This window comes from Amaranthus tricolor, chromosome 6, assembly GCF_026212465.1.
Source record: "Amaranthus tricolor cultivar Red isolate AtriRed21 chromosome 6, ASM2621246v1, whole genome shotgun sequence".
NCBI classification, from domain to species: domain Eukaryota; kingdom Viridiplantae; phylum Streptophyta; class Magnoliopsida; order Caryophyllales; family Amaranthaceae; genus Amaranthus; species Amaranthus tricolor.
In genome coordinates, this window is record NC_080052.1 from 27029552 (window position 1) to 27101640 (window position 72089).

General features: G+C 30.3%; 7 protein-coding genes across 8 annotated transcripts in view; 2 read left to right on the forward strand and 5 right to left on the reverse strand.

The window, feature by feature from the left end:
• Window positions 1–4716: 4716 nt before the first annotated feature.
• LOC130814455 (protein trichome birefringence-like 38) lies at window positions 4717–15470 on the forward strand. The gene is made up of 5 exons (XM_057680521.1): window positions 4717–5260; window positions 5899–6070; window positions 12010–12188; window positions 13506–13664; window positions 14887–15470. The coding sequence occupies exons 1-5, from the start codon at window positions 4908–4910 to the stop codon at window positions 15176–15178; spliced, it is 1155 nt and encodes a 384-aa protein (XP_057536504.1). The 5' UTR covers window positions 4717–4907; the 3' UTR covers window positions 15179–15470.
• Window positions 14585–21203, reverse strand: LOC130814456 (uncharacterized). 2 transcript variants are annotated; one of them, XM_057680522.1, is made up of 5 exons: window positions 20901–21201; window positions 20736–20812; window positions 19980–20091; window positions 17566–17698; window positions 14585–14972 (listed from the first exon to the last, which is right to left on the reverse strand). In XM_057680522.1, the coding sequence occupies exons 1-4, from the start codon at window positions 21158–21160 to the stop codon at window positions 17569–17571; spliced, it is 579 nt and encodes a 192-aa protein (XP_057536505.1). In that variant the 5' UTR covers window positions 21161–21201; the 3' UTR covers window positions 14585–14972; window positions 17566–17568. The 2 variants fall into 2 exon arrangements, with proteins under 2 accessions (XP_057536505.1, XP_057536506.1); XM_057680523.1 differs by lacking the exon at window positions 14585–14972 and adding an exon at window positions 15577–16406 and having other exon boundaries at window positions 20901–21203.
• Window positions 21204–24210: 3007 nt separating this feature from the next.
• On the reverse strand, window positions 24211–31142 carry LOC130815300 (protein CHUP1, chloroplastic-like). Its single transcript, XM_057681717.1, has 6 exons — window positions 29687–31142; window positions 27800–27931; window positions 27519–27700; window positions 27313–27424; window positions 24867–25001; window positions 24211–24761 (listed from the first exon to the last, which is right to left on the reverse strand). The coding sequence occupies exons 1-6, from the start codon at window positions 30881–30883 to the stop codon at window positions 24627–24629; spliced, it is 1893 nt and encodes a 630-aa protein (XP_057537700.1). The 5' UTR covers window positions 30884–31142; the 3' UTR covers window positions 24211–24626.
• Window positions 31143–36172: 5030 nt separating this feature from the next.
• LOC130815299 (pyruvate decarboxylase 1-like) lies at window positions 36173–41946 on the reverse strand. The gene is made up of 6 exons (XM_057681716.1): window positions 41204–41946; window positions 38380–38543; window positions 37718–38279; window positions 37475–37563; window positions 36950–37067; window positions 36173–36818 (listed from the first exon to the last, which is right to left on the reverse strand). Exons 1-6 carry the CDS (start codon window positions 41663–41665, stop codon window positions 36456–36458), a joined length of 1758 nt encoding a protein of 585 aa, XP_057537699.1. The 5' UTR covers window positions 41666–41946; the 3' UTR covers window positions 36173–36455.
• A 5361-nt stretch (window positions 41947–47307) lies between these two features.
• LOC130815127 (feruloyl CoA ortho-hydroxylase F6H1-3-like) lies at window positions 47308–49796 on the reverse strand. The gene is made up of 2 exons (XM_057681487.1): window positions 49149–49796; window positions 47308–48233 (listed from the first exon to the last, which is right to left on the reverse strand). The coding sequence occupies exons 1-2, from the start codon at window positions 49655–49657 to the stop codon at window positions 47651–47653; spliced, it is 1092 nt and encodes a 363-aa protein (XP_057537470.1). The 5' UTR covers window positions 49658–49796; the 3' UTR covers window positions 47308–47650.
• Window positions 49797–54260: 4464 nt separating this feature from the next.
• On the reverse strand, window positions 54261–69968 carry LOC130815276 (disease resistance protein RPM1-like). The gene is made up of 4 exons (XM_057681690.1): window positions 69919–69968; window positions 58122–59067; window positions 55605–57657; window positions 54261–54508 (listed from the first exon to the last, which is right to left on the reverse strand). The coding sequence occupies exons 2-3, from the start codon at window positions 59003–59005 to the stop codon at window positions 55638–55640; spliced, it is 2904 nt and encodes a 967-aa protein (XP_057537673.1). The 5' UTR covers window positions 59006–59067; window positions 69919–69968; the 3' UTR covers window positions 54261–54508; window positions 55605–55637.
• Window positions 66344–72089, forward strand: part of LOC130815725 (uncharacterized) — an 11672-nt gene continuing 5926 nt past the window's right edge. Inside the window, exons 1-2 of the mRNA XM_057682209.1 lie at window positions 66344–66580; window positions 66749–68816. Of these exons, the coding sequence (XP_057538192.1) occupies window positions 66344–66580; window positions 66749–68816 (2305 nt within the window). The remainder of the gene's footprint in view (window positions 66581–66748; window positions 68817–72089) is intronic.

Consider the following 72089-nt stretch of genomic DNA (forward strand, 5'->3'; position numbering starts at 1 on the left):
ACCAAATTTGACTCCAGGGCTGTTAAATGTGCTTTTCTTGGTTACAGGGTTAACCAAAAGGGGTATTGATGCTTTGATCCTGTTCATAATCGGCTTTACACTTCTATGGATTGTGATTTCTTTTTGAACAGTCCTATTACTACTCCCAGCCTTGTCTTCAGGGGGAGAATGTTAGTAGTGAGGACTTAAGCTGGTTAACACATCCTATAGTTATTGATCCTAACCCAAAAGAGCAAGTAGGCAAAACTGCAGATGTTGTTACTGAAAATATAGTATCTTCTTCTCCTAATTCTTTTCCAGTCCGGTCCTCTGAGCATCCTGCAATAAGCGGTGAAGAGGTGAATTTTGAGACTGAGGTAACTTCTAATAATGCTGCAACTGTTGATATTTCTGTTCATGTTATTAATGATACACCAGATAGATATGAGTTGCCACCTAGAAGTACAAGGGGAATTCCACCAAAACTGTATGATCCAGAATATGAGGCTCAAAGATCCAGATATCCGATTTCTAGGGACAGTGATAAAAACCTTTCACAAACAGCAATGGCATACAATGTGGCTCTTTACTCCAATACTGTGCTTAGAAATATTGAGGAAGCTCTTCAGGACCCGAATTAGAAGAAAGCAATGGAAGAAGAAATCTCGGCCCTTGACAAAAATAAAACTTGGGACAAATGTAAATTGCCTAAAGGGAAGAAAGCAGTGGGATGTAGATGAGTGTACACCATTAAATACCGAGCAGATGGAACTATTGAGCGATATAAGGCTCGTCTTGTAGCAAAAGGGTACACTGAGACTTACGGAGTTGATTATTCTGAAACTTTCTCACCAGTCGCCAAGATTGATACTATTCGGGTCCTGTTCTCAATAGCTGCAAACAAGGACTGGCCTCTATACCAGTTTGATGTGAAGAATGCCTTTCTACATGGGAAAATATAAAAAGAGGTGTACATGAAAGCTCCCCCGGGTTTCTCAGATGGTTTTTCTGCAAAAAAGGTTGTAGGTTAAACAAAGCTTTGCACGGGCTAAAACAATCTCCGAAAGCGTGGTTTGGAAGGTTTACTACAGCTATGACAAAATTTGGGTATAAGCAGAGCAACTCAGTTCATACTAAGTTCCTCAAAAGGAATAATGAGCTTATTACGTGTCTGATTATTTATGTAGACGACATGATCATCACGGGGAATGATAAAGAAGAAATACATATGCTCAAAAAACAGTTATTCCTTGAATTCGAGATGAAAGATTTGGGGCGACTGACGTACTTTCTCGGCATAGAAGCATTGAGATCTCAGAAAGGTATATTCATTGGTCAAAGGAAGTACATCCTTGACCTCCTTGCAGAAACAGGCATGTTGGATTGTAAACTTGCTGACACACCCATCATCATTCATCATGGTCTTCAGATGATCGAAGGAGAAAAATTGGCAGATAGGAAACAATATCAGAGAATGGTGGGAAAACTTATATTTCTCTCTCATACAAGACCAGATATTGCATATGCAGTAGGAGTTGTGAGTAGATTTATGCATCAACCACAGATACATCATATGACAGCAGTCATGAGGATATTAAGGTATCTCAAAGGAACCAGTAATAGAGGAATCTTGTTTCAGAAACATGGCCACTTAGATCACCTAGTATATACAGATGCAGATTTGACTGGTGATCGAGATGACAGGAAATCTACCTTTGGGTATTTTACACTAGTAGGAGGAAATCTTGTAACATGGAAAAGAAAAAAACAAAAAGTCATGGCTTTATCTAGTGCTGAAGCAGAGTTTTGAGGCATTGCTAAAGGCATAATTGAAATCATGTGGTTGAAGAAACTTCTGGATGAACTTAACTTCCCACAAAGAAAAGCATGTAGATTGTTTTGTGATAATAAAGCAACTATCAGCATATCTGAAAATCCGGTACAACACGATCGCACAAAACATGTTGAAATTGATAGACATTTCATAAAGGAGAAACGTGAAAAGAAGATTATCAGTCTTCCTTTCATTCGATTAAAAGATCAGCTAACAGATATTCTCACGAAAGCAGTTTCATCAGAAGCATTTGAGCAGACTTTGTGCAAGTTAGGTATCGGTGACCCGAAGACCTAACTTGAGGGGGAGTGTTGGGAAATACAATATTTAGGGTATCACATCTTTGTATTTTAGGATACTAAATCATGCAATTATTTTGTTCCTAGAATTAGCTACTCAAAACGTGTATATATGAGGAGATATGTCATTAATGATAACATACATGAGCAAATCATTTAAAACCTAAACCTTTGCCTTAATTTTGTCTTTTATCAAAGGCTTTTTCTTTCAAACAAAAATAATCTTTTTTATTTTTTACCAATTTTACTCACTTTACTTGATTTTTTGTCTATTTATATTTGGGGCTAATTTGAGATAGAAGGAGTAAATAAATTCTTCCTCTGTCCCTAATATTTACAACAATTCCTTTTATGACACTGTTCAGTAATCAGTTTTAATTTGTATTTTATTCTGATTTATAAGTTAAAAAATAATTAATTATAACTTTATTTGATTCATTTCAATGTAAAAATATTATTAATATTAACTTTTTATAACTTTTTAATATATATAATTAAAAATATTAACATCCTAGCGTGAAAAAGTAAAATATCCTAAAATCCGAGTATAAGAAGCACTCTATATAAATATAATACGTGTCTACATATAAATATATAGGAGCAATAAGTAAATGGAGAATTTATTCTAATCCCGTGACTTGCACTTTACACCTGCAAAATGTTTAGAACTGTCCCAATGATCCAAATTCCAAACTACAATTCCTCTCCGTGTTTTATTTTTTTTCTTACATATTCAACTAATTATTAATTAAGCCTTGTCTCCGTAATTTGGGAATCATTTCAAATTAATTAATCGTTTATGTATACATATAAATTGGTCTTGTTTTAGTTGGAGTATATATCGTTTTTTCTAGAGAAACTTGATTTCAATTCTCGTTGTACGACTGTACCTTTTTCCTTAGCATTTCCTTCTCTCAGGCAATCCTGTATATGTAAGATAATCATTATTTGCATAATCTTAATACAAATTAAAAACTACAATTTTTTTAATTAAAAGTTAGTTTTCATAGCTGAAAATTTTCTATTAAAAGGAATTTAAATATACTACACATAAAAGATATCTAAATGAGTGGCATCAAATTAAAATGTACTTCTATATGATAAAATACAAAAGGTTTAGTGATTAGCGGCATTGAATATCCTCTAGATGGACTATATATAATGGCAACAAAAATGCCAATCTTTGACTTGGAGGAACATCATTTTGGAAGAGTGCACACAACTTTGCAAGTCCATAGAGAATTAAGTTTTAAATGTAGAGTTTTGATTAGAATCGATAAATTTGTCGAGAAATTAATTTAATTAAAAGTTTAAATAAATGATTTAGGCTTTATAATATATTTTATACTCTAAAACGTTTTAAAATTATATGATGTGGAATATATATGTAATTCTTCTAATCCCCACACCCATTCAAAACTAAAACACTTCCCTACTCACAAGCTACCACTTTTTTAATTGTTATATCTTTGCTTGATGATAGATTAAATAACATAATATTTAAAATACGATGAAATTATCTCTAATGAGTTATCTATTGTGTATTTATTGCATTAAAATAATTATTTTTATAGTCTTAGAATGATTATTTATAAAATTAAAATGATCACTTATAATTTTAAAGTAATTAATTAGAAAAATAAGTTAATTATATGAGATCGACTCATGATAAAATAGTCTCACAAAACTTACTATATTTTAAAATTCAAATCATCAACTTAAACTTCTAATTAAAGCAACCAAATTAGAAACCAACACATAATTATTGCTTGATGATAGATCATAATTTAAAATCTCATTTATCCCTCAATGTTAAGTTTAACCTTTAATAAAGAAAAGTTTGTGAGTTTCAAAACTTAGAATTTATTACTTCAATTCATCAATAAAATTCATTTTACTAAAAAAAATATATATATTTAGTTAATTGCAATTTATATACCATAAAATCTCAAACTCAAGGGATGTATTAGTTGCACATTTGGTTTTAAAAAAACTCTCACAATAAATGGTCAAATATAACATTCTATATGACAGGAAGAATTATTTCTTTGACTAACTAATAGCATTAACCATTTGTTAGATTTTAGATCAGTTATTTAAGCAAGATCTTATAGAAATGTTTGATAAAATTTAATCATTGATTGTTAACTATTTATCAAAATAAAAAATATATCCAAAAAACACTAAAAAAAAAAAAAACAATTCATCATAAAAAATTGATTAATTTGCGAATTACAGTTTTAAAGTTTAGAACTTTTGTGAATTACAGCCTCAATGTTTATTTTTTGCGATTTAAAGCCATCGTAGTATCAAAGTCTAAAATATTAAGGGCACATCACAAAATTCCAATCAATTAAACTAAAATCCTAACCAATAAAGTGGTCGAAATTATATAATTTAGCCTGAACGTTGTACACTTATACTTTAGTGGGTTGGTGGCTGTAATTCGTAAAAATAAAATATGAGATTATAGTTCGTAAAAGTGCTATATTTTAAGGCCCTAATAATTTACAAATTATTCTAAAAAATTCAAAATTTTAACTTAAAAAAAAGTTTTTAAACCATGTTGAGCATGATGAGTTCACAAAGCAACAAGTAATGAAGAGTGAATACTACAAAGAATGAAAAAGCCCCCATTAAAAAAAAAATCATGATTGAGAGTGTAACAAACATAAACATGTGAATCCGTGAAATCCATCCAAAAAAAACCCCAGCTCTATATATATAAAGCTACAATACCCATTACCCAAACAACAACATCCTTCACGCTCCAAACAATTCCCAACAGTTAAAATATGAATCTTAAAATTCCAATTTTATTCTTCTTCTTCCTTATTATTATTATTAATACTCTGTTTCCCTCTACATTTAGTCTTCCTGTTCATCACCCTCACCCTCACCCTCACCCTCACCCTTACCCTAAACATAAAGATAATCCTTCTTCTCGTTTAAAAGGAAGACACCAACAAGTAATGGGTAACTGTAATTTATTTCAAGGAAAATGGGTTTTTGATCTTACTGTTTCTTCTCCTTATAATTACTCTACTTGCCCTTTTATTAACCCTGAATTTGATTGTCTTAAATATGGTCGTCCTGATACTCTTTACCTTCAATATTCTTGGCTTCCTGATAATTGTCCTCTTCCAAGGTACTCCCTTTTTTTTCATTCATTTAAAATTTCAACTTAAACAATTGATAACTTAAAACTAATTTAAAATTTAATCAAAAAATAATATTAGGCGAATCAACTCAACCAAAAATTTAAGCGCTGGTTGAGGCCTCAATTAATATTATATATTGTAACACGAGAAGTAATTGAGATTTGAACTTGTCACCTAGATTATTTGACATTCTAATCATCTATTTGTGCCAATTTTTTCTCAAATTTGGTGTTTTTTTTGCCCCATTGTTGAATTATACTAACACTAAGTGGTGATGGATTCAGAATACTAGTTTTATACACTAATAATAATAATAATAATAATAATAATATGGATGTTTGGCAAATTAACTTATTGAATAATTTTAGCTTATTTGGATATAAAAGAGGTTTGACTAGTCAAACCAGCTAATGACGGTATTTGGTGAATTAGCTGGTCGGAACGGCTTATTAATATGAATAAACTATTTTTGATCAAATTGCTCATAACAGCGGATTCAAAATCAACTGGTCGAACAATTTATAAAATCAGCTAGTCAAATCAGCTATTAGCCATTTGCCAAATAAGCCGAGTTTAATTAGATTGTTGGTTGATAATGAGAATGGTGAAATTTGTTTGGTAACAGATTTGATGGGATAGAATTTTTGTCGAGATTCAGAGGGAAAACGATAATGTTTGTGGGTGACTCACTGAGTTTAAATCAGTGGAACTCGTTAACATGTATGATTCACGCGTCGGCGCCTCAGGTTTCATACAGCATGGGAAAGAAAGGTGTAATCTATTCTGTCAATTTTCCGGTCAGTTTTCTTCTTTCTTTTTTTTTTTTCTTTTTTTCTTTCATTTTTGCTTTTAGCTTTGTTGTCTAAAATTAGTAGATGATGTTTACTCATTTAGTTGGACTTATTTTATTATCAGTTACTATACTTGGGAACACTTTATTATGGTATCAATTTTTCAGAAAATGACATTTTTATAAAACATTTTTTAGTATATTAAAATATTGATTAATTATTGTTTAATCAATTCATTTGAAAGAGGTAAATATTTGGGTTTATTTATAGATAGAAAATGATGAATTTATCATTAGACTCATTACTCATATACACATATATATCAATTATGTACAATATACTTTACTAATTGCTATGATTAAAGATTTTACCGACTAAGCTAGTAAAAATTTGTATACGCTAGCTCACAAAGTGAACAATAATTACTCTCTTGTTCCGTTGGGATTTTATTACAAAGAAAATTGGTAATTTTTAAGAAAAATATTGAAAATTTGCGAAAATATGATATTAAATAAAGAGTAAAAAAAATGAATATAGATTATATCAAAAGGGGTTTAAATCTAAGATTGAGATTAAAAGAAGCTCTTAGAAGTTTATATCTAAATCAAAATGAGTCAAACTTAAAATAAAATTGAATGCAAACTAAATGGGACGAAAAGACTATATAACACTAAATAAAAGTACATTTTATGAAAAAATAAACCACATAGTTCTCTTTGTCGCTTTCAATTGACCCTCTCAATTAGCGTCATATAGAGGAATTAAGTAGTAACATTGCTTTTATATATTTCTTTGTCAATGACCTAAATTTCTTTTTTAAAATATCGTCCGCAAATTATTCTCTTTCCATCTTAATTATTTATTTTTATCACTTATTAATTTTTATTCTTCGATCTAATTTTTTTTATTAATTTTTATAAACAAGGGGTTCTAATTGAGATATTCTTTTGTATGCGGGGTATTTTGGGCAAGTTAAATGATTTTCCTTTTCAATGCTTCTCAATCATAAGGTTGCACCCTTGTCGTTTTTGGAAATTCACAATTGCTTTTGGTTTTAATTTGCCTTTTTATTTCCCCTATTTATACTATTACTATTATGAGGTCAAGACTTTACTCTTTGTGTAAGCACGTAAACTGTACTAGTAGTTCTATTTTGGCTGCTATATAGTTTAGCCATTTAAGAATCTACTTTTTTCTTCCTCCTCGTTCTTTTCCACATTGTGATTCATACTTTAATTGAGTTTATTCCCATTATATTGCTCAAAAAAAAAATAATTCCCATTTTACTTGAAATGGGAAAATATTTCCCACATTACCGTTCACGTCAGAATTTTTTTTTTTTTTTTTTTTAATAAAACCGCTACCTGAAATGGCGGTTTTGTTAAGAGATCTGAACTAAACCGCTACTTGAAATGGCGTTTTAAGGATTTTAATTTTAAAAAAAAAAAAAAAAAATTAGTAAACCGCCACTTGAAGTGGCGGTTTTGTAGTAGTAAAAAACATTATTAATTTTTTTTTTTTAAAAAAAAAAGTAAGATAACCGCCACTTCAAGTGGCGGTTTTGTAGTAGTACAAAACATTATTAAATTTTTTTTTAAAAAAAAAAAAAAGTAAGCAAACCGCCACTTCAAGTGGCGGTTTTATAGCAGTACAAAACAGCATGTCATTTTAATTTTTTTTAAAAAAAAAGAAAAAAATTAATAAGCAAACCGCTACTTCATGTGGCGGTTTAGTGCTTAAGGCAAACCGCCATCTCAAGTGGCGGTTTTGTCTGAAAAAAAAAAAAATAATAATTTCTGACGTGGACGGTAATGTGGGAAATATTTTCCCATTTCAAGCAAAGTGGGAATTATTTTTTTTTTTGAGCAATATAATGGGAATAGACTCACTTTAATTTCCACTAATCGTTAAATTGTACTTTAAAAATTAAAAATTAACTATATATATATATATATATATATATATATATATATATATATATATATATATATATATATATATATATAAACTATAAAAACAATAGAATATAATTAAATTATATAGTATAATTTATTTTCTTAAAATTCTAAAACTTAAGCAAATAAAATGGTTAAAAAAAGTGTTGGTGTATTTAACATATTATAAGATTTTAGTATCAGCTAAAGTTTTTGGTTGATTTGGTCTATTAGCATGATGTTAAAAGCCAACGTCACAAAAAGATAACGTGTTCGAGTTTCAACTAACACTCGAATTTAATTGGAATAATATAGAACTTTAACTATCAATTTAAGTTTTTGATTGAGTTAATCTCTTGAGTTTTGACACAAGCAACAGAGTGAATTTTTGCATATGATGAAAACAAGAGATAATTATCTATAATTATAGCCAAATAATTTGGGATGGATAATAATTATACTCATAATCAAACTAAAATATCATCAATTATTAGGATAATATGTGTTATAAAAATTGCAATAATATTGAAGTAAGAAATACTAATCGTGTATCAAAAACTTCTAGCTAGTATTATAGAAAGTTGGAAAGGAAGCAAAGTAATAGTGACAGGGCCTTGCAAAAAATTGTATAGTTTGTTTAGAGGAATTCAAAATAAACTCGACAATTGATAATTCGATTTTATTTGTAATCAAATTGAGTATAATTCGACTTTAAAAATAGAGTTATAATTATATAAAATCAACATAGATATAAAATTTGATTTCAGACAAATCTGAAACTATTAACACGTAATTGATCCATTGACTTGAATGAACAAACAAGCTACGATCAATAACGATGGGTGAATTGCTAAACATTCTTTCATCATTTTAGGATTCACTTTAATAAAGCAACTGATATGAACTGCAATCACCGGCCGGCGGCCACTCACCAAAATGGAGGGAGTATGTATAAAAGACAAGATGATAATATAATTAAATTTAAGCAAATGAAGTTTTAACAAGAAAGATGCTAATATAAGTTTATAATAATAAAAAATATAACATTATGGAATAAAGAGTTTTGTATGTAGTGGGAGGAAGTATATAGTAGACACAAAGGACTGCCGACAAATTGATAAAAGGCAACGAAACTAGCACGTAGGACACCTAAATATGGAAATGGTCCACTATTTACTCTACCACCTAGCTAGTGTCCACTCATCTCCACACTCCACTATTTTGTTAATACAAATTCTAGTGTGAGATAATATCTTTGACAAATTATTTTTAATTGGCATGATATATAATATATTTTTAAAAATATTATAAGTAGACATTAAGAATGATGTAAGTAAATATTTAAGATATTAAAAGTAAGCATTAAGGATACGGTTAGTAAGCATTAACGATAATATAAGTAGACATTAAGAATGCGGTAAGTATATATTAATTTTTTAATATGCTAAACTTGAGATACTTCTTTCAAAGAGACGGTCTCTCAAGAGACTAGCTATTTTTTTAATATTTTGTTTATATGAAGTATTTATTTTGCTCCATTTGGCTTTTAGCTCAGACATTAATAAAATTAATTATAATAAGTTAAAAGTAAAGGATTATTCAAAAATAAGTAAGTAAAAGTGAAGGAAAAACGTTCAACAATAGAAATAGAATAAATTTATTTTGATAAATTAAAATAGAAAAATAAAAAAAAAAATTATTATGACGAATCAATAGTTGTTTGTGTTACCTAACATGGACTACAACACTCAAAGTTTTCAACCTTTCTATCTAAAGCTGCAAACCTCTCAAATACACTATGTATTAACAATGATTTTTCATCTCTTCAAAGCTTCTTAGTTCATGTCGTCCACTACTTAAAAGTATATCCAAAAAATAAGTTTATTTGTTCTCTGTTTCTTTAAATTTGCTAATTTGTTGCACAATAACAATATGTTATTATTTGTGTAGCTTTTTCATGTGTTGTATTCTTTTATTTAGTTTTATTTCTGTACTAAAATGATCATCTACATATATTCCTTTCATTGAATCTAATCATATTGATCTATTGTTATACTACCTCAATTTTATTATACTTGCTATTAATAGTTATATTTTTCACATAATATATTATAATTGGATGCGAATATTTCAGAACAGAGAAAGTATGTTTCTAATACTAAAAAATTTTCATATTATTATTCAATCTTGTGATCTAATCACACATTATAAAACTAGAAAAAGAGAAGTAAAATGTGAATGGTGTTACCTAACTTTTTTGGGTACAATTTGAAAGTGTTTAGAAATGTGGTTTAAAAAGGTAATGTTAGTATCATCTATGGACCCTACACCATCCCAAATCTAAAATATCATATAAGCACTTTAATAATTATAGGATATCTATTTTTTAGTGTATTAAACATACAACAATAACTATACAAACATTTAATTGGTTTTCCAACCAATGTGTTAGGTGGTAGTCTTTGTGTTGAGAGGCCTTTCCCATATTAAGCAACTTATAAATTACTTCTTAGGTAATAACTAATTCTTTAAAAACACTTCTAGAATTATTGTCACTATCAAAACAAAAATAGCCTTTTTTCACTTCCTCCATTTATCTTAAGAAGAGTACATAATTATTGTATCATAGGTTATCTTATTGGTCAAAGACCCTTTAATCTTTCTGATAGAGGTTTGATTCTTATCGCCAAGAGAAATAAACATGTATATTTTTTCTCCATAAATACAACTTTTTAGCTTAACTCGAAATTTTAAAAAAAGCAGCTTACATTTTAAGTTACATGTTCTACTACTCTATCTGTCTCTTTGTTATTGTTACTGTAGAAATAATTTATCCCGCATTAATAAATTAAAGATGATGTACACACTTTATAAATTATTAGAGTTGTACCTCGGATTCAACTTGGGGTATATATGTATGCCTGTTATTTCTAACATTTTGTATATATGGAGGGGTCCGCATAATTTAATATCTTTTTCGAGCAACTCTTAGGTAGGAGCAGACTTAAAGCTATCGCTAACAGTGTGACCGCATAGAAAAGTCATGTGATATGATGCATACTTCTATTATTTCATAGGATAATTAATTTTTAAGATCCTCAAAATATTAACACAAAAGAATAAGAAAATGATAGTTTCAAACTTTCTAATTGAAAGTTACTTCTATATTTTTGTGGTCCTCTATGTAAATGGTAAATTCATCTTTAATTTTTTAACTTATTAAGTTCATACACAAATAATATAGTACGGATAATAGAAAACACTAAAATATTATTCTATTTTTCAGTTCTATTGAAATTTTAATATAAGGTAAAATTGTAAATCTATATGAGAGTTTTAAGAGAAAATGTTGCAATCTTAATAAGATAGAGAGAGTATTCAAATCTTATATACAATTTTAAATGGTTCAAGGATTTTTTTTTTTTTTTTTTACATATTGATTACTTAATAAGGTAAATTAAATGCATTTTTATTTTTGATTATTTGAACACCATATTTACAAATTACAAATCAATTGGTTTTATTTATTTTTATTGAATGTTAAATTTTTGCAAGAATACTAGATGGCATGTTACACATGATCATAAAATAGTATATCTAACCTACCAATTCAACATCTAGCTATTAGGAGTAATTAACACTAGGAACAGTTGTTTTTTTTAATTAGCGTTAATTATGAATATTATCAACTACCTACATAAAACGATCTGATTTTTTTAATAGAATTTTTTTCCTTCTCGATTGCAGTATTGATTGAAAAAAGGGAAAATCATGAGAAAATTGAATTTAACATCTTACCTAGAAAAAGTAATACTTATTTCAACTAAAACAAAATCTGATCCACACATATTAGAATTTTTTAACTTTATATATGTTACTTATTATTTGAGAACTCGTTCAGCACGGGTACATGTTAAAGTTTCAGACTCGGCTAATTTTATAAATACCTAATTGGTTCAAATATCATGACTATAAATGAATTAATGGTTGTATATGGTTAAAATAATGCAGGATTATGGGGTGAGTGTGCAACTATACCATTCAACCTACTTAGTTGACGTTGTTAAGGAGCCAATTGGAAGGGTTCTTAAGTTAAACTCCATTGAAGGAGGTAATATTTGGAAAAACATGGATGTCCTCATCTTCAATACTTGGCATTGGTGGCTTCACAATGGACCTGTTTCTCAGGGGTATTATACATTAATTTATTTATCCTATCACTTCTTCAATATCTCTCCTTAACTATTCACTCTAAAAGGTTTATCTTTTATATATATATTCTAAAACGTCCACACACACACGAGAGCCATGTGGACTAGAAGTGTGGATGTAAAATAGACTCTCCTTATATCTTACACTGGATATTCCACTTTAAATGAGGGGCGATTGAGATTCGAACTCGTGACCTATTGTCACGCTGGTTATAATACCAAGTCAACTCAACCAAAAGGTTAAGCTGATGGTTGAGGCTTCAAGATATATTATATAATCTAACAATTTATTTTATTCAGTTCATCTTATAATCATAATTTATAAAAAAATAGATTTATTTTTCAAAAAAAACTAATTAAGTAAAAATTTGTAAGTATAAAGAAAAATTAGTATGGAATAAATAAAATAGAGTAAAAAAGGTGTTCAATTTAGTAAAATAAGTTTAGTTGAACTAAAATAAAATCAAGAAATTAGAGTTTAAGAGAACTCTTTCTTATCAATCAATTAATAAATTTTGTTAAAAATTCTTTTATGAAAGAAGAATGGTAGGAATTCAATACATAAAGGAGGGAGGGTGTCAAATGTTACACATACTACCTCCTTTTCATTATACTTGTTATATGTTATTTTTTATGGATTTTAATGCGTTATTTTATTTATTTATATGTTGAATTATACAAATTTAAAAATTATAATTATATTATAAAAGTATGTAATTAGACAATTCAGACAAGATCTCACTTGACTATATTTTTACTTACACATTAGTCGTAATATATAAAATAAACTTGCACAATAAATAGTGCACATAATCGAAATATAGCGAGTATTTCAGAAGAGCGGAAGTATTAATTACAACAACTTAATAAATTAAAGCGTTTTTTAGAAGTGATTAAATTAAAGTGAATTTAACAAAGAGAATTAGCGTTGAGAAGTAATAACATAATAAACAAAGTGGACCATTCATGACTTATCCACTTGTACAAAAGTGGTACTAACGTTGTCAATTAATTTGCTCTTAGATGGCAGTTAATAAATGCAGTTTATTAAATGCAAATTAATTAGAAACTCTGAGTGAAAGCTTATATTTTTATTATCACCAATTATTTATTGAGGAAGCGTGAGAAGATTTAATTATGTCAGCTATAGACTGTTTGTATAGGCCCGTCTCACAATGTGACAGTCTCACACAGTGTTTGCTGTTTCGTAATCTAAAGTAGTCAGGATATCTAATTTAAATATGACGCGTATTTCACGGTGAGTCTATCTGACAAATTGGTGATTGGGAAATGCAGATGGGACTATATACAAGATGGGCCCCATGTATACAGGAATATGGATCGTTTAACCGCTTTCACAAAAGGGATGACAACTTGGGCTGGTTGGGTGGATAGCGCCGTTGATCCTTCCAAAACTAAAGTGTTTTTCCAAAACATATCTCCAACTCATTATAAGTAAGATTTCACTTTCTATGCTTTTACTCAATTAATCTATGTTTGTCAAACATGCTTTTCAATCATTATTACTCCTTCGAGTCCATAGATTGTCAGATTTAATCCAAAAAAATCTCACAATAAAAAGTTAAATATAGCAATCTCAGATGTAGCAAATTCAAAGATCAAATCAATCTCGGTTTGATTTAAACTTGTTGATTTATGGTGACACATGGTCAATTGAGTTTTTTTTTTTTTTTTTGGTCTTTACATGAACTTAGGTTTGCACAAATCGAATATGGGCAAGGAAGATTCTAAATGAAAATAAGTCGATCCGAATCTAGTCTTGTAAACTACGCCCCAGCTCCCAAACAACGCTCAAACAGGCCGGCTTTTAATCAAATCATTGTGAATTCATGCTCATTATTGTTATAACCGAATCACAAGCCTTTTCTAGTTAGTTTGTCTATGTACCCTACTGTATAGCAGAGCTATTAAAGCTAATAATCCCTCATTTAATTCTGTCTATTTATAACTTGGTTGATGAATTGGGTTTTCCACGGCACAAATCATTTGAAATATTATCATATCCTTTTTCATGGGTCCGAATATGGACCCAGCTGGGTTTTATGCCTGAAGTCAATTTTTGTGAACTACACTATGTCTTCATTTGACAGATACGTGCACTGGCTGCGGCTGGCGGCTGGATTCCTTATCCAATCAGGATCCATGGTGTTTACACTGTCGTAGTCGACCAGCTTGTACCTACTAGGTTTAGTTGTATGTCTACCCTACAGTAATAAGAGCACAGTAGACCTTATCACACCACCCTTTTTCACCCGGACCACGGGTTCTCATTTTTTTCAAAAAAGATAAAACGGGAAAAGCAAATGCACAACCATTGAAAGAAAAGGATTTCGGAAATTGTATTAATACAAGACTTTTGTGTAAAAACAGGCCGTGTCATTGCATTGCAACTGTATTATAAAGATTTTTAAATTTGCTGCATCTGAAATATAAGCCGCATCAACCACAAATCATCATTAACCACAAAATCCAATTTGCGGCCGTATTTTTGCACTATGCAATAGACACTAGTCCTGTCACAGCAAAACTAACAATTTTTAATAGAGAACATCCTAGCCTACCATTTACATTTTTTTTAAATTCAAGACTCTATAGTACAACAAAAATGACCTGATCTTCTTGTAAATCAATCTGAAATTATTCTTCTGAATGACAGTCCCAGAGAATGGCACGGAGCATCAAAGAGCTGCATCGGGGAAGCAGAACCATTGTCGGGCTCAACATACCCAGGAGGTTCTCCGCCTGCAGCAGACGTCGTGAGAAAAATAATCAGCAATATGAAGAAACCGGTATTCCTGCTTGACATAACGACATTATCACAGTTGAGGAAAGATGCTCATCCCGAAACCTACAGTGGCGATCACTCAGGCACAGACTGCAGTCATTGGTGCCTTCCAGGACTTCCCGATACCTGGAATGAACTCTTCTATGCCGCGTTAGTCATGTGAATTTCCCACCCACAGTCTCTGAACAAAGTCTTTTTGTTCTTTCCTTAGTTTTCAGTTCAAGTTTATAATTACATTCATTAAGATGGTAGAAAGGAATTGGGAAAAGGAAAAAGAAAAAAGGAAGAAATGCTTATATTTGATCATAGGATAAGGAGTGCATAGGTTTCTTGCTAAGAAATTGATATCCCTAGTTTGATTTGCCACTCTCAAAGGATGAGTGGCAATTGTTCATATTGATGTATCCTGTATTTTCGAAAGGCGCAATACGAAAAACATTCTAATTTTTAATTTCCATCCTACTTCAAAAGAAATTTACTAGTCTAATATATATATATATATATATATATATATATATATATATATATATATATATATGGCATATCTTGCTTGGAAGTTGGCATATATATATGTATACTCCTTTCCTAGAAGAGCTTATGACTTCCCCTCTTGGGCAGTCTAAAAATATATTACCCACTTCTGTTTTGGGCATGAGTCCTTGTCGTTGTGACTTATGACATCTCTCCTCTCAATCCCCAGTCAAATTGAACAATTAGTTTCATAAACAATTGATAACAATTGACTAAAAAAAACAATAATAGAATATCTAAAAACAAATCCTAAAACTCTCGACAAAACAATCTACTCTAGGACGGATGGAATACTAATTACTCCCTCTATCCCTCTTATTTTATTCGACAAAACAATTGATAACCTTTTACTCTTTCATTATCTTAACCACTTATTTCTATCTTCCACTTGTTTTAGTCTCATTCTCCAACCCAATTTCCCGTTCCACTAAATTTTACCCATTTTGCACTAGGTACAAAATGAGAGGAACAGAGGGAGTAAAACATGTCACAAAAAAGTCGAACAAAAGACTATCAAATTAGGGTGTATCAAATGAACCACTAGCAGCCGTGTCAATATTGTAAGAGTTCATACATCTACTATCAGCAATCAGCACACTCTGCACACCCTTCTAGTGCTGAATTATACTATGAACAACATCAACAGATAGATTCTAACTGAACTAAGAACTGAAAAGGAAGCAATAAGATAACTTAATTTGATCAATCAAGAAGCAAACTTTATTACTTTTCGAAACAAACGCTCTTCCAACTGTCTTCAAATTGTTTCGTTTCTGTTGCAGATCACCCCAAGTGTCCAGGATGAACGCAACCAGAAAAGGAGGTGTTAGACGCATTGATCCCAGCTATTGGCCTATTCCCTGCACATTCATCTACCTCATAATCTTCTAGAAGACTCATTCAGACTCTATAATCTTCAACACTTGCAAGTAAATATTAATACACATAAAGCCGTGAGTGTTTACTATTTTTCAGAAGGGAAAATGTTGGCAGCTTATATTGTTTGGTGTTCAATATCCCACAAAAGTAATTATTCATCCTGTCAGTCCTATATAGTTCCAAATATCAATCAGTCTATTCTTCCACAAATCTAATCAAAACATTAAAAAGTGGCTGAAGACAATGTATAAAATGGTGTTCCCATATTTCTTGTCTCTCCTAGGAAGCAGACAACAATATAGGACAAAGATGGTAGAAAATATGAGCATGATGGTCCCTTTATTCTTTACTTTCCCAGCTGCCAGGGAAAGGCTCCATAATGTTGTACAGATGCATGTTTCATGAATGTATAATGAATATGTGATTTGGATATTCAACATGGTAAAATGATTGGATTTTGGAGTTGCCGCCACACCCCCATCCCCACCTAGGGAATTCTAGTATCTTATAAAAGCAGATGCAAAAAGAACATCAAAGTTTTCAGATACGGAAAAGTTGAGGTGCCAACTTCTCCCAAATTCTATTTGCAACATGTTCTACCATGCGCTATGAATTGCCTCTGCAGAAGTGGTTCAAAATTACCTACTTGGATGAAGGGGTTAACTCGAAAGGGCAACCAAATAAGATAAATGGAGCAAAATCAAAGGGATAGAGAGAGAGTTTCTCTAAAAAAACAGAATGGTTTCTGTATATTAAGGAAAAAATCAATGACAAAACAAAGGAAAATTGGAAATTACTAGCCAAATGGGCCCCATCACCAAAACCCACATTAAAAAAATGTGAAGCGCCTACGCAAACAAAAACATACACAGACACAAATAGATATGGTATACTCTTGTGAAAAGGCACAATTTCCTTGTTTAGGGGGAAAACAAGTTGACTAAGAAGAAACCACTGGCCAAATGTGTATGCCCATTACTCTACAATGTTCCACATCAGTAGGTCCAAAAAAACTCGAGACATGAACTATCGGTAGTGCAAGGAAAATCCATCAAATTTTCCACATAATAACTCAGAAGACAACTGACTCTAGAATATCAGAAAATTAGGCAACATAATTCATAAATATATAGTTCTTACTCCTTAGTAACCAACGTAAACAGCAGCATTAACAATATAACAGTCATCATTCTTATCTCCCATTTCTTCAACATGAACACCACTTGAGCATATGAGTCCACCATCTACAACTTCAACTTCGAGTATTTTCCCACTGCAATAGCAGAACTCAATAAATAAGAGAGTAGATAGACAATAAAATGTTAGTAACAGTTATTAAAAATATTTTCAGAAAATATAATAAAAATACATGAATTTGATTATTACAAATAATGTAGTGTAACTTTTTTAAAACGAAAAGATAGTAATCTAGACTTGCAAGATGTTCTTTGGAATAAGTATGACACATAAAAACACCCTTTCATTTTTCTGTTTGTACCCATATGTATATTCATAAAGATTATTTAGGCTGATGTACTCAAATTCAGGAAGTATGTAATGCACCTAAGCTGAGACCACCGATATAATTCATATATTGCAAATGTGAGGAATCAGGGGATCCAATAAGCAATAACGTGTACTCCCTTAGTCCCTTTTAGTTTGATACACCTATCTCAAAAAACTCTGACATCGATTTGTGAAGCTTGTGAAACTCAAAGGAGCAAAGGGAGTGATTTTGTTTGAGAGCAGAGTTGGTTATGAATTATGATGACTTCATAGTTCATCCTACAAATAGAGAGTGAATACTCTGGCAGGCATTCGGGAAATGGAAAAAGATTTACCGCTGGGAGTATCACTATAACAGCCACTCAAAAGAAGTTTGTTCCAGTAATTTGGTGAAGAAAACACAGATCATGGAAGTTTTTGTTGATTGATGAGTAATTGGAAGAATTACAAGATTTGAGATATTTTTGGAAAGTTGGACCTTAATCCGGGATATCACCAAATAAGAATGAAGGCAAAAGATGTGCACAAGACAGCTTCTTACACCCATGATGGACAATGAGTTAGTCAAGCACTTTGTCTTGACTGATACGTCGGCAACTTTCCAATCACTGTAACTGAGATATTCAAGTCCTATCGCCTAAATTTAGTCTTGTTTTCTTTAATGTTATTCTACTTGATGGTGCAAATGAACATGAACAAGTCAAGCACTTAGCAAAGGTTCTGAAATACTTAGCCTTCATCAATTGTATGCAAATGCAACACTTGAGGAACAGATACAAAAAAACCCATAATGCAACAATGACCTGAATCAAAGAACCCCACTGGATTTAACTGAAAATTAGTAACGATTTTTTCCCAAATATGCTCAAACTGTGAGACCGTTGACAGAACCCCACGGGAGATCAGTGTATAAAGACCAGAGTGGTAATCTCTTAACTCTCATCCTTCATAACTGTCCTCTTGAGAGAACCATCATTCACCTATAGATAATTTAGAGACTTGAAGACTTGCTTAAGAATTGCGGGTGAATGGTTTAGGTGGGAATGCTCAATAAAAATGCTCAATACATGAGGCAATGCCAAACATGGCAGCAGAACAAGGGTCGTTGAAATTCCTTGGATCTATTACAAGTGACAAACAATGCCTATCCCTAAACAAGTACTGGAAGACATTAATTAGATATTATAGAAGAACTTCCTAGTTCCTCCATGGGGAGGAATGGATAAAGTACACGAATGGATTATAGAAGACATAAAAAGGAATTAGGACATTAAAATGTAGAAACTTCCTAGTTCATACTTTTTGAGTCTCAAGCATCACTATACAGTTCTAAGTGTGGCATCTCTCTTTGCAGTTGAAGCAGTTAACAGCTAGCATTGTGCCTGACCGCATTAGGTGCTTATGAATAATTTTTAGCGGGCAATTTGTCGCTAACAAATTTAGTGAGAATCATTGCATGACATCTAGATGCTAAATTGGGAATTGTTAACCAAAGATTAGTAACCTATCTTATTCGCTTCATTAATGGACCGTGAGCTTGGGAGAAATGGTTGCATAAGGTGGCATACTGGCATTATGCTACAATACATCACCGCACACCTCTACTGAGGTCACTCTTTTTTAAAGCCATGTATGTAGATGACCCCCATTGCTGGTTCATTGTGGTCGAAGAGATACTGAACTTGAAGTTTAGCAACCTTATTGCAAGAAACCTAAGTAAACTTCCCATTCATTTTCTTCGAGACTGGCAGAAAATGATGGTAGCAGCAGCTGAGACTAAGAGAAGAGATGTTTGTTTATAGTATGGGAAAAAGTATACTTAAAGTTGTCCTCAGAAACCTCTCCCAAGCAAGTCTTTGAGAAGTTAGAGGCTCGTTTTAAGGGACATTTGCTCTGATGACCTATAGCTGGAGTTACACACAAGCAGTCAGACACTCAGATTCACCCCATCCACGGTCTCAACTAAACCAATATTTCCAAGAATCCACATAAATATTCCGAACGTTACCGAGTAAAAATGCAAAATGATTTGCAACACCACTACTTACTATGGAAACACGGATTTTACTTTCTCTATGTCCAAGGATTGTTGGAGAGATTGGGGCACTCCAAGCTTGATTTGCAATTTCATTTGCTCAAATGAAACACCTGGTATAGACCCTGCCATCACATTGATATTACTTATATGACTTTATCAGTAAGTAGCATTTACCAAATCAAGAATTTCATACAAAAACAATTTCACAGCACTGAATTAGATAGCAGTTTCAGACTTGCATTTGATACACATAAGGAGCATTTAGAGTCACTTGTGTTATGGAACAAATTCATTAGCTAATCCAGCAACAGCTTATTTGCCCTTTTCCATGACCAATGAGATAATAAGCCTAAAGAACAGAAGTTGCAAATTGCAACCTTTGCTTTTTTAATATTGGATAAATTATCGTGAATAGTACAATTTTTCGTTAATTTCCCATAATGCAAACTTTTGATTAACCATAAATAACACCAATTTAAAAGTCTTTTTTCCTTAGAATAATACGACTTTAGTTTATTAACTAATTTACCTAATTTTTTTGTGGTATAATCTCCTATAGTTTATGTTAGGGATGTTGAGTTGTATTATTCATGGTTAATCAAAAGTTGTTATTATTGTAGAAAAATAAGCAAAAGCTTGTATTATTCCCGATATTTAAAGATTTAAACACCAAAAATATTGCAGGGTGCAGATTACACAACACAATCGCCATTATGTCATATATTTACAAATCCTGTCCTTCAATTAAGAGAGAATGAATTAATACCTCTACGAAAAGCAGGGATAGAATTGGAAGAAATAGCATCCCGGCAAGCTCGCATTGCGGCTTTGGTAATATCTTGCCTGCATTTCAACCATAAGCAAAATACACCCATCTCATATTTTGAACATTACGATAACAAAATTAACAGGATTCAAGAAGAATACGAACCCATGTTGGTCATAACCAACACCCATTTCAACAAAAAGAAGATTCTTCATTGATTCAGTAACATTGCTGCTTTGATCAACAGCGGCGGATTTTGTTGACATCACTGCTTTGATTTTGTTGTTAAGGGGAGAAATTCGAGGATGGTTATTTACAGTGATGGAGGAATTGTGAGTTTGGCAAAATTGAGTTTTATGGTTAGAGTTGAAATGAATCGCAAGGTTTTCAGAAATTGTAAATTGACAAGATTTTAGGAGTGACATCGCCTCCTCTCAAGCCTCGATCTACACTCCACATAAACTTTAATAGAGATTCGATTCGATTGGGAACATTGACAAAGTAGTGGTTATTTTTTTTATTTTTTAGTTTTTTTTAACCGTAGATTAAAATAGAAGATCTTTATTTAAAAGTAATTAATTGAACAGCTGGTTTGCCTCATGATGAGACCGTCAATTTAGGCAGACCCAATTTGCTCGTGTAACAACTTGAGCATTTTTCTGGGCATTTTTCAATTTTGATCTTAAAAGTATCAATTTTGACCTTGAAAATTGATACCTTTAAGGTCAAAACTGATAAATGCCCAGAAAATTAGAATGTTGTTACACGCGCGGATTGGACCAGCCCAAATTGACGGTCTCATGATAAGACTATCTCGTCCAAGTTTTTGGGTTCATCTCTTTTTTAATCGTAGTAAATTTAGGTTTACTCATGTCTACTTGAATTAAGGTTGTTAAGGTTATTAAGGTTGTCTTATTGACAGTTTATGTTTAAGTTAATTCAATATTAAACTGCTCAGGCTTAGATTCAAATCAGATTAAATCCAAGTTAAAATTAAAATTCACTTGTGGTTCAGTAAATCTAAGTTGTTTTTAGATTCAAGTCATTTGAAAATTTAATCTACATTACATCAATATGGAGCTGAAATTGGTTCTATTTGAGTTTGAGTTGGTTTAAGTTAATATCTATCAATGAGATTTCACATAAATAATTAAATTTTCTTCAAATAAATTTGAATTTGGATTGATTTTAAATTAGGTGATTTTAGATTTAGATTGACTTTAGGTGAAGTTATACAAAATAAAATACAAAAAGCTATGATCAAAGTTGACACAAGACCTAAAAAAACAAAACCTTAATCAAGTAGAAAAGTAAGTAAATTTTACTTCAGCCAAAATCCAACATGTATAACTTCACCTAAAGTCAACACAAACATAAAGTGATCCAACCTAAAATTATTCGCTCCTTATAAATAGATAAATATGCATAGATTCATATTTATAGACAACTATATTTAGGGTCAAAAAAACCAAATCCGAACAAGTATTTATGCAAAGTTTTATATCATAAATCTATATTTATCAGATTCTCCGGTCATATTATTTTATATACTAAAACAAAGACCACCTAATGACACGTGTCAGCCTTTAATAAAAAATATTCCCGCTCAAATTAGCTTCTCACATACACTTTTTGATAACTTTATTGTAGCTTTCAGGACAAGATTACTATACATTAATGCATGCTATTGCAATTTTATATAACCATTAATTTTGCCTATTTAAGATTAAGGAGATTTATATCTTTATACCTATTGGAATAATGTTTGTGATTTTAGTAAGATTGAAAACAAATTTTCTTCCCTTTATATGTGTTGGAATATTATATGTGATTTTAGTAAGATTGAAAATAAATTTTCTATTTAAGATTTATCTTCTATATATTAATACAAATTACTGTGATATTTTCTACTTCTAAATTGAGCATAACTCTTTATTCATACTGTATATTATTGGTCATCATTCTACATACTGTATATTATTTGTCTTCTATTGCAAAGCAAAGACAAAAAGAGGTCAAACAAAAATAAATAAAACTTATTATTATTAAAAAGGAAAATTTGATAATAATAATCCAACCTTTCACTCATCTGCTGTGAATAATCTCACCTATAAATTATTTTTTAATAATTCAACGTTTCCCCTTTATTTGCTGTCAGCATACTAATAAGGTATGCTGATAGCAAACTAAGGGCAAAGGTTGGATTATTAAAAGATAAAAGATGCTAGCAAACTAAAGGCAGCCGTTGGATATTAAAAATTAATCTGAAGGTGGGATTATTCATAGAAAATGGATGAAAGGTTTGATTATTAATGTCAATTTTTCCGATTAAAAATGAAATGGGTAACTCAAAGGCTTAAAGTTAATCAAATGAGGTGAGCAGCAAAGTGAAGGTGTATAAAATGTCGTCATTTGCAAGATTATAACTTTCATACACCATTCCTATTTATCAACACCCATAATTAAATGTTGCGTTTAAAAGAAAAGTCTCCTAGAAACGAGAAAGGCAAATGGGATAAATTTGTAATTTGATAAATTTTCTATGCTAGAAATCTTCTTTACATTTACAAATATTACTATGTGGAAATTCATTAAAATATATCAACAATTTAAGTTGATTACATTTCGCCAAGTACTCAGTCATTGAAAAGGCGTCATTTAAAATTAAGGGTTCTTTTTATAGATTATTGTATGATATGATATGATAACTTCGCTATCTTTGTCTCACTTAGTTTGTGCATATTTTCAAATATATTGATCGATGTTCTAATGCATCCTATTGTGCATAATTATAAATTATAAAAAGTTGATATTAATAAATTGCATTATAATGAATCAAATAAGTTCTCAATTGACTATGATTTAATTTATATATTTGGAATAATTCAAATTAAGAGTGTTAGAAATAATGTTAAAAACTAAATTGGGTAAATGAAGGGAGTATGTTTTAAGTATATTTGAATTTGAATAATTAGAAGTGTTAAAAACTAAATATGGTATAGGAGTTTAAAGATCTTCTTAAAAGATAAAGTTGAAAATTGGTAAGAAATTGATTTTTTGTTTGAACCTCAAAAGAAGAGAAACTTTGTGTTTTGGGTTTTTCAAGAATCTATTTTCCTTATCTTACAAGTACTCTTTATTTTCATTTTGTATAAGTTGTTTAATCTAAAAATCAAAATAAGGATTTATCCATGCATTTTCCTTGTGTATCTATTCTATTACATGCGTTAGAGTATTTATAGTCCATTCAATTTTTGATAAAATAACTTTTTGTATATCGTTTTTAACACGAGTAATCAACTAATATTACATACATACATTTAATATATAGTGATTATCAAATAGCTCATGCTTAGCACGAGTAATCAACAAATATGTTCTAGTAATGTGTAAATATTGTTATTTATTATTCAATTTTATTTGTTGTGATTTTTTAAAAATTATTATTCATAGTTCTCTTTCTTAGCTTTATTTAATTTGTTTGTAACGATTATATTATTTATGCATAATAATTTCTAATACATTGCAAATCAACAATTAATTCCCCTTCATCTTAGAGAAAAAAATAGCAACTAAAAATATAAAACACACTTAAAATGACATTATTAAAAAAACACTTAAAATTGACATGGCACAATCATTTTCAAAGAATATTATAAAGCCCAAAATAAATTTTGAATCCTTGCACATATATTGTACATACCCTCTATTATCCTAAACCCACCACTTTTACAACATAAAAATTGGATACAATATATCCTTAACAATGTCCCAATCAAATCGGAATTGGGTTATATTTGGACAATTTTGGGGGAATCACGAATTAGCATTGCATTATGTTACATAGAATTCCTGAAGGCTAAATTCTGAAGCAGAGTTTGCTGCAGTGATCTAGCATGGCATAGATCGGCATATAAGCCTCTGCTGTTGTGTCTGCTGGTTCTGGCTCTGTACATGACACGACCTTGCTTTGTCTCTCAGTTCCTCGAACGCTCTCATCGTCTCTACATCAAATCCACCCGCAAACTATTCCACCATAACAAAGCATCATAAAGATTACGAAAACATGTTTTTGAGGGCAAGTAAAACAAGAACATTATAGGACAGTTTTAATTTGATGAGAAAATGGACCTGGTGCACGCGGAATGCAAACCGAACACCTTGAACAATCAACTCTTCTTCCTCTACACCATTACCAACAGCTTCGAGCTCTGCTGATACTCTTTTCATGTATTTCATTGCCAGTTTTACGGATGCCAGCTTGATCTGTATCAATATTGATAGCTTTTAATGAATACAATTAATACATTCCACTGGACAGCTTCAATGATGTTATGTACAATGATTATAAGGCTGTATACATTCCATTTCAGGCAATAAAATGGGGATGTTTAACTATGTCTAATACGCTCTCATTCCTTTATTTGTACTATTGAATTTTTATTTGTCTCATTTGATTTGTTCATATTGGAATTATTTTCTTTGTGATTTTAATGATTAAAATTGAATTGGAGAGAGGTTAGCTATAATTATTTGATGGAAATTGAATTGAGTCAGCCCAATTGGAAACTTTCTCTTTTAAGAGTTTGTGTAATTTTAATGTATTGTTTCTCTCTCCATTATGGTTTAAACCACTTTATATAAATTAAATCAATCCTTTTCAAGCGGACAACATTTTGTAAGATCATTGGAATTTGATGCGTCATGTTACCCAAAATTCAAAATGGTTAGAACTTAGAAGTACTAAAAACTTAGAATGACTCCGTAAAGTTGTCAAGAATATACAAAAGTTCACCCAAAAAGCTTAAATGATAAGGTTCAACTGCTAAAATGTAGTAAACTAAAAATAAGACATTTATCACGGTCACAAACAGATATTGTAGTAAATGCGGCCCACATTTCAGTTGCAATAAACTCAAATATCTTTACAATATCAACATGATACTATAATGCAACCTTTTTTGCCCTAAGCTTCCATATATAAGTATACTTCTTGTTCTACCAAAACATAGATCTAGAAAATTTCGATCACAATATTGGATATAGAAAATAGAAAGCATCCCTCTGCACCTTTCAATTTGCACCAATTTTCATTTTAGTATGTAACACAGAGTTTGTAAATTTTTTGACAATAGTCTCACTCTTCTTATAATCTTATCCACATATTTATTATCTCTTAATTTTAACCACTCATTTCTATCATCCACTTATTTTTTATTTTATTCACCAAATCAATTCTCAATTACACTAATTTTCACCAAAAAAAAAAGGTGGTGAATGGTGAGGGAGGGAGTATCCTTGAATGGGACTTTTAAGAAGTATGGGGATTCATAAAAGGTCAACCATCTACCCAAAGAATCTGATACTCCTACATTTTACTCAATTCCAAGACTATAAAGAAAGATCCAGACAAAGCTATTACTACAATTTATATATGATTTTGCATGTGCCAATGTGCGCATGCATGCATGCATGGTTTGAATACTTTAAATTGAAACCACATCTATACAAATTTATCTCCATCTTTATTTTGTCATTTAGCTGTATATTTTATGTTAAGTAGGATAATAAAGGATTGATAAGTGGACCATGTCCCACCAAAATTATTTGGCATGAAACACAACGGTCATGTATTAATGTATTACCAACATCTCAACCTAATTTAGGTGGGAAAGCAATTATATTATATTATGGACCATGTCCAAACAAAGTGTTAAGTATAAATTATCCCAAGTTACATCAATCAAGTCATCTTGATCTACTGGGAAATTTCGAGTTTCCAATTTTGTGCGTAAGGACATTACTTCCTCACATATGAATAATTAATCAACCATTCTACCAACTACTGTTTTTGTTTTGCCTTTTATGAACTTAATTCAACACTTATGGAGTTGATCCATATTCATCTGACTTGAGGTTTTTTTATTGGAAATTTCACGTGGTGATTCTGAGCTTTTTTGCTTTTTTTACAAATATTTTTTTAAAATCTATATGGTGACCTTGAGCTTTTAACTTTTTCATATGATAGACAAAATATTAAGTTTTTCGTTAAATTAAGTATTTATTTCGCCTGAATTTCGAAATATGTGAATTAGAGATCACGACGTTTGTTTTTTGAAAAAAATATCATTACGTTGGGTAAAACTAGCATAAATTTGACAAAAAAAATTTCCCTTTTGTCTACCACTTGGAAAAATTAAAAGATCAACATCACCATGTGGATTAAAAAAAGGTTGTCTACCACGTGGATAAGCCAAAAATTCAGGGTTAACACATGAAATTTTCCTATTTTTATTATTCTTAATCTTGGGTCACAAATTTTGTCTACCACTTGGAAAAATTAAAAGATCAACATCACCATGTGGATTAAAAAAAGGTTGTCTACCACGTGGATAAGCCAAAAATTCAGGGTTAACACATGAAATTTTCCTATTTTTATTATTCTTAATCTTGGGTCACAAACGAATTGTTTATAGATTTGGTTTGCTTTAGATTCACTCAGTCCGGGTTCTTTCTAATTTGTGAGTTCGGGTTGGATAGCATTTAGATCATAGTTGCAATGCGAGAGAAAATTCACCTGACTAACAAATCCGGTATCAAGCATCCAATCAACGGGAATGTGAAAAGACTTGAATCTATTGGTAGCTGATTCTCTCAGGCGCGATAGATTATAAACTCCATGCTCCAATCTGTTTCAATTACCAGATCTTGAAACAACATTAGATAATCAAAATCCAAATCAAAATCACGCACAGAATTCCAACAAGTAAATGAGTGCAGTACTTTTCAAGAAGCGTTTGCATTTTCTTTAGAGTGGTGGAACATGCTTGATGGGTAACATCCCTAAAGGACGAAGCCTCAGATTCGAGCTTCTTGAGATCAGAATACTCAAATGCGGCTTCCCTCAGTGCATCAGCCTTCTGCTCCGGCCAATTGAAGTGTTTCAGAACTGCTCTTTCGTCCACCTAAACACACATTTTGTAAGCTTAGTAAACATAGCATCTAGGGCATTACAAACCAGTCATTCCAAGGAAGGATTTGTAAATGGGTGAGTGATGACATACCAAGTAAGAGAGTTCGTCATCCAGCCACTTCACGAAGGTAACCACATCTTCGATGTCTGTGAACGCAGCCGTCTCAACCTCCTTTATTAAGAACCTGATGAATTCTCCTTGTGTTTCCACATCGGTCTTGATCTGTTTACGTAGAAATGCAACAAACAACAAAAATTAAATCCCATATACAGAATTACTAATGCTAAATAGAAGGCCAAAAAGATACTTGTGATTGATTTGCCTCATTAAGTTTGTTGCGGGTATGGAACAAACATAACGGGAAAAAGTGAGCATGAATTAAATGTTAGACACTACTCACATCCTAGTAGCAATACTGCAACCGAATTGTATACATAAACGGCTAATCAAGAGGTATAATTGCTCTAAATGATAAATTTTTTGTTGGGCTTGTACACAGCAAGACCCGACCCGCATAAGAGGAGAGTTATAGTTGCATATAAATCCGATGAGATTCCATCCTAAAACCAATTGGTCATAGTAGAAGTAGTTCATTAAGCTTATATTTAGTCAAATTTTCTCTAATTCTTCGACGTGAGATCAGATGTAAATTATTTTTTCAACACTGAACATTCCCAAACAACCCTCCAAGTATATAAGGAGGTAATTGAGTTCCAATAAACCAAAGGATCAAGATCAGAACTTTGAAAAATCAACGAAGGTTATACATATCAATCAGTCCAATCTCAGTTGATTGAATTAGACGCAACCGGAAGAAAGAATATATATAGATCAAATCAATAATGCAACTCTAATGCCAACATACTTCTATGTAATAAAGTTAGTAAGTTAATTAGGCCAATTCAATCAATTCATGGTAATTGGATGTATAATCTCACGACCCGTTTGGTTGGTGGTAATAAACGGTAGTAATGGAAATGAAAAATAAGTGTAATTTTCGTTGAAAATCTATTGGTTACCTTGATGGTCATACTTGTCCAACTTCAATCATCTTATTTTCTTTATAAAATTAATTTTAATGCATTACCATTGGGAGAGATGGTATTAACTATTAATGAAAATTTGTAAATAAAAAAACTTTTTTATAATTAAAATTTCATTACCATGTAAATGATATGGTACTTTTAATATTTTATACTATTGTTTGACACTTTGACCTACCGAAAGTTAAAAACATTTCATCATCCAAATGTTATTCTGTAATTTTCATCTACATAATATGTCGATATGTCAAATTTACACAATGGCTTACATGGTAGCCCGTTTGGGTTATTCCCTTAAAATTTTGAAAGTTATAATTTTATTTTAAGTTGGTCACTCAGTAAAAATTACCAATTTAGGATTTTGATATGAAGAAAGACAATAAAAAATATTGCTTCAATCAATATACATGAAATAAAAGCATCAACAAAAGTGGTAGTAGCATAGATGATAATAAAAGTTCTTTATCAGAAAATCAAATCGAATCAAAAGAATAACTTCATTTTATAAATAAACAAAATAAACAAAATCCAACCCATAAAGTTCATCACATAAGACAATAACTTCCCTTAGTCTTGTCAATATCAAATTTTAAAAACCAAAAACGGCTCTTTAGTGGCAATTCCGTAATTAACAATACGTCTACTATTAAAGGTGTACACAATTTGTTGTTAATATAGGTTTCGGGCTTTTGCCTATTGATATTTCCGATCAGGTTAATTATAACCACATAAAATATCATTAATTTAACTCAAATTAAATCTCGTTAATTTTGATTAATCAAGTGAATCTAATTATAGTCTATTTCAATTAATTCGATAAATCGGATAAGTCAAGTTACATTTGAGGTGACGATCGATTGATAATTGGTACAAGCCTACTATTGTACGCCCATACACAATACACACATGACACAAAAAATTCTAAGGAACTCACCGCAAGCAAGTAGGCAGACCGATTCTCAATTTCACCGACGAGATCTCTCGCACTCGTTGACGTCGTCTCCGCTGTACCAGTACTAGAATCTCGTCGTGAATCTCTTCGCATTAATGAATGATAAAACTCAACTACTTCTGGAACTCTTTTAACTTTTGCACTCACTAAACTAACTCCCTTGGCCGGTGCAGGTGGTGGTGGCGGCGGTGGCGCCGATGACAGATTTTTCTTGGCTGGTAGTGGCGGAGGTGGAGGAGGTGCAGATTTTAACATTGATGGCGGTGGAGGAGGTGGTGGTGGTGGTGGTGGTGGAGGAGCTGTAATGCTGTCTGTCGATTTACGAACGTCATCCGATGACCCGGAAGATGAACACACCGAATGTGAATGGAAATGGGAATTGGAATCAGAATAGGAACGTTTAGGAGGAGGTTTAGGAACTCTGGGAATACGAGACCGAGCAAACGAAGAAGATTCTGAAGCTTCTGGACTTTCATCTACAGAATTACTACGAGAAAGCCTAGGTTGTTGTTGTTGTTGTTCGATTTCAACATTTCCATTGTTGGGATTATTATTTTCACATAATTTAGCAGCCATGGCAGAAGTAACACTACCCATTTTCCTAAAACTTAAATTCTTAATCAAATTAGATTTCCCAGAAGCTTCAATCAGCCCTTGAAACCTTTGCGACGATGATAAATTCTTAACATCTTCAATTTCCGATAATAACTCACTAATCCTTAAATCTTTCTCTCTTCTCTCGTTTTCAAACATTTCCTTCATCATCTCCCTCTCACGAATAAGTTTCTCATTCTCAATCTCCAACTCTCGAACACGTACAATCAGCTGCTCTGTTTCTGCTTTTCTCGCGAAAATTTCAAGTTCCAAGGAAGGAACAATGGCGGCAGATTCACGTAGAAGTTTCTGTTCAATGAGTTGGGTTTTAAGGCGGGATTCACGGTCACGAAGGTCCTCGACAATTTTAAGGAGTTCAGAAACATCTGGAGGTTTAGGCTGAACTTGAGCAGAAGAACGAGGGAAATAAACCCCAAAAGAACGATTGAAGACAGTGGGTTTCTGGGAAGATGATTTTCCGGCAGAGTTTTGTGATGGTGACGGTGGTTTATACGGCGGCGGTGGTTTCTCTGGTTTAGGAGATTTTTGAAGACCCATAGCAGACTTGACTTTACCTGCTACCATAATTTTGGGAGTGGATTATGGGTCTCAGGTGGGGTATTTTGGTGTTGTGTTTGTATGGGGTTTGAATGTTTGTACTGTAATGGTGGAAGAAAGGTTTGACGGAGGAAGGAATGGAGTTTAAGGAGGAGAGAGAAATAGGTAGTAGTAAAAGAGAAAAGGGCACAAGAAACGAGGAACGGTCGTGTCTTTTTGGATCCTAGTTTGAATTTCTTATGGGAGGACTGAAGAGTGAAAGATATGGGATGCTTGTCAAATGTACTCCATCCCTTTCATAATTAGAAAAAAATAACACTATTTATTTATTATTTTTAATTTAAAATTAATTTTTAATTTATAAATTAAAATATAAGTGAAATTTTATTTGATTCGTCTTATTATAAAAATTATTAATATTAAATTTTTATAATTTTTTATTATACATAATTGGAGATTTTAAAAATTAAATTAATGTATTAAATTGCGTAAAAAAACAAATGTTGCTAGTAAATTGAAACGAAGGAAGTATGTTGTTCTTCGGCTATTAGTGTTTTTTGTGGGCTCATTTGATTTCGTGGTAATTGGTAAGTACTACTCTCTCAAGTCTCTTTGTTTGATTTACAAAAATTTTTGTATAAAACGGTTTTATCGTATGACATGCCTTGTACTTCAGTTAAATAATTTAATTATAAAAATTTTTTACTTGTAGGCTTCTTGTTAAAAGTAACAAATTTTATTATTTTAATATTTTAATACTCCTATTTAATAACAATATTATGTATAATTAAAATTATAAAAAAATAAATATAATAAATTTTATGTTGAGACGAATCAAATAAAATCATATTTAACTATATTTTAACGTGTTGATTAAGAAGAAAATATGAATTAATCATAAATATTAATCCAAAAGGCAAATGAGACTTGAAAAAAAAAGGGAAGAGTAGCCTTTTTGTTAGTTTTGAGTTAGCTTAATATGTTGGTTATTTAAAGGGATACTCCTTTATTTTCATTTGTTCTTCTTATTTACTTTTTTCGCAAATTTCATATTATTTTAAAAGTCAAATAATTTTAATTGCGAGTTTTCAAAAAAATTTAAAAGTTTATATTTAAAAAGTATATATAGAGACGAATATATCAAAATCCCACATAAATATGTTTTTTCATATAGATCGATGAAAAATTATAGACAAAGTTTAACACTAAAACTAGTAAATTTTATTTGAGAAGAACATATGAAAGCAAAGGGAGTATTCAACAAAAATTAGGTATTAATAGTTAATTGTTATATGTTTATTAGGAAAAAAGTAAACTAACAAATCATAATGCAAAAGCTAACTGTTAAGGCTTAAAAGATAGGTTTTCATCTAGTTGAAAAGTCATTTATCAAACATATTTTTTAAACTTTTTAACTGATTAAAAATTTAAAAGGCTAAAAGTCAACCTAAAAATTATGTCATTTTTACTTCTCTAGGTTGGTTTAGTGATCAAAATTAAGCAAGAGGTCAATGTTTTTGTGTTCACAAACTATGGTATGAGGTGCTTTTAGCATGTCATGTGTCTTATATATTAATTAAATATCATATATATTAAAATAAAATTTTGAATATGACTTTCTTGTTATGAGGCTGTCTCACTGAAAAATAATCTTTCACAAGAGTAATAATTGATGTGAGTTTAAATAAAATTTAAGTATAATATTTTGAGTGGGGTCAATTTTAGCTCATGTGTTTATATAGATGTTTTAGCAATCTAATTTAATTTTTCTATGACCGTTATTTCAAATCAAATTAAGTCATACTCAATTTCAATTGATATTTGATTAGGTTAAATTTGGACTAATCTGGTCAAACATGTCCCTCTCATCCACCATCTATAAGAAGATCGGAGATCAATCCTCTATTTCCCTTCTTGCTTGTATGGGGATTCTCTTTATTACCCATGATTATATGATTTATTACCAAGTTTTAGTATATGTGTTGAATTTGAAGGGACAAACGGATCGATTAAAGAATAATGTTGGTTTATTAATTCGTATTGAAAGAACGAGTTAAAAAAAATAATTGAATATAAAAATTATATTCTCTATTTTTTTATCCAATGCGTTACTTAATACTAAATATCTTAAAATATGCATAATAAAAAATAGTAAAAATTAAATATAATGAAAATATACATTAAAACAAATCAAATAATATCTTATTAACTATATTTTTACTTTATACAATAACAAAAACTATCAAACAAGATTAATTGAAGAATGATAATTATTTAAGTGTAGCATTTACTCTCTCCGTTTCTTTTTATTCTTCTCATTTACTTTTTACACAGTTTTTAATGTAAATTTTAAATCTCAATATCTCTATACGCACATAATAAAAAATTATGAAAAATACATAATAAAAAAGTATACATTAAAACAAATTTAACGAGATCACACATGAATATATTTTATCTTGTAAATATGTGTCAAAAATATTAATTAAATTTCTCTCTCTTTAAGATGAAATATTCCAAATAGAAAAAACATTAGAAAATGAGGGGAGTAATTAATAAGGAGGATAGTATATAAATAATGAAAAATGAAAATAAATTTGTGCTTGAAAATTAATAAATTTGGCAAGGCGGTAAAAGGCAGAGGTCGAGGGTGGGCTCCACGCTCTCGTTGTCACGGTATTTGTAAAGCGAAAGGTAGATAGAAACATCGAGTAAGTGAGTGACGCATAGCATAGGCCATAGGGGCTTTTGATGATTCTCTCATTCATGTCAACGGCTATTTTGGTCAAGACTCATTAACAACTCGTGCTCACATGAGCGTTTGCCTTTCTTCCCTTATCAATTACTAGGGTTTAGGGATACAAAATGAGCTAGCTGTAAAATTTTCATATTCACGTATGTTTGTATGATATGTATTTAAATTTATTTTTATCCATTCTGATTAAGTTAATATATGCTTTATTATGAATGGTACCGACTGGCATAGCGGATTAGACTATTTATAATCATATCCACATATTAACTACTTAATTCGATCCCTATATACGTCCCGAAACCCTTATAATTATACATGTCCTCCATTCCTGTATATAATTCTATATTTTTACTCATTTGGTCCCAAAAATATTTTTCAATTATATTTTGCATGATATATTTTTTTTTGCTTGCAAGTAAAATCATGTGAAGTCTTCATTTAACTCCATAGAAAGAGTTAAAGAGCACAACCTCCCTTTATTAAGTTATCATGGGCTCCTTTAATTTGCTAGCTTTTGTTTGTATTTTATCAAGGGTTTCTAATGCTAGAAGAAACTAAACAACATTGTTGGTTGTATTTGTTTTACTGCTTGACCATTTGCTTATGTCCTAACTCCTTAGGCTAGCCTTGATCTCTACATCAAAGACATCAAAGAGATAATTTTGATTTTTCGGTAATCTTAAGTGTTTAGACAGGATCATAGAATTTAAATCTTATTAGAATTGAATCATATAACACATAACACGAAAGAATGGTAAATATATTGGTTTAGCGCACATAAAAAGTAAATATTTAGTCAGCACTCTATACTAATATTCAAATTAATTAATTCGCCAATTTGTTTAGACTTTAGAGTTTATGATAATCTAATAAGTGTACCTTCACCTTGTACTTGCTAAGATGATGAGAAAGTATATAGTATGTAATGTGATGGGAGAAGAGAAGAGAAGAGGTGGGATTGAATGAAAGAGTAAATGAAGGGTGGGTGTTAGAGTGGCCCTATGGAGCTCCAAAACTAAGTTGATGTTGTTTCACGTCTCAAATTTTAATGAGATTATGAATGGGAATAGGGATGAAGACTACTCCTAAAGCACATGCATGGCAACCAAGAAAATAAATGTGAATGCTACTATAACGTTAAGTACCCTATCTTTAAGGGTAAGGGGGACCTTTGTATTTTAAGGACATTGTTGTGTAGGAAGTCTTTTTGGTAAGTTAGTAGGGTTCCATTTTATTGTTTTTCATCAACAACTTGTACTTAGTGTACAAATATTTGTATCATTTGGATTTTTTATTTTGTAATGCTAAATTTTGCTCCTAAAAAGTTGATACTAATACAAGTTACAATCAAGAGTTTAGGTGAAGGGCGGAATATTTTCCTTATCAATATTATAAAAGAAATTTTATTTGAGAAAATCAAAAATTATCGAACAGTTTTGTTATATTGACCAACGAGTATTATGACTTAAATATAGAGTTAACATAATTTGTGGATCAACAACCCCACATATATATACTACATTTTGACTTATATTTCGTGAATGGCCTTGGCCACCTTCACTTACTAATAGTTTTGTCCAACTATCAGGGTCGTCTTAAAGAAAAATAAAGCCCTGTACAAATAGCAGAAAATGGGCCCTCACAATTTATTATGGAATAATCTAATAACGATTAATTCCAATTAATTTGCACTTAACTTTAGAAAACCTCTCATTGTTCCATTAAAAACTTTTTGTAAAAATCATTTATATGATAATAATGTTAAGTTAACTATAATAGATAAAAAAAACTAAAAAGTTATCAAAAATTACCTATAAAATTGTCCAAAACTATCTTAAACAATTTTTTATCAAAAAATACTTGCAAAAATTAACTTTTGTGAGAAAGTACCTTAACAATTTTTTTCTAAAAAAAAACTACTAAAAATTGTTCAGCCACTCAACAGTAAAGAGCTTGGATTCTACCTACCACAATTAGGAAGTAATAGTATAAATCTTACGTATACACAACTCCATTGAATTGTAGCAATTTATTTTGTTAAAGATAATTTATTGTAATCTATTAAGTCAAGTAATAATATATACTGCAAACATACACGATAATAAAAAGTTGATTTTTTTTTTGTTTTAATTGAAAAGCTAAAAGAGTGAAAGATTAAAAAAAAAAAAAAAAAAAAAAAAAAAAAAAAAAAAAAAAAAAAAAAAAAAAAACTAAGGTGAGGGAGGAGTTGAACCTATTTTTCCCAGATAAGCAAAGGCTACATGGATTTACAGAATGCCTCAACCCTCAAGCCATCAACTTTTTTGAAGAGATTGAGGGTATATTTGGCGAATGAATGTCAGGCAAATTTAACTAGCTAAAAATATTGATTAATTTGCTACTTACTCATATTAAGTCGGTTTTATAGATGTTTATTAAAATTATTTATTGATTCTTATTGATTTCTTACTAAAAAAGTCAATAAAAAATCTACTTTTAGTTGTTTTAGGTTTTTATTTAACATTTATTTATTAAATATTTATTTTACCAATTGACCAACTAAAAAACCAAAAGTCAAAAAGCCAATTAAAAAGACAACAAAAAGTCATTTGTCAAATACTTTATATATTTTACCATTCATCCCGTTCAACAATATACATAACCAGCCTCTCGGATTACATTGAAGTAAAAGGAAGTATACCAATTCTTCCCAGATTAGCAACTTAAATCAAAGACAAGCAAAAACTTATTTACATACAACCATTGCATAAAAACTGAACTTTTTCTAATCCCCTTTATTTAGTCCCACATTAACCTCCGAGACTACGAACCTACGAGACTACGACACACTTGCTACACGAAGCACTACTGAGGATTTGGAGGTCGGCTGTTAGCGGAGGCAACACGAGATCCCCACTCCAACAGTTCTTTGCTGGTATCGTCTTTGTGCACAATCACTTCTATAAAACATAGAGACTTCTGATGCTCACTGGATTTAGCGGTTGCTATCGCATCGATCAGTTGTTCCTCGGTCCAGACCTTGGCCGTCCAGCAGTTTCCTTGATTGTTGTGGATAGCCTTGATAAAGGCTGTATAGTCCCAGTTCTTTATCACGTTGTAGGGGCCGTCATGAATCTCAACTTCGATTGTGTACCCACCATTGTTGATGAGGAATATTATGTTCCTTTGTCCACAGCGAATCATTGTTGACACGTCTTGAGCAGTAACCTAATCGACAGAATTGATGGACGAAAAATTGTCAATTTCTCTCGTAATAGACGAACTATGAGATGTGCACTTTATTGTACAGTGAACTGCAGACTGAATATGTAAAACTGAGATAGATAAGAAAAACCGACCTGAAAACTCCCATCGCCAATGAAGGAAACAACTCGCTTGTCTTTGGCTGCTTGAGCATATCCTAGAGTAGCACCCACAGACCAGCCTATTGAGCCGTATTGCATCTGAAATTCAAACCTACACATCGAAAATTTTACATGTTCGGAGTTCGAAAACGAGATAAGAACAATTTTATGTCTAGAAGTTAATAAAACAAGAAACGAGCTATAAGTAAGCTATTATCACAATAGGCTAACTGTTAGAGTATATAACATATATGGGGCCTCAATCATCACCTTAAGCTTTTGGTTGAGTTGGTTCGTGACATGGTACAGAATTTAAAGTGGAATATTGCATCAATACTTCTAGCCCAATAGGCTCTCGTGTGAAGGGGCGTGTTAGAGTATATAACATATTATGAGGCCTCAATTATTAGTTTAAGCTATTGGTTGAGTTGATTCCCTGACACTAACCGAATAACTAAAGAAAAGTAAAGGATCCACAGCCTTATAATCAATAAGACGGAGCTTTAACAATTTACGTACCCACAGCCTTCTGGAAGACGGAGCTTTTGACAATTGAACCAAGAGTCTCCAGTTTCTGCAATTACTGCTGTATTTCCATCAATCATATCCTGTATCATGAAATCGAATCTAATCAATAAGAATCTTCGAAAAAAGTCGCACATGAAACAGAACCGAGGAACAAAAATAGTTATATGATTCTAGTTCTATATCTTCCTACTATGTAATGAATGTATTGCTAATTAATCAACACATAAAGCTTGCCTGGATATGTTTGAAGAGAACATTAACCCTGAGCAGTTCATCCTTCTGACACTTCAATGGCATGCCGGGAGGAACATATATTCGACGGTAATTCTCCATTGCTGTTGTGTTTCTCTTCAACTTCTTAGCCAAAAGACTCAAAAACTCGGCCATGAAAACCCATCCATACGAGGGACCATTAGCAATAGTAACACGATTAGGCTGCACAATGATTGCTTTCTCTTTTTTGATGAGCAACGAATACCCAACCGAACTATAATCATTGAAAATGGGTCCAACAAATATGTAAGCATCGGCCGATTCTACCACTTCCCCAACATAGTTCGTACTGACAGCACCCCAATATGTCCCAATGAAGTGCGGATGGTGTTCCGGTACCAGCCCTTTACCCGATGGCATTACTGCTACTGGGTAACCACATGCATCAGCAAGTTCTACAAACTCTTTTTGCGCCTTTGCGACCCGAAGTTTAGGGCCGCCAATAATGACAGGTTTTACAACCTTGTTTAGAAACTCAGCTGTGGCTTCTACTGCAGCTTCTAATCCTAACTGATTGCTCAAACTGCAACGCGAAATCAGTGCAATTCAGAAAGAGTGTATGAAACGCGTTTCTCGACTATCCTAGACATGGAAGGGGAATAAATGATAGTGAAAATACATACTGTGGTGCAAGGAAGTAAGGAACAGGTTCTTTAGCGAAAGTTGGATGAGGGATTCCAGGCAGATTACAGCTTATACTTATGTAAACTGGCTTGCTTTCTTTTAAAGCTGTTGAAATTGCAGTGTCTATCAGCTCATGTGCATCATCTAAGTTGTTCACCACTGCCTATTGTGTAAATCATGATCAACACATTATTATCTACTTTAATGAAACCAAGATCATTCATGAACAAGACATATCCATAATATAAGCAATACACATGTAACTTTGAGTTCAAAAACTTTGATTAGCAATGGCAGGCCCCAAATTTTTTAGAGTCCAAAAATTTTTATTTTTATGCACAAAAGTGATAAAATCTAGATATAATTTCACATTTTTCAGTAAGTAATATGAGTTATTATTGTTTTTTTTTATAGTAAGTCAAATATTAACAATAAAAAATAGGGAAATTTCACATGGTAGCATCCAATTTTCATGAAATGCCAGTGGTAGCACTTTTTTAAAAAAATCTACATGGTAGCATCTAGTTTATGCACAAACTAATTGCCGTAGCATTTTTTGTTAAGTACTTGTTAAATTCTGTTTAATTCATTATTTTGTAAGTTTTTTCCACATGGTAGCATCCAGTTTTTGTTTAATTCACAATTTTAACGTTTAATTCACCAATTTAATATTTACTTCACCGTTTAATTCATTAACGCCCATAAATGTTGTAATAATTTTGTTTTCATTCAAATTGTTGGCATTATAAAGTTCAAAAGGTAAGTAGCCAAGCACTAATACTAATACATATTTACTTCAAGCAAAATTAGAGATAATTCTAAATATAAAAACAAGTATTTTCCTACTAAAAAAGTTACCTACTTATTTATCTTTTTCTTTACAATTTATGAAAAAAACTGTATAAACCAATATTACAAAAAGCTAATGATTAAACGCCGTTAACAAACAGGAAGATGGCAAGTAGGATTTGGTGTTGATAAAGACGAAGGGAAACCAATGTTCATAACCTCTAACAAAACCTTAGCCTTTTATTGTATCCACTCGTGCATCATTTTATTATTATTAGAATTATCTCTAATTTTGCTTGAAGTAAATATGTATTAGTATTAGTGCTTGGCTACTTACCTTTTGAACTTTATAATGCCAACAAATTGAATGAAAACAAAATTATTACAACATTTATGGGCATTAATGAATTAAACGGTGAAGTAAACATTAAATTGGTGAATTAAACGTTAAAATTGTGAATTAAACAAAAACTGGATGCTACCATGTGGAAAAAACTTACAAAATGATGAATTAAACGGAATTTAACAAGAACTTAACAAAAAATGCTACGGCAATTAGTTTGTGCATAAACTGGATGCTACCATGTGGAATTTTCTTAAAAAAGTGCTACCACTGGCATTTCATGAAAACTGGATGCTACCATGTGAAATTTCTCTAAAAAATAATAAATTTTATTATTCATTATGGCTGTTTTTAGAGGTCCTTCACTTTGAACCCAAAAATAAATGTGATGGCCCTGATATCACTTTCAATTTAAAACTATATAGCCACCAAATGATGGCAGAGGCAGATTTTCTATAAGGCCCAAAGGGGCTGGGCCTTCCTAAATATTTTAGTACTCGTCTCATAAAATCAAATATTATCCAAATTTTAGGATTTAAAAGACGTGGTTCAGTGGTTAAAGAGTATAATATTTAAAGAAAATGTTGAAAGTCCAAATATTGGCTGCCCTAGTTTTTTTGTTTGTATAATAACTAAAGGATTGGATCCTTCATCCTTCCATTATGTTATACTTCCTCCGTTCTATTATATTTGCTACATTTGACTTTTTACGCAATCTAATATGTTATTTTGTTCATTTTATATGTTGACTTACACATTTATAAAAATTATAAAAAGTTAATATTATGAAAGTATACGATTAGACGATTCGAACAAGATCCCACTTGACTATATTTTTACTTACATATTAGCCACAATATACAAAATAAGCTTGAACGATGAATAATGCCCAAAACGAAATGTAGCAAGTATTTCAGAATGGAGGAAGTATTAAGATAGCATTATGACAGGTGGACTATTAACAATTGGTAGTCGTATGGACAACTTCTCAAGTTTTGGAAGTGAGACAACGACAAACACTTTAATTAATTGTGTTATAACAGAAAATTTGACAGCAGTGTTTAGTGCACATGCACAAACAAGTGTTCAGCTCCCATCTCCCCACCTCCCTTGCTTGTAAATCTAATACATTACCATCAGGCATCAAGACATGTAGAAATCAAACAACACCCTATGCTAGAATTCCAACTAAGATTATATTAAGAATAATTTGCGAATTACAATTTTAAAGTTTAAAACTTTTACAAACAACAGATAGATTCAGACCAAAATACAAAATTTTCACCATTTTTAGGTCGAGTAGTCGGAGTTTTGTGCAAACTTTAATACTTTGGCGACCATAATTCAAAAAATAAACATTAAACTTATAATTCGTAAAAATAATAATCTTTAGTGCTGTAATTCGCAAAACTAATAAACTATGGGGGTAATTCACAAATAATTCTATATTAACTTTTCAATATCCGTCCCACCTTTTGATTACGAATACCAAACAGACCCGAAAAGCATGCTCTTTATTCATACTTATGCTCTTATTATAAGTAATATATTCATCATATATGTTGAAATACTATGAAATTTTCTTCCCTAAAGATTTAGAATGAACTGTGAAGAACAAACAATGATAAAGACAGTTATAAATAGAATTCTGAAAACGAGGGGAATTTTCAGTTTTTAGAGAGGAACAATACCTGAAAGCAAGTGACAGTTTGAAAGCAACGTAATTCCTGGGTAAAATCAGGCAACCCAATAGTATGATGCAAAATCCTATTAGTACCATAATCATTAGAATTAGGTCCACCGACTATACAAATAACAGGCAGATTCTCACTGTAAGCTCCAGCAATGGCGTTAAGCACACTTAACCCACCAACAGTGAAAGTAACGGCACAAGCACCTACACCTTTAGATCGTGCATACCCATCAGCAGCGTATCCAGCATTAAGCTCGTTACAGCACCCAATTAGGTTAAGCTCTGTTTCAGCAACTAAATGATCCAACAAAGTTAAATTGAAATCACCAGGAACAGAGAATACATCCTTAACTCCGATTTGAACAAGCCGTCTCGCTAGATGTTGTCCTAGGGTTCCTGAAGCAGAGACTGAACTGGGTTGTATTTGTACAGATTGAGACGAAGGATTTTCATTTTCCATAGTTGAAGATTTTGGAAGGAATTGGAGGGTTTGATTGGATTATGTATGTTTGTGGGGTTTAAGATTGAAAGAAGAGGATTGAGGAAGAAATTGAGAGGTATTGTGAATGAAAGAGTGGAGAAATGGGGGTTTGGAGAGTTGGTAATATAGGATTTGGGAAGGGGGAGGAAGTGAAAAACAGTGGGCATATAAAGGGTGGGAGGATAAACTAGAAAGTGGGAAGGGAGGAAAAGTGAAGAATAGGCAGAAACATAAAACCAGAGAAGCCGACTTTGTGTGTCTGTTTTAGAGAATGATTGGAATGATAAATAATAGGGAAATTTGCAAAAAAACACCATTTAAAACTCTTTTTTGCAAAGAAACACCTTTTATAATTTTTTTTTGTAAAAAAACACCTTTTAAGAGACTTTTTTTAAAAAAAGACACCTTAAATCAGTTTCCGGTGACTTTTGTCAACTTTCCGGCGTTGACTATGCCAGTCAACGCCGGAAAGTTGACAAAAGTCACCGGAAACTGATTTAAGGTGTTTTTTTTTTTAAAAAAAGTCTTTTAAAAGGTGTTTTTTTACAAAAAAAATTATAAAAGGTGTTTCTTTACAAAAAAGGGTTTTAAAAGGTGTTTCTTTGCAAATTTTCCTTATTATTATTATTATTAATTTTTTTAAAATTTTTTTTTATTTTTTTTTATATAATAATAAAAATAAATTTTTTTAAAAAAAATAATATTAATAATAAAAATAAAAATAAAAATAAAAACAAAAATTTTAAAAAAAGTTAAAAAAAATTTAAAAAATTTATTAATAATAAAAAAAATAAAAAGTATAAAAAAATATAAAATAACAATAATAAAATTAAAAATAAAAATTAAATTAAAAAAATATTTTTTTTTAAAAAAATAAGAATAATAATATTTATTATTATTATTAATTTTTTTAAATTTTTTTTAACTTTTTTTAAAATTTTTGTTTTTATTTTTATTTTTATTTTTATTATTAATATTATTTTTTTAAAAAAAATTTATTTTTATTATTATATAAAAAAAAATTTTTAAAAAAAATTTTTAAAAAAATTAATAATAATAATAATTAGGGAAATTTGCAAAGAAGCACCTTTTAAAACTCTTTTTTGTAAAGAAACACCTTTTATAATTTTTTTTGTAAAAAAACACCTTTTAAGAGACTTTTTTTTAAAAAAAACACCTTAAATCAGTTTCCGGTGACTTTGGTCAACTTTCCGGCGTTGACTATGCCAGTCAACGCCGGAAAGTTGACCAAAGTTACCGGAAACTGATTTAAGGTGTTTTTTTTTAAAAAAAGTCTCTTAAAAGGTGTTTTTTTACAAAAAAAATTATAAAAGGTGTTTCTTTACAAAAAAGTGGTTTTAAAAGGTGTTTCTTTGCAAATTTCCCTAAATAATATGAAAATTATCATACTTTTGGCACTTAATTAATGGTATTTTTAAGTTTTTTTCATTATTAATGGCATTCTTATATTATTGAGCGTTTTACAATCGTAACCTTTTTAAATTTTTTCCGTTCAAAACCGTTTTTTTCTTTTTTTTTTATTTTTCAATTCAAAACATAAAAGAAAGTTAACGGTTTTAGATGAAAAAAGTTTAAAAAGGTATAAAGTTTTTCTGTTATTTGTAAATCTTTTTAAACCATACTTCACTCGGTTATTAATTTTAAAAACAATTAAAATATTAATTTTTGAGCCAAAATAAAATATTATAAAAATACTAATTTTTTATTAGTTTTTATCTTTTTATCTATTTTTAAACGACTAACTAGTAATTATTTTTTTTATCAAAAACTTTCATAAGTGACTTAATAGCTAATATTTTTAGCTCGTTCCAATCAACAATTCCCACTAACTTAGATTTAGAAAGTAGATCCTTTGACAAGTTGGGGTTTGTTAAATTGCGGACTGTACAACATTTGACAAGTTGTGTTTTATTAAATTGGGCGCTGTGGACTGTTTTGTCTCACAATGGTTTTCTGGGAGACTTGAAGCATGTAGGTTTACTTTATTCAATATACTTTTCTCTTTTTCATTTTAACATTTTTAAATGAATTTTTTTATATTTAAAATATAATCTGACCACTTTTCTATGTATTATCTCTTCAAAAACCTTACAATTTTATCTTAATATATTGAAATTTTTTATTTTTATGTCAAATTAAATCAAGTTAAATGATTGAGACAAAGAAGTATATAATTGTTTTCATTATTCAACATGGTTCAAGTTCAAGTTGTGTTCATATGTTGAGTAAGAGGTAGTGATGGATTTCCATTTTAATACTTTTGCTACCCTGCCTATGTTATGTACTTACCAAGAAAACAAGGAAACACTTGATTGGATTAGTTTAAAAGGCATCAATGTGAATACTGATTTAATATACTCTCTTCGTGTAACGGTCCGGCTTAAGTGACCCGGAAAAAATCATATGAAAACATGATCCTGGTTCACATAGCGGACACTAAAGAAACATCTTCTCTAGGATCGTCAACGTTCCATCGATAAAGGATTATGAATAAACAGAAATAAAACATACGATGGTAGCAAAACTATGAAAAATCCTATCTTACATCTCGAGAGCCTATTGGCCTCTAATAGAGTTAAGCAGAAATAACGAAACGAGAACGAAACCGAAATAAAATTTTGTTACATAATTGAAATTTCTACTACTCATTATTTTATTACATAAGAAAACGTTGTCTTGATGATAACGGGTCCTAGGTTGAGTCCTCACTCCAGTCCCCACCTGCAATCAACCTGCTAGTCGTCGTATGACAGCAAGTAACAAGTTCCAAAGAACAATTCCAATACACGTCAGAGACTGCATACAATTGTCAAACAGGTTGAATACAAGCAATGTGTTGTGTTCATCCTAGCATGCAAATGCTCTAATACATTCATTACTAGATAATCCCAACTTGTAACGTAGCCCGTCCTGTTCGGGTCGTTTAAGTAAAAATCCAATTCTTTTGGAGGAATACACTTGGGAGAGCTAATCCCAAGGCAACCACCGACCTAAGACGTTGCCCGTCCTGTGCGGTTCGTCAGAGGTAAAGTATGCATATCCCTTTGGTGACCGTAATAATCCAAAACTGCCATGGGAACAATAATTGTACTAATCCAAACCAAAACGTTAACCCCTTTGGGTAACAAACATATAAATACTCAACTTCCAAGTAACTTCTTTCAAATTATTTGAGATGTCTAATCCTTATGTGATTTACAATGCCTCGATTAGAAATGAAACAACACTACTTGCAGAACCACATAAACAGTATGGTCTAAGCGTATACCTTTAAGCGTTGCAAACAAACGATGTTCAAGCACGACAGAAATTCCACCCTCTTATGAATCGAGGTCCTAAATAACACAAACACAAAATGATCACGTATTAGAACGTGTTTACACATTTAATCCACTCCATACTACAAAGATATTACTAAGACTTGATAATTTTAAATGTTTTGATCCAATTTCCAATAGTTTCAAACTTTAAATTTTAACCAGAAACTTAAATGGCCATTTCGGACAGTTTAGAAAATTCAAATGAAAAATCCGACTTCACCACTGCGTCCGGAACGCATCAATTACCTTGGGTATCAAATTTCATAATTTCTAACATCTAATTACTATTTTTAATTATTTTAAGCGTTTAACGAGTTTTTAACACATCGGGTACATAAAACAACAACGAAACACGCCCAACATTTTTGGATAGGGCGCAATGCCGAGGCAGCAGCTGCTGTCCGAAAATTCCTATTATTTTATTATTATTATTATTATTATTATTATTATTATTATTATTATTATTATATTATATATATATATATATATATATATATATATATATATATATATATATATATATATATATATATATATATATATATATATATATATATATATATATATATATATATATACATTATTCAAATTATTAAACCCTTTTAATCTCATGACCAAAATAAATCTAACAAGACCAAATTTACAACTACTAAGATAAAACAAACAAGACAAGTGTTTCTATCACACAACCGCTTGATATTTCCACACATATATTAATACACAAAACCCCATCATCAAAGCATACAAGCCATCAAATTAAAAAAAAATATGTCCATCCATAGGATCCTTCAAGAAAATTTAAAATTTCATAAATTATGATAATTAAATTAAGTACTTAATTCTCTTAACAAATTAAAATTTTGTAGAGAATCATAAAACCAAATCACCCTTTTGAATCAAGACATATATATAAACACAATCCCTCAAGCAAACCAAATTTTGCTAAAGGATTTATAAACTCTTGGATGACTACATTACTTAATCCATACCATTTAAAATTTTATCTAATAAATTGAAATTTAGTTAGAGAAATGTAGATCGTAAAAGAAATTTATTTAAATATCAATATAAACTTAATTCTTATAACAAATTTGAACTTTGTTAAAGAATATAAATCAAGAGAGGTTTTTTTTTTTTTTTTTTTTTTTTTTTTTTTTTTTTAATTTTATAAAAGAAACATAAGTTAATCCTTTTAACCAATCAAAATTTATTAAAGGATTATTAGAGAAAAAATAAAAAAAAAAAATACTCACAATCCTCCTGAAAGTTATAGGATATCATCATACATAAAATATAATTCATCTTAGAAATCTTATATATAAAATCTATAATTAACAATTCAACTAAACTTACTCCTTTAATCAAAAAATTGGATGAAACAACAAAAACAAATAAACTTCATCATAGAAAATTTTATAAATAAAATTTATAAATAACAACCCAACTTTATAAATAGAATCTTTTTTTTAATCTGACTTACTTTTTGATTAAAAGGTTGGATTGAACACCCACTCAAACAACAAAAGAACCTTAAGAAATTTTTTATTTTTTTTTAATGTAGCCGAATGAAGGAGCAAGAAGAGAAAATTTTTCTGATTTTTTTTTCTCATTTGCAAATGATAGGAATGATGAAAGAAATTGAATAAAAAGGCAATTAAAAGAAAATCAATTAATTGTGCCATAATGCACACTTATGAGGAGTTACAAAACTCCTCCCTTACTCCCTCCAACTGGCCACCCTTCCCCATTCCCACTAATTTTTATTTTTTATTTTTTTATTATTTAATTACTTTTTTTAAAAAAACAGAAAAGAAACGCTACGCGATAACGTACGCGGTAAAACACGTTACTGTTAAAACTTAACTTACTTTATTTCTTATAATTATCTATGTAAAATAATTTAATTTAATAATATCTATTTATTTAGTTTATTTTTAAAACCCGATAAAATACGGGGTGTTACACTTCAGTTTAGAGTAAATATGCTATTTAAAATCTGCACAAATATTAAGATAAGAAGGAGATCACAATAAAACGTATCAAATCTAATAATGTGAAATCCAATTAAAAATATGATCTTTATCGACTAAACCCCTTTTCAAGCCCAAAAACGTATAATTCAAATTCATACAACAATCAAGCTCTATTTTTTTTACATATTCAATTTAATAAGATCTTCAACAATAAATTAAAAATCGAAATCAAATCTTACTCAACTTAATGTTCAATTAAGGTAAATCTAATAAAGCTTAAACAACAATATTGTTACATTTTGGGACCATTGCTGGAAAGCTTTTACAGTAACCGATTTTAACTCAAACTAACAAAAGCACTCACTTTGAGATGGTTCCGAACATGTACTCTTATCATTTATCTTGCACATGTTGAAAACCAACTCTGAATTTGACCAACGTTTTTTCACCAATACAAAAAATTACAAAAAAAGCCAAAATAAAAACAAAATGAAGAAAGTATTTCTTAATTACAACGCTATCATAAACTTTATTATTCTATTACAAAAAACACAAAATAAAAATACTTTTTAGAGTATTTATTTCTTCAAACTTGATCATCACAACATTTAGTCCAATCCCTTTTCTTTAACAACAAAAAGAAGTATAAACTAGCTAGAAATAGTAGCAAATTCAATAGTAGCTTTACCGTCATGAGGTTTTCCATAAAAGTGCTTAAGATAATTCGAGTAAAGAACTCCTTTATACATAGGCTTATCTCCCTTATCAATAATCTCTTGAAATGGTGCAATCACATGATTTGAACTTGGCATAACAAAGATTGGGATTGAAACCCTATTATTATTTCCATTAGCAATCACCAAATGCTCTATACTCTTATACTTACCATTGCTAAGTATTTGAAGTGAATCCCCTATATTGATTACAAGTGCACCCTTAATAGGTGGTACATGAATCCAAGTTTTCTCATCATCTAACTTTCGAACATAGAGCCCTCCGACCTCGTCTTGGAGGAGAATTGTTAGGGTTATTACATCGGAATGACTACTAACTCCATAAGTTAGCTCAGGGTTTGGACATTTTGGGTAACAGTTTAGGTTGATTCTCTTTGAACCCATCAAGAGAAGTTCCTTTTCTTTGTCAATTTCATGAATGTTTAATCCCTTTAATAGAATCTTGAAAAGTCTTCTTAGGAGATTTTCAGTACCCTTCACATAGTTCAATACTTCATCCCTATGTTGAAAAGGTTTATGAGTATATGCTATTCAAAAATTGAACTTAGCTAAAAATCAAACCAACGATTGGGCACTAAAAGTTGAGTGGTGAAAGTGGAGGGCTTATATATTTAGTGTAGCATGATGCATGATGCATGATGATTCTCTTTGGAAAGTGTCTACTGGCTAAAGTTGTTGATTGATTTGATTAGATGAAAATATTGACAGATAGTCAGTTGTTAATCTTGTGTTTGGCAAAAATAAATTGTTAACTGTTGGCTACTTATTAGAGAAAAAATAGGTATAGAGTTAATTAAAAGGCTACTCTAGATAGCTTTTTGGTTTGACTTAAAAGACAACTTTCTAGCTTAAAAACCGTTTATCAATTATTTATTTTGGTTATCTGACTGGCCAAAAAGTCAAAAGCCAAAAAAAAAATAATTAAAAAACTAGTTGTCAACCACCCATACCCTTTTATATGTTCTGCATCTAAAAGGATTGGGTTCATTTTCAAAAATAGAAATAATACAAAATGTAATAGATAATAATAATATTAAATTGATAAAAGTGACAAAGGAAGTAAATCTTAAAAATTAAATATAGTCTCTAATACTAAGATGGGATATAAAGCAAATCCAATATGACAATACACTATATTCGTTCTGTCCGGTTATAAAAAATGGATAATGGTAATAAATGAAAAGGGAGTGCATAAAACTAAAAAAAAGTTAAAAAGTATGGATAAGAGTTAAAAGAAAGCGGTGAACTATTATCTAAAGTTAAAAATGATACAAATTAAGTGGAAAAGATGATAAATAATGTAAATTGAGTAGTATGAAGAGAGTACCAAACTATGAACCATTGAGGTTGACACAAATGAAATCAAGTAATTAAGCAAGATGTAAAAAGAAGCAAAAGAAAGAAAGTAGTCAACCTGCAAGCAATAGGCCAATAAGTAAGTGCATCTTCCTCAGACACAAACAAGAGACTAAGATAATCTTTCCATTCCAAAACAGTCTCAAAATTAGGAGCAAAGCTAGTACCATACTTCACATTTACTGTTCCAGAATTCTTCTCTAAATACTTAGCTTTCTCCTCAACACCCAACTCAAAAAACCTGTATGCTGCCCTTTTCAGATCCTCTAATTCCTCAACACCCACACCATGATTCACTATTTGTAAGAAACCCCATTTCTCTGCTGCATCACAGATTAAATCTTCCATTGTTGCATCATCCTGATTCGACATGTCGATGATGGGGATTGACATCTTCTGACTGTGATCTGCTGTGATCTGGTCCATGTTAAACCTGTTTTCTGGTGGCTGGATATATTGGTTGGGTAATGTTTTTATGTCTATATCAGCTAACCCCTTTACACCTTGCCCTTGATTCTGGACAAATTCATTGATGTTTTTGGGTAGTATTGGAGAGAATGTAGACATTATTATTAGAGCAATGGATGTATATGGAATGCAGCAAGCTAAGTATTTGGAATTGGGAATTGGGACTTGGGACTTGGGACTTGGGAGAGGCTAAATTATGGAATGTGAGATTATATAGAAGTACTAATTTGATTAAGAATTTTTTTATTGGGTTTGTGAATTGTGAATGTGATGATTAATTATATATTAATATTAATAATTTTATTTTTAAAACTATATCGTCTTGACCATTTAGTCTGATTGGGTTTTGGCGTGAAGATTAAGGAATCGAGTATAATTGGTTAAAAGCAGTTAAATGTTTAAAATAAGAGAATATAAATAGTAAATTAGAGGGGAATGTCAAAGTAAAAATTGGGCAAATTTGTTAGAGTGGACAGACTAGAATACAAAATATGACAAATTGGGTGGGAAATGCAAGTATTTGCGACCATTAGAGCGGGTGATCAAAATATTAGTGTTAGAAGGGAGAATTAATGTAAAAAAAGTCATTAAAAAAAGCTAACTTGTCTTGTATTTGATAGTCTTATTATGAGATGAACTCATATAATTGGCTTATTTTTTTAATTAATGTCTTTAAAATTATAAGTGATCATTTTAACATATGTACATAGATCAACTCAATAAAGATGAGTTCACTATAAAAGCGTCTCTTTTAAGTATTTGTGTTAAAAAGGGTTATATAATAGAGTAGTTGGTTTTGACTTTGGTCTACATGTATTTTAAAAATAGAACCAAATGCATGCTTTAAACATTTTAGAGAGCATAAATAAAAAATTGTAAAGATTTGGGTACGGCTAACTAATCTCTAACATAATGCTGAATGACTTTGTTAAAGAAATTCTCATTCGGTGTCCATCAAATTACAGTTTGCAGCATTTTTAAATGGCACAAATAGTAAAAGAAAAATAGTAGGAACATGAAATATTAAAATTATTTTATGAATAATACGGACAGATCAGAAAAATTGTGAATAATAATTAAAGAAATTATTACGTAATGAGAACATTTATTGTTGTAATGTACGTAATATGGATAGATGAAAATAAAGCAAATTTAAAAGAGAAATTTGTAAAAAAATAAACTAATTTTATTGCACATCTAATTTTAGAGTCGACTAAATTAGTCTTAGTCCATTTACTAAAGATGGTAAAATTTTATTATGGGTTTATCTAACCCATGCTACAAGCTTATAAGACATAGGTTAAGAGATATTAATTATCTTACTTAACTAACTTATATTTAAGATAATTCTCAAAAATATTTTCTTTTCATAATTAATATAAATAAGAAATTACTATTACCAAAATAATATATAAAAGAATCATACATATTAATAAAAATGTTGAAATTTAACAAATGCCATCTTTCAAAAGCTTCGACAAATGTAATTATTTTGGTGGTTGATTGTTGATTTCTTGGCAATATTACTTGATTTAGAATTTGATTTTTTAAAAGTTGGAGCTATTTTAGGTAATATTTTTATTTGATATATTATAACAATTCTATATACATATGTAAAATTTGATATATTTAATTAAATGAAAAGGTAATGTATTTGATAAATTATTTTATTAAAACATTAATATCCCTTGTGGTATAGGTTAGACAAATCAATTTTTAAGTAATTAAACTTATTACTCCTCTTATTGTTTTTTGTTTGTCGACTTTTAGTTTTTTAACTTTAGGATAGAGAAAATTTAAATTTGATTTTGAAGTATGTACTGAAGACAAACTATATTCATGTGGAATCTTGTTAATATTTGTCTTGATGTAAAGATTTTTAATATAATAATATAATTTTTAAAATTTTCTATGATTAGTATTATTGAAACTCAAAATTTACTTTACTGTAAAAAATTAAAGTAGAGAAAAAAAAACAGACAAAATATTATTTTTGTGATTATAGGGTGACTGAGGACAAAAAGTGTGCTTGTGATAATAGAACTCCAAATAATACCAGCTGTCCCACTTATATTAGCGACTTTTTTTTTTAAGATCTTTAAATTTTGCCACTCTTTTTATTTTTATCGTCATCCCCTTAAAATTACGAATTTATCCCTGAATGTTAAAAAAATTACAAATTTGCCTCTCGACTATAATAATAATAATAATAATAACAATAATAATAATAAAAATAATATTAAAATTTAAAAAAAAAAAATTTAGTCGCGCAACTCTACCGCGATTTAGTCGCACAATTTGTGCGACTGAACCGCGGCCGAGTCGCGAATTTTGTGCGACTGAGCCGCGGCCGAGTAACGCGCGACTAATTTTTTAAATTTTTTTTAAAATAATTTTAAATATTATTATTATTATTATTATTATTATTATTATTATTATTTTTTAAATATTCTTTTTTTATTCTCAATATTATTTTTATAATAATAATAATAATAATTATTATTATTATTATTATTATTATTATTTTTAGGGAAATTTGCAAAGAAACACCTTTTAAAACCACTTTTTTGTAAAGAAACACCTTTTATAATTTTTTTTGTAAAAAAACACCTTTTAAGAGACTTTTTTTTAAAAAAAACACCTTAAATCAGTTTCCGGTAACTTTGGTCAACTTTCCGGCGTTGACTGGCATAGTCAACGCCGGAAAGTTGACCAAAGTCACCGGAAACTGATTTAAGGTGTTTTTTTTTTAAAAAAGTCTCTTAAAAGGTGTTTTTTTACAAAAAAAATTATAAAAGGTGTTTCTTTACAAAAAAGAGTTTTAAAAGGTGTTTCTTTGCAAATTTCTCTAATTATTATTATTATTAATTTTTAAAAAAATTTTTTTTTAAAATTTTTTTTTATATAATAATAAAAATAAATTTTTTTTAAAAAAATAATATTAATAATAAAAATAAAAACAAAAATTTTAAAAAAAGTTAAAAAAATTTTAAAAAATTAATAATAATAATAAATATTATTATTCTTATTTTTTTTAAAAAAAATATTTTTTTAATTTAATTTTTATTTTTAATTTTATTATTGTTATTTTATATTTTTTTATACTTTTTATTTTTTTTATTATTAATAAATTTTTTAAATTTTTTTTAACTTTTTTTAAAATTTTTGTTTTTATTTTTATTTTTATTTTTATTATTAATATTATTTTTTAAAAAAAAATTTATTTTTATTATTATATAAAAAAAAATAAAAAAAAATTTTAAAAAAATTAATAATAATAATAATAAGGAAAATTTGCAAAGAAACACCTTTTAAAACCCTTTTTTGTAAAGAAACACCTTTTATAATTTTTTTTGTAAAAAAACACCTTTTAAAAGACTTTTTTTTAAAAAAAAAACACCTTAAATCAGTTTCCGGTGACTTTTGTCAACTTTCCGGCGTTGACTGGCATAGTCAACGCCGGAAAGTTGACAAAAGTCACCGGAAACTGATTTAAGGTGTCTTTTTTTAAAAAAAGTCTCTTAAAAGGTGTTTTTTTACAAAAAAAATTATAAAAGGTGTTTCTTTGCAAAAAAGGGGTTTTAAAAGGTATTTTTTTGCAAATTTCCCTTATTTTTACTTATTTATTTTTTAAATATTATTATTATTATTATTATTGATGTTATTTTAAATGCAGAGATAAATTTGTAATTTCATTAGAGATAGTGATAAAATAAAAAAAGAGCGATATATAACAATGCCCTTTTTCTTTATTAAATTTGTTGTTTGGATCAATACCGCAATTCGTGTTATTCATAACTTATTTTAGTAACGTGGGAAATTAAACTAATAATAATAATAATAATAAAATATATGGGACAATTTTGACCCACCAAACACACCTAATTAAGTATTTACTTCTATAAGATTGATTATAAGAAAATTATGACACCTTTATCAAGGGTTATAATATTTCCTTTTTCACTTTGTCCGTTGCCATGTTTTTAAAACCTAAATATTAGTTTAATAATGCATGCAATTCACAATATTGATCAATTAAAGCCGAATGAAAACATATCGCTGATGAAATTTAAGAGATTAGCTATATTTACCCATTAAATAGTTTATTTGTATGAGATGAAAATAAATAATTAATTAATAAATGATTAAATATATTTTTGAGAAATTGTTAGTGAATGATAAATATACATATGATCTTTATTTTTTTTTTTGTTTATCTATTGAATAAACAAAATTTTTTCCAACTAAAGGGGACACATTGACCTAATACCCCTTCATGTGACACCGGTAAAAATTTAATTATAAAGCTTTGACTTTTATGTGATCATTTTTTAAATGTTCAATCTTTTACTTATCCTATGAAAATCGACAATTGCATGTTTTTTTATAAAAAAATTCTCCAGAAAAAATTCGATCTTAACTTGATTTTCTTACAATAATTCTAACTATTGATTAATTATGAATAATATAAACTTTGAGGCATATTTTCCGAATAACGTTGTTATGTATAATGTAACCTATGATAGGAAGTAATATTGGCAAAAAAAACAAAGGAAAATTAAAATTAATTAAAAAAACTCATGACCACCATCTATCCCATCATGCACTAGCCCACCACCACCTCTCCTTTCCAGCCAGCAATCAGACGCAAACATAATTATAGTTACGCTAAATCATTAGTGTGATTTAAGGAACAAATCAACCAAATATCTAACAAAATGCAAGTATTATAATACATGTTGTGAGTTTTAAATTTGACTGTAAATACAATTATGAGTAAAAGCATATTTCTTTATCAAATTACATACAAAACTATATAAGTTTCTCATTAGAGCACACAAATTGAAACTATATAATAATAAAAAATATTCATCGATCAACAAACATCCACTTCATTGTAGTTACAAAGATTTTCTGATCAAAGCTTGCACCGTATGATATGCTATCAATCTGTCCGTGAAAAAGAGTAAGTCATATTGCTGTTATATATATATACCATCTCTACTTCAAATAGCTTGTAAATAGGAATAAAATCAAACGAGTAAGGATGAAATTAATTGTTTTTTTTTAACTTTGAGTTTTGATTTAATTTATTTATATCTTAGAAATTAAGAAATAATGCAGACATCCAATTAATTTATGCCCTAAACTTGTAAATTACTGCTTATTTGCTTGACTGCCTCTTTCAGTTTGCTACCAATAAGGGAATGAGCACTAGTATATAAGAATAGTTTAGTTAATAGAAGAAACAAAACATTTGAATTATTTTGTAGATATTTATTATAAAAAAGAATCTATATTAAATACTTTCTCTGCTAAGATTTTCTTGCTACTAAAGGATTTCGCGTAACATGTAGAGAATTTCAGAGTATATTTATGAGGAAGGGATAGCAAAATAATAATGAATTTAGAGTGGTATTGAATAACTAATGCTTAAAGTAATATTAATAGCACTAGAAACTTATAAGAATACAATATATATACTTCTATATTGTAGTAGCTCACTCTTATTCTTACAACAACTCACTCTAAAATATTGCTCTCACTTTTGCTTTAACACTCAAGGATGTAAAAATTCAATAGGGTATGAAATAAGAAAAAAATAGAGATAAAAAAGACATTTACATAAATTTTTTTTTAGAAATATAAATGTGGGGTGAAGTATTTTACCGAAACCAAATACAAGAAAAGAACAGACTAATTAATAATAGAAATCACACAAAAATTTAACATAGTTCACTAATAGTCTAATAATGTGTTAGGTAGCATCCACTAGGACAGGTTGAACAAATATTATTAATATGAAGGAGGAAAACATACAAAGGAGGATTGATAGGATTATAAATAATAACAAAAAATAACAAAATTTTGTGAAATAACTAAACCCAAACTAATTGGGACAAGTGTGAAGCGAGAATAAGAAGATTTAGCTCATACTATCACAAATCCAATTAAAGTTTATAAAAAAAACTAAATGGGACACATTAGGAAAAAGAGGAAGTATAGAAATGGGAATGGCAATAACAAAAACTGATGAATAGCATACCTGTGGTGTGTTGAGTAGTTTGCATTCGAATGATCAAAGGGTCGATGTTTGCCAAGCCTGTTGATCAAAGTGTTGAAAGTAGACATTTGTTACATGCTTGACAACTGAATGGTGTTGCCCACCTTCTTGAAGACTCCGAGCCAAATGGAGTGGCATGTTAAAGATATTGAGTGTTTTCAGGTTGGAAAGGTATTTAATTCCTAGTGGCACCTCCTGCATCTTTGGAAATTCTCCCATTGCCATCAACTCTAAGGAAGGAAGTGCACCTTTCGTTATAGACAAACATTTGAGATTATCCAAATCAAGTAGATGTAATATCCTCAGCTTTTTAAATCCGCCGCCATGAATCTCTAGTGTCGTGCCCTTGTATGCTTTCAATAACTGCAGCTCCACCAGGTTAAGCAGTTTTCCGAGGATTTCTAGAGGATCGAAAAGTAGCGATGACCACCTTAGTCGGAGCTTCACAAGGCAGTGAAGCTGCGAAATCCATATAGGGAAACTATTCAAAGGACCATTAAGGTATAGGCATTTTAAACTCGAAGGACAATTCATGGGTTGAATATTATAGTTCACATCAATTTTATGACCAGTTTCTGAGTAAAGACTTAAGGATTGAAGGCACTTCATTTCAGTAATTGCTGCACAAAGATCCTTTCCGTTTTCCGATTCCAGACCTGTGATTCCTAACCTTCTCAACTTCACCATATTTCTCAGCTTCTTGATCAGCTTGCTTCTTTTACTCCCAACATCAATAAAGGCTAGCTTTTGTAACTCAGTCAAATTATCTAAACCTCTTTTAGGTAATTTCACTGCTGTCAATTTGGAGGCATGGCGACTATAACCCTTATCATTCGTGTAGAAATAAGTAAGTAGATGACGCAGTTTGCAGAGCATATTGATTTCTGTAGGAAGCTCTCGAATGAGAGTATGTTTCAAATCCAATGTTTGCAGTTCTTGCAGCTTACCTATGGACTTCGGAAGGGTCTCTACTTGTGTATTTCTTAGGCTCAGATAATGCAACAAAACTAGACACTCTATTTCCTCTGGGATCTTATTTATGGATGCATTATACAGATCAAGAACTTTCAAAAGCAAAATGTGTTTGTTCAACTTTGTTAAGCATCCTTCGGGCTTGAGCGTAGACTCCTTTTCTTCTCGATCAATTATTATTAGAGTCTTGATGTTGGACGTGATAAAATTCTCCTCTAAAACCGGATCTGCATTTCCATTTGAGCTTGCAGGGTAGTTTAAGTGCATAGACAACCTCCGAGGGTTTGAATTACTGGAAATTTTATTTGGAAAAGTTTGACAAAATCTCAAATGTTTCACCTTGGAAATGATTATAACGTCATATAGGAGAGGATTCACTCGTAAAGTTCGAGGTTTTCCAGTGTTATCTGAGTGATCAACTACAACCAAGCCCAAGCTAACAAGTTTATTTATGTGTTCTTCTGCAATATCTTCGGGAGTCAAATTATTCGATTCTGAATCTTCGGTAAACCCTTCAGCTACCCATAATCGAATGAGTCTCATACGCTTAACAGCATAATCTTTTGGAAACAAACCAAAGTACAGGAAACAAGGTTTCAAACAATAAGGCAAACTCTGATAATTGCTGATGAGATCTTTGTATGTTTCATTACGATCATGTTTAAGGTAAAACCCGAGGTTACTTTGAACCTTTTTCCATTCGTTTAGATCATCTGACTTGGTAGATAAGAACGCTCCCACAGCTGAAATTGCAGGGGGTAAGCCTGCACAATTTAGGACAATTTCAGAAGCGATATCTTTCAGCAGAGATGGACAGTGTCCTCCATGTCTGTGAAATGCTTTGTTGCAAAACAATTGCCATGCCTTTTCTTGTGGTAAGCATTTGAGTTTATATAGGCCATGATTATATCCATCAACCCAAGTTTGCGCTACATTCTCATAGCTTGTTATCAAAACTATTTTGCTTCCCTTGTTATGTTCTCTTGGTAACACACCTTTTATGTAGTTTGCCAAGTCCATATGATCCTTTTGATATTCAACTCCATCAAGAATCACAATGTACCTAACATAGAATATTTTATATAAGATAATTCCTTTTGATAAGGATGATGCATTATGAAATAGATTTTCAGTGTATCAAAGGTTACTACTAAATACATAACATCAACACTTTCCGTAGGTGAAACACACTCGTCCTCGCACTAATTTGTACTTACTAGGTGAAGGTGTAAATTTATACTTCTTTCAACTTGAATTGAAAATAAGAAAGTATAATGCACAAGAGTTTTTGAAGTGAAGATTGTTGTATAATTTTGTGCTAGAACACCCCAATAAAAAGGCAATTAAAGGTGATCATCAATAGAAACTCACCTATATAATCCCATCCTTTAAATCACACTTAAAACAAAATATTAAGACAAGCACATACTCCTAATTATACCATAATTAGGAGTTACTATAAAGCCATAACGTCAAACTTCCAATAAAAAACAAGAATAAAACTGACATAGGTGTAAGAAAACATACCTCTTATCTTTCAAATAACTGCAAATACGATCCTTTAACAAAAATTCTTCCATGGAATCAAAACGAGAAAGAGCTGTAATATTGGTTTCAGCTTTATCCCTATTACCATTAATCAAAAGTTGGTCATGCTCATTAGCAGTATTATAAAACTGCTTTATCATACTCCTCAACATAAGAATATGGTTGTTTATTCCTGTAGTAGCCAAGATCCATGCACGAACAGGGAAGAATTCTTGAACTGATTCATCATTATAAACACTGCCTACAAGTGTTGTCTTTCCAAGTCCCCTCATCCCCATCACTGCTATCCTCATAGAATGCTTGGAATCTTCGAGCCCTTGTAAATCAAGCAACCTAATTAGATCATCTTTAGCAGTTTGTAAACCAACAAGTTCAGATTGATTTACAGTACTGATGATGCCTGATAAATTACTACTGTCACTGTGTTGGTGCTGCTGAAACTGAACTAAGTTATTAGTAACATGATTACTATTTCTTCTATTGAGACGAGAGTAATGACTTTTCCTTTTTTGAACCTCCATTGATTTAGTGTGTAAGGAATGAATTTTATTCTTAGTTCCTTGCGATTTAAGTAAGATATGATGCTTAAATTTACCAAAAACATTTTGTTTCTGATAAATTTTAAACTCATCAATCACATCTTCAATCTCATGAGCTAATGTCCTTACTTGATTCACCCATTCTTCATCCAAATCATAGTCTTCAGGTCTATCCTCTGCATTCTTTAAGAGTTCCAAGCTGCTTTTTAGCTCACTGTGCATTGAATCTACCTTATCTCCCAAGCCATATATTAAAGAGACTTCTTCTTTGATTGAAGAAAATATATCTATAATATCCGGAACTGTTGAAATTATTTCTGACATTTTTGTACAGTTCTGTGATCTGTATGACTCTATGCAAGGGTGTGGGATCTCCCTGTATCTACCTGATTGAGCAATAGTTGGTTATTAAGCTTAATTTGAAAATCAAATATCACTGTAATAATGAGAATTGCATTGAGGGCCTGAGCCTTGTTTTAGGCCATGTAGAGATTTAACAAGTTTGCAAATTTATAACTGTTTTGGATAGCGATCCTGCTTGCTCCTCTTCAGATATCAATGCGACATAAATCAGATCTTCTAGTCCTTCCTTGGTATAGCCAAGACGTAACTGTTATTTGACTCAACCAAAAACTTAAGATAATAATTGAGACTTTAAGATTTGTTTTATACTCTCATACGCCCCTTCAAACAACAGTTTTTTTGGTTAGAAGTATGAATGCAACGCATATCCTTATACAATATGCTAAATATTCCACTAAAAATAATAAAAATTACGCTGACTTTTGATATCATATAAGTCCTTGGAATATGTTTTATACTCTAATAGAGTAACCTCATGTATACACGTTCAAAGACATGTCCATGTCCATTCTATTACACCATGGTTGAATCCTTAAAATATGTTTTAACTTGAATTAAAGTAAGATTTAATTATTTTAATTTACATTTTTTGCTATATGATCGAGGTATTAGTGCTTTTTTGATAGAGCAATTTAAATATCAACAGTCCAAAAGAATGGAGTATATATTATGCACTTGTAAAAGAGAAGCAACATATGGTGTTGCACAAATAGTTGGTGATGTTGCAGTATAAGAAACTGTCATTTACTGACTTTGAATTTGTTGCTCGTCAAACATGGCGTAGCAATAGTTAATGGAGTAGCTTAGTCTATAGAACTAAAATAACAGCATTCCTAAATTAAAGCAATCATATACTTACTGTGCGTGAGGCCATGGAAAAAAAGGCTGAAACCTTTTGCCCTAATTTTGAAAATTTAAGCCCAAACTTCATCAAATTGATTAGAACCACCAGGCTTTGTACCTTCATTATACAAAGCCCTATTTGAGGATTGCAAAGAGAAGGAGTAATAAGATCAAACTCAACAAATAACCATGGCCATGGCCGAAATTCAGGAGGAGACGAGTCTCCAACGGGCGAAAAGGAAGAGGAGGAGTCATACTCATAACTTGTGCAAGGAAAGAAGTTTGATGAAAGCTTGCCCGATAATCTCATCTACTTATTAAACCCAATTTATCTACTCCATATAGAAACTTAATAGGAGTACTAAATCAAATTGTTATTATTTTGATAATAGTAGACTACGAGAATATTTTCATCCAAACACCTACTTAAGAATTTGACTATTAAAGTTTAAAAATATTTGAAAAAATTACATTATATAATAAATTGAATAAAGAGCCCCATGCCCCCATATGTGTTACCACTCACAGGTCTAATTATTAATTTTGAAATTGTCATTTTAAAATTTGAATCGAACATTTTAGACCTCGAAATAGATATTTTGAAATCTTAGATTTGACAAATTTCAAAACAATTGGAATAGACATTTTAAATCTTAAAATAAATATTTTACAGTTCGGGTAGGTAAGTAAAATATAAAATTGAAGGTTGGATTAGGGGTTTTAAAAGTTAGAATTGACATTTTAAGTGATAGAATGAGTGTTTTAAAAGTTGAAGTCGATAGCTAAAGAATTAAATTAAGCCTTTAGAGAAGGAAGATTGAGACTTGGAGTAAGGGTTTTTAGTATTAGATTTGGTTTTTTAAGTCTTGAAATGAGTGTTTTAAGATTTAAATCTGGCAAATATAAAATGTTTTTGCTCACACGCGTGAAGCGGCTGCATAAAAGTTTTTATGAATAATTATAAAGAATTTAAAACTTTAGAATTTAGATATAGAGATTTCTACTTGAAATTCGACCGATTTATATTTGTAGGTCGGATATATTCTTGTAACGGTTTACTCGGCAAGTCATTATCGTCATTCCATAATTTGAGCTTGCAACCGTGCCAAGCTAGATATGGCCATGTCCTCATACACTATCGCAAATTCATTACTATAACAAACATTATCACCTGGGGTCATAGCGAATGTCACTATGTCGGATCGATACTTTTGTCAGGGTGTTGCATGCATTCGGTACCACATAGGTGGACTGATACATTGGGAGTGTTCGGTTTGGTTAAATTTTAAGATGAAAACAGATAAAATAATGGATGTCGTTACTACTTGTTTGTTTGACATGAAAAGTAACGGAATGGATTATTAAGCGGTGATGGATAATGTCACATTAGCATTGTTACCGCTAATGATAAAGTAGAAACAAAAGTTTATTGGTTTGTTTCCCTTACTTAATATACTTACCAAACAAAATTTCAAACTAATACTATTAAGTATGATTATAATCTAGTGATATTAAGTATGATTCATGTTATAAACTAGTACTAGTATGTTTATGAGTTATGTGTTACATTAAGAATGTTATTATATTTAAGAATTTTCATATTAGAACTTTATTAATATGTTGATGATAGCCTTCAAATTAGTTTATAAGGTAGTAAGTTATTTTATAAACTTTTTTTTTAATAAGTATGGTTATATTAAGAATATTGTTATTATACTTTATTTTGAGATTTAAGTTTATCGTTAAGGTTATAGTAAATTTCTAAGCTATCGCGTAAAGTTTTTATTTTTGTAAGTGGTTATGTTAATTATTTAAATCTAGGATTTAGTATGATAAATTGAATTAAGTCGTTCTTTTTATGTGAAAATGGCCCAAAACACATAGGCCATTCGACCACTATCATATAAAAAAAAGAGAAAGTTTGATTTACTATTTTAAATTATTACAACTATTTTTGTGATAATAATAAAATAACAATTTAAAAATATATTTTTGAGAAATTTTTATAAGTTATTAAATATTGAAGTGTTTTTCTTGAATATATGAGATTTCATAATAAAAGTAACTTTTAATCACTATTTAGTACAAAATATTTTATTTGCTAACTATTTGACCAAAATTTATGTAAAATGATGTAAAAGTATTTTTAGTATAATTGCCGCTCAAATTATGTGTGAAATATTGATTTTGTGAGATTACAAGTTTTACTTGTTTTATAATTAGAAATGTTGACTTTTGTGAAAATTATAAGTTTGACTTGTTTTAAAACTAGAAATATTGATTTTTGTGAAACTACAAGTTTTATTTGTTTTATAACTAGAACATTGATTTTGGCAAACCTAATAAGTTTACTTATTTTTCTAAACTTGAAATATTGATTTTTGGTGAACTTGTAGAATTTTGAAAACTTATCCAAATGATGCAATTTTAACATGAATTTTAATTAGAATATTTGATTTTTTTGAAGAGAATAAAGTTTTATTTATTATAAAGCTGAAAATGTTGATTTTGGAAACTTATTTAAAGAGAAATAGATTTTTATAGCTATTTGTGAAAAATATTAATTTGGAAACTATTAATAAAATATTAAGTTATTAGAGTGAATTTAGCGAACTATTAAAAATAAAGTTATAAATAAATTTAATGTGTAAAAATTTAATAATAAATGTATAAAGATATAAAGGTTAATTTTACGTTATGATTAAGAATTTTATTAAATAAAAGAGGTTATCACCTAAGCTGAAGTCAATGTCAAATTGTAGTAATAATAAAAATGTGATGTACTTGTGTGAATGAGTATTGACTGAATGACCCTGATAGTAAGGTAATGTCGAACCATGGACCGACATGTAAAATTCCGGCGCCCGTGTTGGCGGGCATGTAAAATGCGGTGTAAGACAGGGGGTTAGCTACCTATCCTGTAGAGCTCGAGCATAAATTATATTGGAGGGGTGACGAACTCCCACCACAATTAGGGTTTAAAACTACGATCCCTCACCTAACCAGACCCTTACATATATCAGATGTCATATTGATGTGCTTGTTGATCAGTGATAAACTTGATTAGTGTTGATGCCATGATGCATGGCAGGGGCGGACCCAATGAAGTGACAAGGGGGTACAGCTGTAACGGCCCGGTTTAAGCGACCCGGAAATATCATGTGAGAACATGAATCCGGCTCACAAACGGACGCAAGAAAACTCATCTTTACTCGGATCGTCAACGTTCCAACGGTAAAGGAATATGGTCAACAAAGTAAACAGCGCCAAACAAAACAAAACAAACAAATCAGCGGAAGTCTTTACATACAACTCGAGAGCCCACCGGCCTCTAGACTAACTAGAATTGTACGAGATAAAAAGAAAACATCATAAACTTTGGTTACATAAACTGAGTTATTTAGACTCATTACAAGTAAGTCTAGACTTGATAGTTGCGGGTTCTAAGCTGATTTCTCACTCAAGCCCCCTCCTGCAGTTAACCTGCTGCACGTCGTATGATAACACGTAGCAGGATCCAAAGAACAACAAATACACGTCAGAGACTTCATACATATACTAAACAGGTTGAATACAAGCATTGTGTTTACCCTAGCATGCAAAGGCTCTATTATGTAATCTTTATTCATTATTTCCAACCTTGTAACGTTGCCCGTCCTGTTCGGGTCGTACAAGTCATATTTCAAATTTGTTTGGTGGAATACACTTGGGAGAGCAAATCCCAAGGCAACCACCTACCTAAGACGTTGCCCGTCCTGTTCGGGTCGCCAAAGGCTAAGTATGCATACCCCCATGGTGACCATAAAGATCCCTGAATGCCATGGGAAAAATAGTTGATAGTTTTCCAATTTATTTGTTAACCCTTTTGGGTAACATATCCATAAATTCTCAATTTCCACATAATCATTTCATATTATTTGAGGTGTCTAATCCTTATGTGATTACAATGCCTTGATTAGGAATAAAACAACATTACTTGCACAACCATATAAACAGTATGGTCTAAGCGTGTACCTTTGAACGTTGCAAACACACGTTGTTCAAGCACAATTAAAATTTCGCCCTCTTATGAAACGAGATCCTAAATAACACAGAACGATCACGTATTAGACCGTGTTTACACATTTAATCCACTCAATACCATTAAGATATCACTAAGACTTGATAATTTCAAATGTTTTCATCAAACTCCTAATAGTTCCAAATTTTACATTCTGACCAGAAACTTTTATGGCCATTTCAGACAGTTTAGAAAATTCAAATTAAAAATCCGACTACACCGCTGCGTCCGGAACGCATCAATTACCTTGGGTACCAAATTTCATAATTTCTAGCATCCAATTACTATTTTTAATTCTTTTAAGCGTTTTAACGAGTTTTAAAACGCATCGGTTAAATAAAACAACAACGCAACATACCCAGCACTCGGATCGGGGCGCCACTACCGAGGCAGCAGCTGCTGTCCGAAAATCCTTCTACTTAAACTATTTTTTTTTATTTTATATATTATTATTATTATTATTATTATTTTTTTTCCTATTTAAATTATTTTAAACCTTTTTAAATCTCCACACCAAAATACTCCTAACCAAAAACCAAATTTACATTTTACTAAAATAAAACAAATAAAACCAAATCTCCTACCACACAATCCACTTGATATTTCCACACATGTAACAATACATAAAATCCCATCAACAATCTAAACCATCATCAAAATCATAAAACTAGCAACTTAAGACATACTCATCCACAAGATCCTTCAAGAGCAAATTAAAGTTTCATAAACCATGATAATTAAATTAAATATTTGATCCTCTTATCAAATTAAATTTTGTAGAGAATCATAAACCAACATTTTTTTTTATTTTAAATCGAACATATATATATAAGGACAATCCTTTAAACAAATCAAATTTTGTTAAAGGATTTATAAACTCATGGATACTTACATCACTTAATCCACACACTTAAAATTTCATCTAACAAACTAAAATCTTGTTAGAGAAATATAAATCGTAAAATAAATTCAATTTAACATTTGAATAGACCTTATTCTTATAACAAATTTAAACTTTGTTAAAGAATGTAAATCAAGGAAAATTTTGCATAACAGAAATATGATTTAACCCTTTTAACAAATCAATTTTATCAAAGGATTATTAAAGAAAACTTATATAAAATACTCAATCCTCCTAATAAGTCATAGGATATCATCATATTGAAAGAAATATTATATAATCTCATACTAGAATTTCTTATAAATAAAATTTATAAATAACAACTCAACTTACTTACCCTTTGATTTGAAGATTGGATTGAACAAAGTTTTTTTTTTTTTTTTCTTGAATACCGAAACAAGAGCAAGAAAAGAGGAAAATTTTCTGAATTTTGTTCACTTTGAAAGCTTAGGAAAAGTGAGGAAACTCAAATGATGCTTAAGGATTAATAGGCACTTAAGAGGTGAGCTTAATGTGCCATAATACTCACTTATGAGAGGAGTTACAAACTCCTCCCATTCCTCCTCACAACAACCGGCCACCCCTTCACTCCCCTCTCAATTATTATTATTTTTTTTTTAATTTAATTTAATTAATTAATTAAGTCATTATTATATTATTGTTAAAATAGAAAGAAACGTTACGCGATAGCCTCGTACGCGATAAAACTCGTTACCGTTAAAATTTAACTCACTTTATTTCTTAAAATTATCTATGTGAAATAATATAATTTAATAATACGTATTTATTTTATTTTATTATATTATTTCTTAAACCCGATAAATTACGGGGTGTTACAACAGCTGTACCCCCACTTTGAAAAATAAAAAAGAAAAAAAAAATTAAAACCAAAAACACGGGAAAAAGAAAGAGAAAGCTTGCTTCAGAAACCAAGCAAACAGCGAAGAGCGAACTCGCCTCCCTCCTGCCTCCTTGCCTCCTGCCTCGCCTCCGGCCTCCCCACGTCGACGTCGTACCTCCGGCGCTCCTTTCCCTGCCTCCCTAGTGCCACCGGCCACCGCCATCACACCGTACGTTTATGAACCCTAATTTTTGAATGTTGGTTTTGTCGATTGTTTTTTACTCGTTTTGATGCCGGTTTTGATAATTGATATTGATTCTCTATTTCTCGTGATCTTGATGTTCTAAATCAAATGGTGAAGAATTCCATGGCTTACTGAAGTTACTGATTGTTGATGGGATGGCTTGAATTCTTGATGCTTACCGTCAAGTATTAGTTGATTAATTTACTCATGGATGGCTTACTGAAGTTACTGGTTTTGATGCTTACTGATTGTTGATGATTATTGATGGCTTGATGCTGTGATGCATGATTGAATCATGTCTTTTGATTTAGAATTATATGTACTTAATTTTGAAAGATTTATTTTGATTTAGAAACATCTATTTATTGTGATTATAAAGCATTAATTAGTTAATTTAATTTAATTAGGAAATGTCAAGTAGTTCAAGTTCAAAGAAGTCAAAAGCCGAGGATAAACAACCCAATCTTCGTGAATTCTTGTTTAAAAGAATGAAATCCCAAGGATCATTTAACGAAACCATTGACTCTCCTCCTTCTCCTTTAAGTTCCCCTCCAACTCAAGATGTTAATATGGAAGTAGGTGGTTCAAGTGCTTGTGATGAACCATTGGATGATGATTGTGATGAACCATTGGATGATGATTTGGGTGTATGATGTTGAACTTCTTCCTCATGACCCGGGATTGAGAAAAAACATAATGGATTATCCCCCAAATGAAAGAAATCCGGTTAGGAGAGCTTATATTCTTAAAAAACCTTGCCAACCAAAAACACATGTTTTCCCTCAAAAACAAGTAGGTGGTTTACGCCGTTTTAGTGTCAATTGGTTCAAAAATGGGATTGGCTTGAATATAGTGTTGAAAAAGATGCCGCATTTTGCTTTGCTTGTTATTTGTTCAAGAGTGATGTTGAAATTTACAATGGGGATGATGCATTTGTTAATGGAGGGTTTAGGGGGTGGAATAAACCGGATAAGTTTCAAAAGCATGTTGGTGGACTTAAAAGTGCTCATAATGTTGCTTATGAGAAATATGTGAATCTAAGAGATGCAAAAAAGACATCAATTGAAGTTGTGTTTGATAATGCGAGTCAAGCTCAAATGGATTCATATCATATTCGTTTGAATGCATCCTTAACTTGTTTGAGATTTCTTTTGGGCCAAGGTTTGGCATTCCGGGGACATGATGAAAGTGAGGAGTCAAATAGTAGGGGTAACTTTCTTGAGCTTTTGAAGTGGTTAGGGGAGAAGGTTGACGAAGTCAAACAACATACTTTCCAAAATGGACCCAAAAATTGTCAATTGACATCTCCCAAAATTCAAAAAGACATTATCAATTGTTGTGCAAAGGAGACTACCAAGCGCATAATAGAAGAGGTTGGAGATGGTTACTTTTCTATTTTGGCCGATGAATCAAGTGATGTGTCTCAAAAAGAACAACTAGCTCTTGTTTTGCGGTTTGTTAACAGAGAAAGTGGATCGGTAGTGGAACGCTTTTTAGGCATTGTACATGTGGGTGACACTACCGCTTTATCTCTTAAAGATGCAATTTTGTCCTTGCTTATGGAATATTCATTGAGTCCATCCATGATAAGAGGTCAAGGGTATGATGGGGCGAGTAACATGAGAGGTGAAATCAATGGCCTTAAGACTTTGATTATGAATGATACTCCAAGAGCCTACTACATTCATTGTTTTGCTCATCAACTACAACTAGCTCTAGTTGCGGTTGCTAAAAAGAATGATAGTTGTGGTTGGCTTTTTGAAGTACTTGCAAACTTGTTGAATGTGGTTGGAGCTTCTTGTAAGAGAAGAGACATGATTCGAAAAAAGCAAGCTCAAGTAGTGGCTCAAGCATTGGAAGTGGGGGAAATTGAAAGCGGATCGGGTTTAAATCAAGAATGTGGTTTGAGTAGGCCGGGAGATACACGTTGGGGATCTCATTACAAGTGTCTAATAAATATCACGAACTTCTTTCCTTCAATTATTGAAGTACTTGAGTGGATTGGAAAACATGGCACTTCGGACGATAAGTTCAAAGCTCAAATTGTTTCGGGATTTTTGGAGTCATTTGATTTTGTTTTTATGGCTCATTTGATGTTGATTATCTTTGGCTACACTAATGATTTATGTATTGCTTTACAAAGAAAGGAACAAGATATTGTTAATGCCATTAGACTTGTTAGTACTACAAAAAATGTGTTGCAAAAGATGAGAGATGAAGGATGGGATAATCTCTTAAAAAAAGTTATTACATTTTGTACTAAACACGAGATTGATGTTCCATCTATGGATGCTCATTATGTGCCTCAAGGAAGAGGAAGACGTTTTGTTCAACAAGCTACAAATCTACATCATTTTCGGGTTGGAATCTTTTTGGAAGTAATTGATTTGCATCTTCAAGAGCTTGATAACCGTTTTAATGAGATTAACATGGAGTTACTTACATGCATGGTCTCTCTAAGTCCTAAAGGTAACTTTTCATCTTTTGATAAAGAGAAGATACTTAAACTTGCTTCTTTATATCCCGAGGAGTTTTCATGTAATGATTTAACGGCTCTTGATCTTCAACTCGATGTGTTCTTGGATGCTATGTTAAACGATGAAAGATTTCATGATTTGGACGATATCAATTCTCTTTCCATGATGCTTGTTGAAACAAAGAGACATGAGACATTTCCTCTTATACATTTGCTAATCAAGTTGATGTTGATTCTTCCTGTTGCTACGGCAAGTGTAGAAAGAGTGTTTTCCGCAATGACATATGTCAAAAGTAAGTTGAGAAATAGCATGGGTGATCAACTTATGAATGATTGTTTGGTTACTTTTATTGAGAAGGAAGTGTTTCTACAAGTTTCCGATGAAATGATTATTGATCGTTTTAAAAGTATGAAGACTCGAAGGATGAATTTGTAATTTTGAAGTAAGACTTTTAAGTATTGTAAGACTTTTATTGTTATTTTGGATTGTAAGACTTTAACTATTGATTCTATTATGTGTTGTAATTTTTTTATTTTTTAAAAAAATTTTATTCGATATCCGAACGACATGAGGTTCGTATTTTGTACCCCCAGTTTGAAATTCCTGGGTCCGCCACTGATGCATGGTACGGTTATGAGTATTAACCAAATGAACTTAATTAGTTAAGTGTTAAGATCAAAGAATTGTATAAGTGGCAGTAACGTACTTATGTGAGGATCGAGAATGGTATCTTAATGACTTAAAAGTATGGAACAGAAAAAGAATATGGTAAAAGTATACGGTGGTGTCAATTAATTATAAGTTCGTACTTAAATTATCATTTTGTAAATGTAGCGTATAATTTCCGTATTTTGAGCTGGATAGGAAGTTATGCTTGACGTTAAGCGCTGACTGATTCAATCGACTGTCATTTGTATCATGAATGACAGCATTTTGCGAGATTTAGCTCAGGTTCCGATCCAAGTCGCAATAATTACTATTTACCGAAAACTTAGCTGCTTTTAGTATCTTTATTGATGACTTGATAATGATATATTTTTTTCATTTTGAGCAAACAATATTTTTTATCAGATTTAATATTTTATTTTTATTTTAAACAATTTCAGTTTTTATGATTTAAAGTTTTTAAAAGTTCGGCATTTTGAGACTTCACCAATATTTTTGTATTAAACATTATTATTAAATGTTAATTATGTATCGAGATTGCCGCTTCTGTTACAATTACGACGCTATTCATCGTATAAACTTATTTTATGTATTGCGTTTGCGTCTAATGTGTAAGAAATAACATAGTCAAGTAAGATCTTATTTGAATTGTCAAATTGCATACTTTTATAAAATTAATTTTTTATAATTTTTAGATGTGCATATTTCAATATAGAAATACAAATAATCAATTAAATACATTAAATTGCAAAAAAATCAAAAAATAGAAAATATAATGAAATTACATTATTTACAACGACTCACAACAAATTAAATTAAATAAAGTAGGAAATAATGTTCACCTCAACTGGAATAACACCTGATCAGTATTGTAGGCCTGTTGATGTCTTTTATATATATATATATATATATATATATATATATATATATATATATATATATATATATATATATATGTATATATATATATATATGTATATATATATATATGTATATATATATATATATGTATATATATATATATATATGTATATATATATATATATGTATGTATATATATATATGTATATATATATATATATGTATATATATATATATATGTATATATATATATATATGTATATATATATATATATGTATATATATATATATATGTATATATATGTATATATATATATATATATATATATGTATATATATATATATGTATATATATATATATGTATATATATATATATATATGTATGTATATATATATATATATGTATATGTATATATATATATATATATATATATATATATACATATATATGTATATATATATATATACATATATATATATATATATACATATATATATATATATACATATATACATATATACATATATACATATATATATATATATACATATATATATACATATATACATATATATACATATATATATATATATACATATATATATACATATATACATATATATACATATATATATATATACATATATACATATATATATATATACATATATATATATATATATACATATATATATATATACATATATATATATATATATACATATATATATATATATATACATATATATATATATATATATATATATATATATATATATATAATTAGTGAGCATATAATAACATCATTCAATAATAACATTTTATTTCTCCAAGACCATTAAATATTAGAGTGGAATTTGAATTATCGAATGTATGTAACCTTGTTCTACAGTTGTTAATAATCCACCAAAAATAATATTCTCTTTGTTTCTTACAGAAGTTTCTACAAAAATGTTTACGGAAAAAAAAACAGAATCTTTTAAATAGTGGATATTATTAATATACTGAATAATAAATTTAATGAAGGAAAAATAAAAATCAAAAACATTAAAAAAATATTAGAAGGAAGTTAGTAGAAATAATATGAAGACGACAACTAATAAAAAAATATATAACATGTGAGGATCATAAAAAATATAAAATTTTAAAATGGAGTTAATGGAACATACATGGAAACCATAAGCATTATTAAAATATTATAATATTAAAATAAAGATAAATAAAGTTATTTTTGCCCAAAATTTATGATATAATTTGAAAGATTTTTTTGGACTTGAGTCGAGGAAGTATTTGGCCACACTCTCCTTTATGCTGCCACCGTCTTTTCTTTCCTAGACCTTAACCATAGCTAATCCTATAATTGGGATATACCAAGTATGAAGATGATGATGATAATTTTTTGAGAACAACAAATCGAACATCTCAAAATGAAAAATGACAACATTTTTTATAAATAAGGGAGTATAATTAGAAAGTTAAATTTATTGATAATTATGGTTCTTAATTGTAAAAGCATACCTCTAATAGTGGGCTAGTAATGTACAAGGAGAGAGTGGACTATATAGAAGTATCTTCTTAAAGTAGGCAACTTTAAACCACCAAGCTAATAATCCTATATATAGAAGTACATTTTAAACCACCAATCTAATTCTCCCAAGTACAAAACCAAAGAAAATCAAATTCCTATTTCATGAACGATTATGATTAAAGAATGAAAATCAGATCCAAAGCCAAAGAATTTATTCTGAGAAATGTTAGAGAAAGACAGACTGAGAGAGAGAGAGAAAGAAGAGGATTAGACGTGTGATTAGGGTTAGGACTGGGGTGGAGGGATTGACTTATTAGGAGCTGATTCTTTTAGGGTTTTAAATGGACGCTTAGGATTAAAGAATGCCTCAAATCTGACGGTGAATGTCAATTCCACCATTAATGTGAGCAAGTTAGAAAGGTTGGTTTAAATGAGAGAAATACTTATGAAATGGAGGAAGTATAGAAGTAGATGTACTGCGTAAATTGCTAGGAAAGAAGAAATGAAATTCATTTTTTTTTATTCTCTGTGAATAAACAGACTATTCAAATTCCCAACAAGTTGACGAAAGAAGGAAGATCAGTGACGGAATTATTACGGTGAAATGAGACCGTGTCTTTTC

Excerpts from the sequence above, each read along its gene's own strand:
- LOC130814455 (XM_057680521.1), top strand. The coding sequence starts at position 4,908 with ATGAATCTTAAAATTCCAATTTTATTCTTCTTCTTCCTTATTATTATT. Across the intron at positions 6,071-12,009 it reads TCTATTCTGTCAATTTTCCG|GATTATGGGGTGAGTGTGCA; the intron begins GTCAGTTTTCTT and ends AAAATAATGCAG. Across the intron at positions 12,189-13,505 it reads AATGGACCTGTTTCTCAGGG|ATGGGACTATATACAAGATG; the intron begins GTATTATACATT and ends TGGGAAATGCAG.
- LOC130814456 (XM_057680522.1), bottom strand. The coding sequence starts at position 21,160 with ATGTCACTCCTAAAATCTTGTCAATTTACAATTTCTGAAAACCTTGCG. Across the intron at positions 20,813-20,900 it reads GTTGGTTATGACCAACATGG|GCAAGATATTACCAAAGCCG; the intron begins GTTCGTATTCTT and ends GTTGAAATGCAG. Across the intron at positions 17,699-19,979 it reads GTAAAATCCGTGTTTCCATA|TGGGAAAATACTCGAAGTTG; the intron begins GTAAGTAGTGGT and ends CTGCTATTGCAG.
- LOC130815300 (XM_057681717.1), bottom strand. The coding sequence starts at position 30,883 with ATGGTAGCAGGTAAAGTCAAGTCTGCTATGGGTCTTCAAAAATCTCCT. Across the intron at positions 27,425-27,518 it reads ATGCAAACGCTTCTTGAAAA|ATTGGAGCATGGAGTTTATA; the intron begins GTACTGCACTCA and ends TAATTGAAACAG. Across the intron at positions 25,002-27,312 it reads ATACCGGATTTGTTAGTCAG|ATCAAGCTGGCATCCGTAAA; the intron begins GTGAATTTTCTC and ends ATATTGATACAG.
- LOC130815299 (XM_057681716.1), bottom strand. The coding sequence starts at position 41,665 with ATGGAAAATGAAAATCCTTCGTCTCAATCTGTACAAATACAACCCAGT. Across the intron at positions 37,564-37,717 it reads TTCTCTTCAAACATATCCAG|GATATGATTGATGGAAATAC; the intron begins GCAAGCTTTATG and ends TTCATGATACAG. Across the intron at positions 37,068-37,474 it reads CGTCTTCCAGAAGGCTGTGG|GTTTGAATTTCAGATGCAAT; the intron begins GTACGTAAATTG and ends TTCGATGTGTAG.
- LOC130815127 (XM_057681487.1), bottom strand. The coding sequence starts at position 49,657 with ATGTCTACATTCTCTCCAATACTACCCAAAAACATCAATGAATTTGTC. Across the intron at positions 48,234-49,148 it reads TATTGGCCTATTGCTTGCAG|GGATGAAGTATTGAACTATG; the intron begins GTTGACTACTTT and ends TTTTCAACATAG.
- LOC130815276 (XM_057681690.1), bottom strand. The coding sequence starts at position 59,005 with ATGTCAGAAATAATTTCAACAGTTCCGGATATTATAGATATATTTTCT. Across the intron at positions 57,658-58,121 it reads AGTTATTTGAAAGATAAGAG|GTACATTGTGATTCTTGATG; the intron begins GTATGTTTTCTT and ends ATTCTATGTTAG.